Below are 72089 nucleotides of genomic sequence, written 5' to 3' on the forward strand. Positions count from 1 at the left end.
CTACTGTACATACTCACTGAGGGTATAACACTCTGTAGTGAGCTTGTCTTTAGTTATCAGCTGACTGAAGTTGTACAGTGATGAATACTTCACTTAAGATGATCCTGTGTTTGCAAACTATGAAAAGATGATCTATCCTTTAAATCATCACAGCAACCTCTCTCTAACTCCTGTTACAAAGGAATCACCTAAAAACTCTGTTAGAAACTGCTGCCTTCAGTCTGTTAACCAGGAGGAAGAGTAACAGAGAGGAGAGAAGATACAGATCTAAGAGGAGACGGAGAGATTCAGGGAGGAGCTGAGCTGTTACTGAACTATAGAAGAGAGAGGAACTTCCATATTCAGCAGAGTTCAATACACAAACCAGAAACATTGCCTTTATTCAACATGCTGTCACTGGACTATTATGGGCTGTCTCTGATGTTTCTCACTGTTATAACAGGTATGTTACATTATGCAGCATGAAAGAGTTTCATTCCACTGTTTGAAAAATTCTTGAGAGTTTTGTTTCATAGTATAAAACAGATTTCTCTTCCTTTAGGTGTCAGCTGTGAAGAACTCAGTCCAACCAAGAATGAAGAGTCCAGTTTAGAAGACAGCACTGTTACTCTGTCCTACACATACTCCAAACAAGCAACTGGTACTGATTATTTCTTCTGGTATCGACAATATCCAGGAAAACCACCAGAGTTCCTTATTTCTCACTCTGGAATAGGAACACCAATATCTGATCCAGTCTCTAGACTGTCTTTCAAAGTGAGTGAAGATAAAACCAGAATGCATCTGCAGATCTCCTCTGCTGCAGTGACAGACTCTGCTGTGTACTACTGTGCTCTGCAGCCCACAGTGACAGGAAACACCAAAACTCTGTACAAAAACCTTTGGAGCAAAGACAACACAATACTCCACAACATCCACTAGAGGGAGTCACACACTGTTGAACTTCAGCAGGATGTGATGATACAGTCTGGAGTGTTTTCACGATGAGACACAGTTGTGATGAAGAGCTTCAGAAATGAAGATAGTTTGACATGTGAGTCTCCTCCTACTGACTGCAGAGGAGCTTCATGACAGAGAACTGTTTGATTCCAGCTGTGAACATCAGACCAAACACAACTCACTAAACTTATTCACACTGAACATTCAATTACAGCATTTCACCTCTGTCAACATGGAAAAACTCACTGCAGTCTTAATCTTTTCAACTCTCGTAGGTACGGATGATTTTCTCAATGTGTGATTCAAGTGATGGATTTCTGATTTGAACTGAACTCTAAATATAACATGTTGTTTCCCTCACTAGGTAACACCTTGGAAGATGATATTACTGCCAGCAGAGCTGAAGTGTTTTCATCAGAGGGCCGTAGTGTTACTCTGTCCTGTAACTATTCAGTTAAAGCTCAGAATCTCCAGTGGTATCGACAGGATCCTGGCTCAGCTCTTCAGTTCCTTCTCCTGATCACTGATACAAAAGAGCCTTCAGTGGTGAGAGCAACACCTCCACACCCTCAACTGACTGCTGAACTGAACCAGGAGAGAAATCAAGTCCATCTGCAGATCTCCTCTGCTGAAGCGACAGACTCTGCTGTGTACTACTGTGCTCTGAGGCCCACAGTGACAGGAAACACCAAAACTCTGTACAAAAACCTTTGGAGCAAAGACAACACAATACTCCACAACATCCACTAGAGGGAGTCACACACCATGAACCCATTACAGTCTGAGCCAGTGTCATTGGACTGATGACAAACACAACAAAACATGAACCAATAAAGATTGGACACAGAGCTACTGTGACAACAGACAAAAATGGATTGGTTGAGTTGAAGTGAAAAAATAATGTGAAGAGCTGATTGGCCCCGCCCATTTAGCCTCAACTCAACCAATGACATGATTTCTTCCTCATTGTGCTGCAGTGGAAGAACACTGCTCATCTGCTGTCTGTCTGGCTTTAATAAATCCAAAGACATGTTGCTTTACTTCTTTTTACTTTTCTGTCACTTTACAGGTGAGTTTTGGACACAACAGGAATTTAAGTTGTGTTGAACCTGCTGCATTAACCACATATACACAACCTGGATTTCATCACTTTCTCATTTCTTTGCTCTGACAGAGTCAATGCTCCTCATGTTTTCATCAGATTGACAAAATGGATGTTTATTGAATGATATTGTTTGTATTTGACTGTGAAGGAGCACAGAGTAACACTGTACACTTGATATTTTCCACTGTCTTCTCCTCTCAGCCTCATCAACAATGTTAGTCTGATGGCTTCATTTTCTACACTTTTTCCAGGACTAATAGCTGGAGACAACATCTCTCCTGAAAAAGATGAAGTCAGTGGAAGAGAAGGACAATCTGTCACACTCACATGTCAATATCAGACAAGTTACTCTGGTGTTGACCTTTACTGGTACAGACATCGTTCTGACCTTCAGGCTCCTCAGTTTATACTCTGGAAAGGAGCAAAGGGAAACACAGGTGAATATATCCCTAACAAGCGATATCAGTCTGAAACAACACCAACATCAACTGAGCTGACCATCAGAGAGCTAACCCTGGCAGACACAGCTCTCTACTACTGTGCTCTAGAAACACAGTGATACAAAGTGTAGAAGAGGCTGTACAAAAACCTGAACACAGATATCTGACTACTCTTCAAAGAGGAGGGAAGTGGTATTCAAACCACAGCTTCATATCAGATGGATTCTGCTAATTCCTGTGTTATCACAGTCACTGTGGTTACAGCTGCTAATGAAACACTGTGGGAGGATTCCAGTGTTTCACCTAAATACATCGAGCAGCCACGACCGCTTTTTTTTAATGAAAGATGAGAAGGAGGACAGGTGAAGACAGAAGAGGAGGAGTGGAGAGGGCTGTGTTTTATCTCTAACAGTATGCCTGCATGATTTAAAGGTCCCATATTATACTGTTTTTCATCAATTTCACACAGCTGTCAGAGGTCCAACAACACTGTATTGCACCATTCAATCTATGTGTTTGTTCACTGTTTTGGTGTTATTGTGATCTCAGATCAGGTTATTGGTAGTTTGCTTTGCTACATGGTTAATTTGACGTTAGTTGAATTATGCTTCATACAGACACAGGATCTTTGCATGCAACTAAACATTTTCTATAACCTGGCATCACGTCACACACACACACACACACACACACACACACACACACACACACACACACACACACACACACACACCTGTTTATAGTACATGTTAGTTAGTGTGTTTTCATCTTTGTGTTAAATAAAAGACTTTTGAACCTTCATGCTGTCTATTTAATATTGTACAAGAGTGAATGTTGCCGACCTCTATTCTGTCAAGAACTCCAAAATTCTTCAACCATTACTAGCTGGTATGGTAGTTATTAAGTTAATTATTAATCAGAGTTACAAACAGTCTAGTAACTTTTCTGAGACTGATTTGGTGAATTGTCTATCTTTTCCCTTCTTCAAGGGTGGTGACCCAAGGTGATCTAATGTGAATTGGATCTTATTATTAATCATAATTAATAATTATCCCTGATAATCATTAATTATTATTGATAGCCAAATTTAACCCAAAATTCCCTGTTACTGTTGCATGAAGCACTACATAATGGTGCCCCGTGTGAGGCGTGTCAATGTCTGTCCAACATCCAACCTCAAACTAACTTCACCGTGGTTGAAATACAGAAGATCCAGTCTATAAATTAAACTGTTTGTAACACAGACATGGCACATGAAATAATTGACCAATAAAATCTGATTGATTGATGAACAAATAATGATCAACTATGAGACTTTAGAAGGAACAATTTGACAGATGGAAACAATCTTTCTGGTTGGAGCTGAAAATCAACTTTGTAGGTGATTTATGTTTGTACAGGACTCTCATGATTTGACATGTCCTCACATGGGACACAATAATGTGAATAGTGTTGTTTGAGTCAAGTTTCCAATCAGTCATTAATATGGTTGTCATGTGGAAGTGAAGGGGAGCACAGTGTCAGATTAAAGATTGAGCCGAGTCAGGACCTTCACATGTGCTGTCAGGTGTAAATCAGTGTTACCTCATCAGCTGCTTCTTACCAGATGGAAATGATGGAAGTTAGTGAATAACAGCAGCACAGCAGTGACAAACACACTATCTGTCAGAGTTGTGAGAGGAAGGAGGGAGGGATTAAGGGAGGAGAGAAACTGTGACTCAAGTTCAGAAAACACAAACTTTCACAGTGGTGCTTCATACAAAAACAGATTCTCTTGGTCTTTAAGATGCTGTCAGTGAACTTCAGTCTGTCTGTCTCTTTGTTTCTGCTCACAATAACAGGTAGGTGACATCATTCACTTTACAAGAGCTTCAGAGATTAAATATTTACATCAGGAAGTTACAGAGTTATTTCTTCCTTTAGGTGTCAGCTGTGAAGAACTCAGTCCAGCCAAGAATGAAGAGTCCAGTTGGTGACTGCAGCATCAGCGTCATTTCAGAGTTGAAGGTAGAGGAAGAGTAACAGAGAGGAGAGAAGATACAGATCTAAGAGGAGACGGAGAGATTCAGGGAGGAGCTGAGCTGTTACTGAACTATAGAAGAGAGAGGAACTTCCATATTCAGCAGAGTTCAATACACAAACCAGAAACATTACCTTTATTCAACATGCTGTCACTGGACTATTATGGGCTGTCTCTGATGTTTCTCACTATTATAACAGGTATGTGACATTATGCTTTCATTCTGTCAAGTTCAATTCTCATCTTTTCTGAAGGCAGTTCATGTCTATTGAGGTTTTTTTTTCAAAATGTAAAACAGATTTCTCTTCCTTTAGGTGTCAGCTGTGAAGAACTCAGTCCAGCCAAGAATGAAGAGTCCAGTTTAGAAGACAGCACTGTTACTCTGTCCTACACATACTCCAAACAAGGTGGTGCTGATTATGTCTTCTGGTATCGACAATATCCAGGAAAACCACCAGAGTTCCTTATTTCTCACTTGGGAACAGGAGCAATAATGAATAAACTAAACTCCAGACTGTCTGTTAATGTGACTGAGGATAACACCAATATGCATCTGCAGATCTCCTCTGCTGCAGTGACAGACTCTGCTGTGTACTACTGTGCTGTGAAGCCCACAGTGACAGGAAACACCAAAACTCTGTACAAAAACCTTTGGAGCAAAGACAACACAATACTCCACAACATCCACTAGAGGGAGTCACACACCATGAACCCATTACAGTCTGAGCCAGTGTCACTGGACTGATGACAAACACAACACAACATGAACCAATAAAGATTGGACACAGAGCCACTGTGACAACAGACAAAAATGGATTGGTTGAGTTGAAGTGAAAAAATAATGTGAAGAGCTGATTGGCCCCGCCAACCAATGACATGATTTCTTCCTCATTGTGCTGCAGTGGAAGAACACTGCTCATCTGCTGTCTGTCTGGCTTTAATAAATCCAAAGACATGTTGCTTTACTTCTTTTTACTTTTCTGTCACTTTACAGGTGAGTTTTGGACACAACAGGAATTTAAGTTGTGTTGAACCTGCTGCATTAACCACATGTACACAACCTGGATTTCATCACTTTCTCATTTCTTTGCTCTGACAGAGTCAATGCTCCTCATGTTTTCATCAGATTGACAAAATGGATGTTCATTGAATGATATTGTTTGTATTTGACTGTGAAGGAGCACAGAGTAACACTGTACACTTGATATTTTCCACTGTCTTCTCCTCTCAGCCTCATCAACAATGTTAGTCTAATGGCTTCATTTTCTACACTTTTTCCAGGACTAATAGCTGGAGACAGCATCTCTCCTGAAGAAGATGAAGTCAGTGGAAGAGAAGGACAATCTGTCACACTCACATGTCAATATCAGACAAGTTCACCGGGTCCTGCACTTTACTGGTACAGACATCATTCTGACCTTCAGGCTCCTCAGTTTATACTCAGGAAAGGAGCAAAGAGAAACACAGCTGAATATATTCCTAACAATCGATATCAGTCTGAAACAACACCAACATCAACTGAGTTGACCATCAGAGAGCTAACCCTGGCAGACACAGCTCTCTACTACTGTGCTCTAGAAACACAGTGATACAAAGTGTAGAAGAGGCTGTACAAAAACCTGAACACAGATATCTGACTACTCTTCAAAGAGGAGGGAAGTGGTATTCAAACCACAGCTTCATATCAGATGGATTCTGCTAATTCCTGTTTTATCACAGTCACTGTGGTTACAGCTGCTAATGAAACACTGTGGGAGGATTCACATGAGCAGCAAATCCACATCAATGACAAACCAACTGGATGAAGCTTCAAACACAATAACATTTGAAAACTAAAAGACTTAGATACAGCCTTCATCATGACTTCTGTGTTTTGGTCTGGACCCAGATGTTCTCCAGTTAATGCTAGAAGCTAATGATTTGATGGTCTCCAAGAATTTCTTTGGATTTTTGAGGTTTTCTGTGGTCGTTGACAAATAAAACTCTGCTTTTGCTTTTCAGAGTATCAGAGTACATTTATTTCTTAAAGCTGGAAGACGAGGCAGTCAGCCTCTGTTCCTGACTGACGTGCCCTGGTCCACACAGAATAACGTTCATGAAGCGGTTCAGATGGCTCAGTTGTAAACATGATTATCACGTCCCTAAAGACTTTTGTTTACAATATCATGAAGGTTGTATGAAAGTAATTCCAGGTGAGCTCAACATCATCAGAACAGACTGATCCCTCCCTATTAAAATGATACACATCATGTAAAAAAGCCTGCTCAACAAACATCTTCATAACACGTTTTAACAACACTAGACTTACTTTTATGGGTTCTTGTATCTGGCACAACTGTTATCACACAATGATCACTCACATCATTTGGAAAAATATCTGATGCAACATATTTAAAAGGCATATTTGTCAAAGCTAAGATGAGAGTTGACTTTTGTAAACATTTAGGATCTAATCAATCATGTGAGATTAAGATAATCACATTTTACCTTCAATGCATCAGACGCAGACATTAGCCAGTCCCAGTTCAAGTCACCAAACAACAATATGTCATTGTAGTTTAGTTGAGACAGAAGCTTAATGAGAGTAGTCAGTGAGTGATGAGGGGCAGATGGGGGCCTATAACATCCCACCAGCAGAATATGGTGATTTTCAGATAATTCAGCATCAAGAGATAATAACGTTCTGAATTAAGTTCTGTACTTAGTGACTCAGAAAGCACTAATTCAACACTAACATTTCATTTGATAGAGAAAGCCACTCCACTGTCTTCTATTTGACGTCTGTCTGATAAACATTGTAGCCATTAATGCAATTATCACAATCCTGTACACATTCTGTAAGCTCCGTTTCAGATAACACAATATCAGCCTGAGTTAAATTTATCCAGATCTTAAACATGTCCATTTGAGAGAATAAACTTCTGACACCGATATGAATAATCCCAAAACCAGATGTAGATTAAACAGATTAAGCATTGTGTAGGAGTGACAGGGCCTGGATTTGTCTCAACATGTCCTGAGAGCAAAAGCAATAATAAAACAACAACTTTGTGCTTGGTGTTACAGCCTTTTACGCCAGTTAACAGACTGCTGGAGAATACATTTCCAGTAAATGATGTTGTAGGAATAGTAAAATGTTCCCTCAGCACAAGGAGACAATAGCAGTGAAGAGACTCCTCAGTTATAAGCAGCCATTTTGACACGTCCACAGACATCACAACCCTCAGCTCAGATAAGAGTGCTGAAGTATTTTTGCAGCAGTCACTGTGAGGAAAGTTAGATTGACATGGTTAGCTGTTCACTCTCTGCAGTACTGTTGGTCCTGTGGGAGCATCACAGGAGGAGAAAGTCTGCCAGACCCACGGGGGGTCCCAGGAAAACCACATAGTGATATAAAACACCGAACAATGATTAGCCTCACAGTAAAAGAGGGGATCTCTGTAATTCTGCTCAGGAGGGGAGGGTAAGCAGGCGTAAAGCAAGATCACACAAAGAAAGAGATCCACAGTTTATCCACTCTGGGAAAAAGGCCCAGCGGACTCAAAGTAAGCTGACAGAAATCCACCAACGTCCAGCAGCACAGGAGATCCAACAGACCAGTTCATCAGCTAGAAACAGGCCCAATAAAACCAGACAATACAACATTCAGTTCAGTGCTTCACATGCTTCACATGGCTGGTGACTCTCCACAAGTCAACCCAGAAAACTTCAGTGAGTTAAAATCCACACAGAAAATCCAAATTCAACTTAAAACATATGAAGACATCTTGGACACCAGTGGGCCTGCTAGGCTACAAGGCCATAAAACACAAAATCCAATAGCAGTGGTGAGTATGTGGTTACAGATCAACACAGAAATAGCAGAATAGTTTCAGTTCTGGCAGTGTCCCACCTAGAACATCTGCAGAGTGATGCTCTGTTTCCCTTAGGTGCTGTAATCCAGCAGGTGGAGTTCAGGTAGGTGTAGTTCTCACACAGTCCAGATTTAGAGTTCAGTGGTAATCCAGTAACATCCACAGAAAAACGTTTCATCCAGTGATCCCACACTGAAGAGATGTTGTTCATGAAAAGTACCATTCATGTGGATCAAACTGTCATAAACACATTAAACATAAGAACTCAGACATCAGACACTGGCACACAAACAATGGACTGACCTGGCTGCCATCTTGGATTGGATTGATTGACAGCAGCAGCAACAGAAAACAAAGGGCTTCACCTCAGTTTACATCAGACATGTTGTCAGGAAGAGTCGTGCATCATGTGCAGGTGTGTAGACCGCTGAATAATTTTCCTCTTACGATGTGTTAATCTGTGCACAGTTTATCAATCACAGGGGTTTCATATCAATATATTCTTTTCAACCACATGACCCATAAGGGTGAGGAGGCTCTTTGAATTTAGGAATATTTCACAAACAGTTAGACTTTGTGTTCAGTGTGCAGTTGTTAATGGTCAGACAGTTGTTTCCCTCCAGATTGACTTCAGTGAATTGTCTGCAGATTCCTCCTTCAGTGTGACCTTCTTGGATGATGATGACTGCAGCATCTCTGTCATTTACTGCAGCATCACTGTCATTTACTGCAGCATCACTGTCATTTACTGCAGCATCACTGTCATTTACTGCAGCATCTCTGTCATTTACTGCAGCATCACTGTCATTTACTGCAGCATCTCTGTCATTTACTGCAGCATCACTGTCATTTACTGCAGCATCTCTGTCATTTACTGCAGCATCACTGTCATTTACTGCAGCATCACTGTCATTTACTGCAGCATCTCTGTCATTTACTGCAGCATCACTGTCATTTACTGCAGCATCACTGTCATTTCTGAAGCTTCCATCAGCCTGAATGTAAACAGACCACAGCAAGAGGAGGAGCTACACAACTGAATATGAAAGGCTTCATTTGAGAAGTGAAGACCTGCTGTGTTCTCTCTGTTCTTCATTCACTACAACTGAAAATAATGCAGCTCTTTTTAATCTGGATGATGATCTTCATGTTTCATGCTGGTAAGTCAACTTAAACAAGAGATGTGAGACAGGATTCACAACTATGTCAGATTTAAAAAACAATGTGTTTCTTTGACTAAACTCACTGTAAAGAAATACAAATGTCACAGTGAAATATATGTTTGTTCTTTCAGGATCCTCTGAGGATTTAGTGAAACCATTTAAAGATGTGATGCTGGCTGTGGAAGGAGACACTGTGACTCTCTCCTGCAACTATTCAGGCTCTGTTAACAGCCTCTACTGGTATCAACAGAAGTCCAGTTCATCTCCACAGTTTCTCATGACAGAATATTCAGAGAAAACAGAGCAGTTGTCTTTTACACATGACAGGAACACAAAGGAGTTTCATCTGCAGATCTCCTCTGCTGCAGTGACAGACTCTGCTGTGTACTACTGTGCTCTGCAGCCCACAGTGACAGGAAACACCAAAACTCTGTACAAAAACCTTTGGAGCAAAGACAACACAATACTCCACAACATCCACTAGAGGGAGTCACACTGTGAGGGTGCCTACTGGCACATGTTCAGAGATGCTGCCACCCAGGAGAACCACATCAGTCTTCAGGAATATACATCATCAATAACATAATACATCATTAGATGTGATGATGCTGTGATAATCAAAGACAATAAATCAATATACCACCAGAAGGCCTGGATGAGTGGAGAGGTGAGTTAGTACAAATGAAATGCACGTTTCCCTCATGCTTATGGTGATAACTGAAGGCAGACATTTACATTTACATTACATTTAGGGCATTTAGCAGACGCTTCTGTCCAAAGCGACTTACAATAAGTACATTTGTCACAAGAAAGAGACCACAACATATCACCGTCGATAAAGTAGAAAAGAAAAAATAGAAACAGTTTTCAAGCCCTCATCTGAGCAAAGTAGCTGCTATTTATCAAGGATACCTTAAGTACATAAGTGCTAAGGGTCAGAACATACAAGTGCATTTATTTATTCATTTTTTGGGGGGGTGGGGAGGGAGTCATGCTATGCGGGGTCAAGGTGAAGTCTGAACAAGTGAGTCTTGAGTCTCCTGCTGAAGATGGCGAATGACTCTGCTGTCCTGACATTGGTCGGAAGTTCGTTCCACCACTGGGACGCCAGAACAGAGAAGAGCCGTGACTTCGCTGAGCGGCCTTTGTCTCTCAGCGATGGTGGTACCAGCCGGCCAACTGATGTAGTAGAGCGAAGTGCTCGCGCTGGGCCGTGTGGTCTGACCAGTGTTTGGTGGTAGATGGGTGCAGTTACGTTGACGGCCTTGAAGGCCAGCACCATCGTCTTGAATCGGATGCAACTGCAACAGGAAGCCAGTGGAGGTCACGGAGGACGGGGGTCACATGGGACAATTTGGGTAGATTGAAAACGTTGCAACGGTTTAGTCGCGGAGGCTGGGAGTCCAGCCAAGAGCGAGTTGCAGTAGTTCAGGCGGGAGATGACCAGACAACAACTTCCAATGACTTCCAGGTCAATGCCCAGCACTGTGGTGCTTGTGCAGAACGCCATGGCCAGTTCAGGTTCGACTAAGGCGTATACATGAAAGACTAAATCAACTTCAAACTTCGTTACCTGGGTGTGTTAGTCCGACTTTGAGAAATTCATTTTAGTACGATTTCAGTCAGACTAACAAGTTAACATGGACTTTAAAAGTCCAGTTTAAGTCGGACTAACACAATAGTCCAACTTTTTCTAACATCATGTAAACCTGCTGACTGTTACACTTCAGCCGGATGCTGTAATCAAATCTACAATCTCCGTACTTACAACCAAATTAATTAAGATGCCAGAGTGAATGTGCTGTATCATACATGTCTCTATCTCTGATAATGAAGTATTATTTCAGTGAATGAGATCATCCACCAGAGGAGTCCTTTCTCTATGTTGCTGCTTGATCCTTGAAGCTGAAACTGTTTCCCACAACCTGAGTTTGGGCCAGAAGACAAATAAGATATAAAACTAGAAAATGTCTCAAGAAATGTTGTGATGCTTAGTAAGTCAGTAACTACCAATAGAGATAGCTGTGTGTGTCAGAGTGAGAGAGAGAGGGGGATAAAATGGCCGACAAAAAGATCGGCCAATGATCTGACAGGCTTGGATATTAGACTGACACTAAGTAGTACCTGTAGTAGGATCAGTTAAAGGTCCCATATTATGAAAAACACGTTTTCTCTGGTCTCTACATGTATAAACTGGTCCTCCCTGAGCCTACCAACTCCCAATATGAAGAAAGCAAACGGGTGCTGCTGGTCTCTGCAGCCCCCCGCTGGTACAACGGGCTCCTACAGGCTGTTCAGATTCAGCTCCTGTCCTCACGTAACGACAGGAGGGATCTTTATAGGCCGAAAACACGCCCCCTCTCCCCGGAGACATCCGAGAGGGGGGCGTTCATCCCCGAGGTGAAGGTCGGTGTGTCCAGCGGTGAGACAGCAGTGTTAGCAGTGAGGTACACACGCAAATTGCTCTGTTGTTGGGTGTAATAATCAACATAAGTGCTGATATTCTGTCCCAGCTACAGAGGAACAGAAGAGACAGTGGTTGTGTTTCATTTTAACGACAACGTGCCGGCTGCGGTTCCTGTGAGTGTGTTTGTGTGCTAACCACTTCACATGGGACTGGTCAGTACCGAGGGTCAGTACAAAGCTGCCTCGACACCGACCCTCGTAAAAGGATCAGTCCAAACCACACGGGACCCAGCAACTGCACCGAGCCACAGGTAAGTGTCGCCACGTTTTGACAGTATTTACAGTTGCCTACGAGTACGGTGAAGTCAGAACTGTGAGTTACCTTTACCGTTAGCATTAGCTTAGCATTAGCTACATGGCAGTAACTGTAACAACACATCCAACAAGCGAAGTAACACACTCAGACACACTAACCGCTCTGACACGTCCTGCTGCAGCCGCAGAGTCTGTTTCTTCAGGAGCCTCCTTCTGGGTCCGACTCTGGGTCAAACTGGTGCGGTTGAACGGCAGCGTCTCGGCGAGTCACAGCGGTACATCCACCGTAAACATTAGCGCATGCTAGCGCTAGCATAGGGCCACGCCCTCTCCCTGAGAGGGGCGTGGTGCAGCACGGAGCTCATTAGCATTAAAGGTGCAGGCACAGAAACAGCTGTTCTCAGCAGAGCCACTTTCAGACAGCTGAAGTTCAGGACCAGGATGGGCTTGGGGCAATACACTTCCAATACAGTGTTGTTGGACCTCTGACAGCTGTGTGAAATTGATGAAAAACAGTATAATATGGGACCTTTAAGGGCTCGAGATTGTTGTGTCACTGAGAAATGGGCTGAGGGCTCAAAAAGTCCACTTAAAGAAAAACTGCTGCTTTTACTGCTGCTGTTGGTTGTACTTTACATCATGAGTGAGAGGGGAAGTAGCTCAACACATTCATGTATATTTTATGTTTGTAGTCAGAAATGAGGATCACTGTGTTAAAAGTTATTACCAAAACTCATCAGACAGCAGAGTGGAATCCTGTAAATTAACACAACACAGGCACAAAGAGCCTTTTGATTAAAGCATCAAAATGTTGATGAAAGAATTGAGTTTCTTGGTATATTCCTGTGTTCGGTCCGCTACAATCATCATGAAGAACATTTCAGCTGAACAGATGAAATGTAAATGAGATGTAAACGTAGAGAGCTCCTCAACAGATGATAAAGACGAAGGACCAATGATGTGAAGGCCCAGATCCATCAGAGTATCAATGTTCTTCCTCTCTCTCCTCCCCTCTCACTGCAGACATGAAACACTGGCTGAGAAACATCCTGATTCTGACTCTCTGGCTAGGTAACTCTTTAAACCTACTGATTGTTCTCCTTTAATCAATCATCTTTATTGATTCATCTCTTCCTCTGCATGTTCTCTTCTTCCTCAGAGTGTAAAGGAGCAGACAGAGTGATCCAGCCAACAGGAGATGTCATTGCTGCTGAAGGAGACACAGTTACACTTGACTGCACATTTGAGACCAGTGCAGGAAATCCATATCTCTTCTGGTACAAACAGGATGGAGACAACAGCCCTAAATTCATACTGAGCAGCTTCACCACAGAGGATCAGTTTAAGGAAAGATTTTCATCCACACTGAATTCCACCTCAAACTCAGTTCCTCTGAAGATCCAGAAGCTTCAGCTGTCTGACTCTGCCGTGTACTACTGTGCTCTGCAGCCCACAGTGACAGGAAACACCAAAACTCTGTACAAAAACCTTTGGAGCAAAGACAACACAATACTCCACAACATCCACTAGAGGGAGTCACACACTGTTGAACTTCAGCAGGATGTTACTATGACGTCTACCATCTTTGGACTCACAAACTCACAAACACAAAAGAGTGGAGCTGATGAGTCATATCTGTGAGATCATTGAACTACCTGACAGTTTGGTCCAGAAGACAAATAGGGAGATATAATGATCACTGATTACTTTAACTGACACATGATGTGTTTCTCTGTATGTTGACTGTGTTCATCAGTAACACATCATTGTTGATCTAATATTCAATAACTTTATTTCCCACAGGATTAAAGACATTCGTCAGTGGACAGAAGAACTTCTGTTAAACTAAGAGACATGGTGTGTTATTGGAGTATGAGCAGAAACTAGAGCTGACGTAAAGTCAGTATTCAGAGACTCAGTCTGTTTAAACTGAAGAAGAGCTGCTTGATATTCAGCTCTCCCTGCTGACACTCAAAGAAATCATGTTTGTAGAGACTGAACAGAAATCATGTTTGTAGAGACTGAACAGAAAAGAGTCTGGAGAGAGAAATTCATGTTTCACAGCTTGGATTTTTCATAAAGAAGCCTCCATTTTCAAAAGAAGTGGGGTTAATTAATTCCAGCATGTTTCACATGTTTGACTGAACAACAACACAAAAACGCTGGTTTGTATCCAACATGAGAGAAACATGATTTATATGATGGTGACTGCAGCATCAGCATCATTTCAGAGTTGAAGGTAGAGGAAGAGTAACAGAGAGGAGAGAAGATACAGATCTAAGAGGAGACGGAGAGATTCAGGGAGGAGCTGAGCTGTTACTGAACTATAGAAGAGAGAGAACTTCCATATTCAGCAGAGTTCAATACACAAACCAGAAACATTACCTTTATTCAACATGCTGTCACTGGACTATTATGGGCTGTCTCTGATGTTTCTCACTGTTATAACAGGTATGTTACATTATGCAACATGAAAAAGTTTCATTCCACTGTTTGAAAAATACTTGAGAGTTTTGTTTCATAATATAAAACAGATTTCTCTTCCTTTAGGTGTCAGCTGTGAAGAACTCAGTCCAGCCAAGAATGAAGAGTCCAGTGTAGAAGACAGCACTGTTACTCTGTCCTACACATACTCCAGAAAAGCAACTGGTACTGATTATTTCTTCTGGTATCGACAATATCCAGGAAAACCACCAGAGTTCCTTATTTCTCACTTTGGAACAGGAACACCAATATCTGATCCAGTCTCTAGACTGTCTTTCAATGTGAGTGATGGTGAAACCAGAATGCATCTGCAGATCTCCTCTGCTGCAGTTACAGACTCTGCTGTGTACTACTGCGCTGTGAAGCCCACAGTGACAGGAAACACCAAAACTCTGTACAAAAACCTTTGGAGCAAAGACAACACAATACTCCACAACATCCACTCCACAACCTCCACTAGAGGGAGTCACACACTGCGAGTGTGCCTACTGGCACATGTTCGGAGATGCTGCCACCCAGGAGAACCACGTCAGTCTTCAGGAATATACATCATCAATAACATAATACATCATTAGATGTGATGACACTGTGATGATCAAAGACAATAAATCAATATACCACCAGAAGGCCTGGATGAGTGGAGAGGTGAGGGCTCTATCCAGAGCCTATAAAGCTGCCTTTCAGTCAGGTGACAAGGAAGCATACAGGCTGCACAGCGGACGGTGGAAACACAGATGACTTTTCGGCGCTGTACATTTCGTACATACTCTACGCTTTACTGTTAGTACAAATGAAATGCACACTTTCCCTCATGCTTATGGTGATAACTGAAGGCAGACATTTACATTAACATTACATTTAGGGCATTTAGCAGACGCTTCTGTCCAAAGCGACTTACAATAAGTACATTTGTCACAAGAAGAAACCAAAACAGATCACCGTCGATAAAGTAGAAAATAAAAAATAAAAACAGTTTTCAAGCTCTCATCTGAGCAAAGTAGCTGCTATTTATCAAGGATACCTTAAGTAAATAAGTGTTAAGGGTCAGAACATACAAGTGCATTTTTAAAAAAAACATTTTTGGGGTGGGGAGGGAGTCATGCTATGCGGGGTCGAGGTGAAGTCTGAACAAGTGAGTCTTGAGTCTCCTGCAGAAGATGGCGAGTGACTCTGCTGTCCTGACATTAGTTGGGAGTTCGTTCCACCACTGGGACGCCAGAACAGAGAAGAGTCGCGACTTTGCTGAGCGGCCTTTGTCTCTCAGCGAAGGCGGTACCAGCCGGCCAGCTGATGTAGTAGAGCGAAGTGCTCGCACTGGGGCGTGTGGTCTGACCAGTGTTTGGAGGTAGATGGGTCCAGTTCCGTTGACGACCTTGAAGGCCAGCACCATCGTCTTGAATCTGATGTAACTGCAACAGGAAGCCAGTGGAGGTCATGGAGGAGGGGGTCACATGGGAAAATTTATGTAGATTGAAAACGAGTTTATTTTATTGACCAATACCCAGTTTGTAGCTTTGATTGTTTAAATCTGTGAGTCAGGATTGGTCTTGTAGCAGCAGAAAGTATCACGATGGTTGAGATTTTCACAGTGTGAAGATGGTCAGAAACTTGACCAGCAGATTTTTTTCCTGTCGTGATATCGAGTTTCCTTTTATAGTTATTTCAATACAGATTTGTTATTCACAGTGAAGATTATCTGGGACAAAACATGATGCGTACCTGGACACGTGCCAATATGAAGGGCCTTTGGAGGGCCCTTGTCCTACATTCCTTGGGGGTGGCCCAAATGTTCGCCTGGTTGGCCCGTCCTGACGGTGCGCCCCTGATCTCTGTCATTTACTGCAGCATCTCTGTCATTTACTGCAGCATCTCTGTCATTTACTGCAGCATCTCTGTCATTTACTGCAGCATCTCTGTCATTTACTGCAGCATCTCTGTCATTTACTGCAGCATCACTGTCATTTACTGCAGCATCACTATCATTTACTGCAGCATCTCTGTCATTTACTGCAGCATCTCTGTCATTTACTGCAGCATCTCTGCCATTTACTGCAGCATCACTGTCATTTACTGCAGCATCTCTGTCATTTACTGCAGCATCTCTGCCATTTACTGCAGCATCACTGTCATTTCTAAAGCTTCCATCAGCCTGAATGTAAACAGACCACAGCAAGAGGAGGAGCTACACAACTGAATATGAAAGGCTTCATTTGACAAGTGAAGACCTGCTGTGTTCTCTCTGTTCTTCATTCACTACAACTGAAAATAATGCAGCTCTTTTTAATCTGGATGATGATCTTCATGTTTCATGCTGGTAAGTCAACTTTAACAAGAGATGTGAGACAGGATTCACAACTATGTCAGATTTAAAAAACAATGTGTTTCTTTGACTAAACTCACTGTAAAGAAATACAAATGTCACAGTGAAATATATGTTTGTTCTTTCAGGATCCTCTGAGGATTTAGTGAAACCATTTAAAGATGTGATGCTGGCTGTGGAAGGAGACACTGTGACTCTCTCCTGCAACTATTCAGGCTCTGTTAACTACCTCTACTGGTATCAACAGAAGTCCAGTTCATCTCCACAGTTTCTCATGACAGAATATTCAGAGAAAACAGAGCAGTTGTCTTTTACACATGACAGGAACACAAAGGAGTTTCATCTGCAGATCTCCTCTGCTGCAGTGACAGACTCTGCTGTGTACTACTGTGCTGTGAAGCCCACAGTGACAGGAAACACCAAAACTCTGTACAAAAACCTTTGGAGCAAAGACAACACAATACTCCACAACATCCACTAGAGGGAGTCACACACCATGAACCCATTACAGTCTGAGCCAGTGTCACTGGACTGATGACAAACACAACAAAACATGAACCAATAAAGATTGGACACAGAGCTACTATGACAACAGACAAAAATGGATTGGTTGAGTTGAAGTGAAAAAATAATGTGAAGAGCTGATTGGCCCGCCCATTTAGCCTCAACTCAACCAATGACATGATTTCTTCCTCATTGTGCTGCAGTGGAAGAACACTGCTCATCTGCTGTCTGTCTGGCTTTAATAAATCCAAAGACATGTTGCTTTACTTCTTTTTACTTTTCTGTCACTTTACAGGTGAGTTTTGGACACAACAGGAATTTAAGTTGTGTTGAACCTGCTGCATTAACCACATATACACAACCTGGATTTCATCACTTTCTCATTTCTTTGCTCTGACAGAGTCAATGCTCCTCATGTTTTCATCAGATTGACAAAATGGATGTTCATTGAATGATATTGTTTGTATTTGACTGTGAAGGAGCACAGAGTAACACTGTACACTTGATATTTTCCACTGTCTTCTCCTCTCAGCCTCATCAACAATGTTAGTCTAATGGCTTCATTTTCTACACTTTTTCCAGGACTAATAGCTGGAGACACCATCTCTCCTGAAGAAGATGAAGTCAGTGGAAGAGAAGGACAATCTGTCACACTCGCATGTCGATATCAGACAAGTTACTCTGGTGTTAGACTTTACTGGTACAGACATCATTCTGACATTCAGGCTCCTCAGTTTATACTCTGGAAAGGAGCAAGATCACAGAGTCGTCTCGAGTATATTCCTAACAAGCGATATCAGTCTGAAACAACATACACATCAACTAAGCTGACCATCAGAGAGCTAACCCTGGCAGACACAGCTCTCTACTACTGTGCTCTAGAAACACAGTGATACAAAGTGTAGAAGAGGCTGTACAAAAACCTGAACACAGATATCTGACTACTCTTCAAAGAGGAGGGAAGTGGTATTCAAACCACAGCTTCATATCAGATGGATTCTGCTAATTCCTGTGTTATCACAGTCACTGTGGTTACAGCTGCTAATGAAACACTGTGGGAGGATTCACATGAGCAGCAAATCCACATCAATGACAAACCAACTGGATGAAGCTTCAAACACAAGAACATTTGAAAACTAAAAGACTTAGTTACAGCCTTCATCATGACTTCTGTGTTTTGGTCTGGACCCAGATGTTCTCCAGTTAATGCTGGAAGCTAATGATTTGATGGTCTCCAAGAATTTCTTTGGATTTTTGAGGTTTTCTGTGGTCGTTGACAAATAAAACTCTGCTTTTGCTTTTCAGAGTAGAAGAGTACATTTATTTCTTAAAGCTGGAAAAGGAGGCAGTCAGCCTCTGTTCCTGACTGACGTGCCCTGGTCCGCACAGAGTAACGTTCATGAAGCGGTTCAGATGGCTCAGTTGTAAACATGATTATCACGTCCCTAAAGACTTTTGTTTACAATATCATGAAGGTTGTATGAAAGTAATTCCAGGTGAGCTCAACATCATCAGAACAGGCTGATCCCTCCCTATTAAAATGATACACATCATGTAAAAAAGCCTGCTCAACAAACATCTTCATAACACGTTTTAACAACACTAGACTTACTTTTATGGGTTCTTGTATCTGGCACAACTGTTATCACACAATGATCACTCACATCATTTGGAAAAATATCTGATGCAACATATTTAAAAGGCATATTTGTCAAAGCTAAGATGAGATTTGACTTTTGTAAACATTTATGATCTAATCAATTAATCATGTGAGATTTAGATAATCACATTTTACCTTCAATGCATCAGACGCAGACATTAGCCAGTCCCAGTTCAAGTCACCAAACAACAATATGTCATTGTAGTTTAGTTGAGACAGAAGCTTAATGAGAGTAGTCAGTGAGTGATGAGGGGCAGATGGGGGCCTATAACATCCCACCAGCAGAATATGGTGATTTTCAGATAATTCAGCATCAAGAGATAATAACATTCTGAATTAAGTTCTGTACTTAGTGACTCAGAAAGCACTAATTCAACACTAACATTTCATTTGATAGAGAAAACCACTCCACTGTCTTCTCTTTGACGTCTGTACGATAAACATTGTAGCCATTAATGCAAATATCACAATCCTGTACACATTCTGTAAGCTCTGTTTCAGATAACACAATATCAGCCTGAGTTGAATTTATCCAGATCTTAAACATGTCCATTTGAGAGAATAAACTTCTGACACTGATATGAATAATCCCAAGACCAGATGTAGATTAAACAGATTAAGCATTGTGCAGGAGTGACAGGGCCTGGATTTGTCTCAACATGTCCTGAGAGCAAAAGCAATAATAAAACAACAAGTTTGTGCTTGGTGTTACAGCCTTTTACGCCAGTTAACAGACTGCTGGAGAATACATTTCCAGTAAATGATGTTGTAGGAATAGTAAAATGTTCCCTCAGCACAAGGAGACAATAGCAGTGAAGAGACTCCTCAGTTACAAGCAGCCATTTTGACACGTCCACAGACATCACAACCCTCAGCTCAGATAAGAGTGCTGAAGTATTTTTGCAGCAGTCACTGTGAGGAAAGTTAGATTGACATGGTTAGCTGTTCACTCTCTGCAGTACTGTTGGTCCTGTGGGAGCATCACAGGAGGAGAAGGTCTGCCAGACCCACGGGGGGTCCCAGGAAAACCACATAGTGATATAAAACACCGAACAATGATTAGCCTCACAGTAAAAGAGGGGATCTCTATAATTCTGCTCAGGAGGGGAGGGTAAGCAGGCGTAAAGCAATATCACACAAAGAAAGAGATCCACAGTTTATCCATTCTGGAAAAAAGGCCCAGTGGACTCAAAGCAAGCTGACAGAAATCCACCAACGTCCAGCAGCCCAGGAGATCCAACAGACCAGTTCATCAGCTAGAAACAGGCCCAATAAAACCAGACAATACAACATTCAGTTCAGTGCTTCACATGCTTCACATGGCTGGTGACTCTCCACAAGTCCACCCAGAAAACTTCAGTGAGTTAAAATCCACATGGAAAATCCAAATTCCACTTAAAACATATGAAGACATCTTGGACACCAGTGGGCCTGCTAGGCTACAAGGCCATAAAACACAAAATCCAATAGCAGTGGTGAGTTTGTGGTTACAGATCAACTCAGAAATAGCAGAATAGTTTCAGTTCTGGCAGTGTCCCACCTAGAACATCTGCAGAGTGATGCTCTGTCTCCCTTAGGTGCTGTAATCCAGCAGGTGGACTTCAGGTAGGTGTAGTTCTCACACAGTCCAGATTTAGAGTTCAGTGGTAATCCAGTAACATCCACAGAAAAACGTTTCATCCAGTGATCCCACACTGAAGAGATGTTGTTCATGAAAAGTACCATTCATGTGGATCAAACTGTCATAAAAACATAAAACATAAGAACTCAGACATCAGACACTGACACACAAACAATGGACTGACCTGGCTGCCATCTTGGATTGGATTGATTGACAGCAGCAGCAACAGAAAACAAAGGGCTTCACCTCAGTTTACATCAGACATGTTGTCAGGAAGAGTCGTGCATCATGTGCAGGTGTGTAGACTGCTGAATAATTTTCCTCTTACGATGTGTTTATCTGTGCACAGTTTATCAATCACAGGGGTTTCATATCAATATATTCTTTTCAACCACATGACCCATAAGGCTGGGGAGGCTCTTTGAATTTAGGAATATTTCACAAACAGTTAGACTTTGTGTTCAGTGTGCAGTTGTTAATGGTCAGACAGTTGTTTCCCTCCAGATTGACTTCAGTGAATTGTCTGCAGATTCCTCCTTCAGTGTGACCTTCTTGGATGATGATGACTGCAGCATTTCTGTCATTTACTGCAGCATCACTATCATTTACTGCAGCATCACTGTCATTTACTGCAGCATCACTGTCATTTACTGCAGCATCTCTGTCATTTACTGCAGCATCACTGTCATTTGCTGCAGCATCTCTGTCATTTACTGCAGCATCACTGTCATTTACTGCAGCATCACTGTCATTTACTGCAGCATCACTGTCATTTACTGCAGCATCACTGTCATTTCTGTAGCTTCCATCAGCCTGAATGTAAACAGACCACAGCAAGAGGAGGAGCCACGCAACTGAATATGAAAGGCTTCATTTTAGAAGTGAAGAGCTGCTGTGTTCTCTCTGTTCTTCATTCACTACAACTGAAAATAATGCAGCCCTTTTTAATCTGGATGATGATCTTCATGTTTCATGCTGGTAAGTCAACTTTAACAAGAGATGTGAGACAGGATTCACAACTATGTCAGATTTAAAAAACAATGTGTTTCTTTGACTAAACTCACTGTAAAGAAATACAAATGTCATAGTGAAATATATGTTTGTTCTTTCAGGATCCTCTGAGGATTTAGTGAAACCATTTAAAGATGTGATGCTGGCTGTGGAAGGAGACACTGTGACTCTCTCCTGCAACTATTCAGGCTCTGTTGACAACCTCTACTGGTATCAACAGAAGTCCAGTTCATCTCCACAGCTTCTCATGGCAGAATATTCAGAGAAAACAGAGCAGTTGTCTTTTACACATGACAGGAACACAAAGGAGTTTCATCTGCAGATCTCTGCTGCAGTGACAGACTCTGCTGTGTACTACTGTGCTGTGAGGCCCACGGTGACAGGAAACACCAAAACTCTGTACAAAAACCTTTGGAGCAAAGACAACACAATACTCCACAACATCCACTAGAGGGAGTCACACACCATGAACCCATTACAGTCTGAGCCTGTGTCACTGGACTGATGACAAACACAACAAAACATGAACCAATAAAGATTGGACACAGAGCTACTGTGACAACAGACAAAAATGGATTGGTTGAGTTGAAGTGAAAAAATAATGTGAAGAGCTGATTGGCCCCGCCCATTTAGCCTCAACTCAACCAATGACATGATTTCTTCCTCATTATGCTGCAGTGGAAGAACACTGCTCATCTGCTGTCTGTCTGGCTTTAATAAATCCAAAGACATGTTGCTTTACTTCTTTTTACTTTTCTGTCACTTTACAGGTGAGTTTTGGACACAACAGGAATTTAAGTTGTGTTGAACCTGCTGCATTAACCACATATACACAACCTGGATTTCATCACTTTCTCATTTCTTTGCTCTGACAGAGTCAATGCTCCTCATGTTTTCATCAGATTGACAAAATGGATGTTCATTGAATGATATTGTTTGTATTTGACTGTGAAGGAGCACAGAGTAACACTGTACACTTGATATTTTCCACTGTCTTCTCCTCTCAGCCTCATCAACAATGTTAGTCTGATGGCTTCATTTTCTACACTTTTTCCAGGACTAATAGCTGGAGACAACATCTCTCCTGAAAAAGATGAAGTCAGTGGAAGAGAAGGACAATCTGTCACACTCGCATATCAATATCAGACAAGTTACTCTGGTAGTGTTGACCTTTACTGGTACAGACATCATTCTGACCTTCAGGCTCCTCAGTTTATACTCTGGAAAGGAGAGGGATCATCAAGTGGTGAGGAGTATATTCCTAACAAGCGATATGAGTCTAAAACAACACCAACATCAACTGAGCTGACCATCAGAGCGCTAACCCTGGCAGACACAGCTCTCTACTACTGTGCTCTAGAAACACAGTGATACAAAGTGTAGAAGAGGCTGTACAAAAACCTGAACACAGATATCTGACTACTCTTCAAAGAGGAGGGAAGTGGTATTCAAACCACAGCTTCATATCAGATGGATTCTGCTAATTCCTGTTTTATCACAGTCACTGTGGTTACAGCTGCTAATGAAACACTGTGGGAGGATTCCAGTGTTTCACCTAAATACATCGAGCAGCCACGACCGCTTTTTTTTAATGAAAGATGAGGAGGAGGACAGGTGAAGACAGGAGAGGAGGAGTGGAGAGGGCTGTGTTTCATCTCTAACAGTAGACCTGTATGATTTAATGCTGTACATGCTTCATATGAAGGTCAGCGAACACACCTGTGATTAGAGCATATGAACAGAGAGGAGGAACATCTTCTGATAACTTGAGAAACTAACATTATATTATTGTGTGCTGTCACACACTTGTCAGTAAAGCTTAGAAACTGAGAGGACTCTTTTAACTTTAAAGTCTAAAGTTGTATTTTTTCTCACTACTGACGCTTCATATCCAGACCTTTCACACACACGCGTAAAGCTTTCAGCATATAAACGAGGAACTTTAAACGTAACTGAATATGTCAGCTCAACCATTAAAACAACGAGCATCAGGTAGATGTTAACACTGAAGTAAGCACTGCTGAGCACGGAGTTGTGATTTTCATTCTCACAGAAGGAAGAAAAAACTGACCTGCAACTTCACGTGAGTCTCAACCAGTGATGTTACAGCAAACACAGTCAAATGACAGAAATACACAGGAAACAGATGTGTGAAATAAACAACATGTAGAAGATCCATGTTGATATAAAGATAGTTAATGTTCCACATGATGCGACTGTTACTGAGCATGAGGGGCACCGTGACACGACAGCTTTTAATCAACGACAATCGCCAGACTCCCTCAGAAATACAGCTCTGGAAACAATTAAGAGACCACTGCAAATTTTTCTGAGACCAGCATCTCTACATGTATGACAGCCAGTGGCGGCTGGCCAATAGGGGGAGCTACAGCGCCGCCCTCCCTGATGGAAAGTGATTTTTATTTTATTTTTATCCATCCATCCATCCATCCATTTTCTTCCGCTTATCCGGGGCCGGGTTGCGGGGGCAGCTGCCTGAGCAGGGACACCCAGACTTCCCTCTCCCCGGACACTTCCTCCAGCTCCTCCAGGAGGATCCCAAGGTGTTCCTAGGCCAGCCGGGTGACATAGTCACTCCAGCGTGTCCTGGGTCTTCCTTCCCGAGGGAGGCGTCCAGGGGGCATCCGATACAGATGCCCGAGCCACCTCAGCTGGCTCCTCTTGATGTGGAGGAGCAGCGGTTCTACTCCGAGCTCCTCCCGTGTGACAGAGCTCCTCACCCTATCTCTAAGGGAGCGCCCCGCCACCCCGCGAAGGAAACTCGTTTCGGCCGCTTGTATCCAGGATCTTATTCTTTCGGTCACAACCTCAAGTTCATGACCATAGGTGAGGGTAGGAACGTAGATTGACTGGTAAATCGAGAGCTTCACCTTTCGGCTCAGCTCTCTCTTCACCATGACAGACCAAAACAACGACCGCATTACTGCGGCCGCCACACCGATCCGCCTGTCAATCTTGCGCGCCATCCTTCCCTAACTCGTGAGCAAGACCCCAAGATATTTGAACTCCTCCACTTGAGGCAGGAACTCTCCCCCAACCCGGAGGGAGCAAGCCACCTTTCTCTGGTCGAGAACCATGGCCTCAGACTTGGAGGTGCTGATTCTCATCCCAGCTGCTTCACACTCGGCTGCAAACCGCCCCAGGACATGCTGGAGGTCCTGGCTCGAAGGAGCCAACAAGACAACATCATCTGCGAAAAGCAGGGATGAAATCCAGTGGCTCCCGAACCAGATCCCCTCCGGCCCATGACTGCGCCTAGAAATTCTGTCCATAAAAATAATGAACAGAACCGGTGACAAAGGGCAGCCCTGCCGGAGTCCAACATGCACCGGGAACAGGTCTGACTTACTGCCGGCAATGCGAACCAGGCCCCTGCTCCGGTCATACAGGGACCGTACAGCCCTTAGCAGAGGGCCCCTGACCCTGTACTCCCGAAGCACCTCCCACAGAATGCCACGAGGGACACGGTCGAATGCCTTCTCCAAGTGCACAAAACACATGTGGACTGGTTGGGCAAACTCCCATGAACCCTCAAGCACCCTGTGGAGGGTATAGAGCTGGTCCAGTGTTCCACGGCCAGGACGAAAACCGCATTGTTCCTCCTGAATCCGAGGTTTGACTATCGGCCGAATTCTCCTCTCCAGTACCCTGGAATAGACTTTACCAGGGAGGCTGAGGAGTGTGATCCCCCGATAGTTGGAACACACCCTCCGGTCCCCTTTTTTGAATAGAGGGACCACCATCCCGGTCTGCCAGTCCAGAGGCACTGTCCCCAACTGCCACGCGATGTTGCAGAGACGAGTCAGCCAAGACAGCCCCACAACATCCAGAGACTTGAGGTACTCAGGGCAGATCTCATCCACCCCCGGTGCTTTGCCACCGGGCAGCTTCCGAACTACCTCAGTGACTTCGGCTTGGGTGATGAATGGATCAACCTCTGAGTCCCCAGCCTCTGCTTCCTCTATGGAAGGCGTGTCAGTGGGATTGAGGAGATCCTCGAAGTATTCCTTCCACCGCCCGACGATATCCCCAGTCGAGGTCAACAGCTCCCCACCTCCACTGTAAACAGTATTGGTGGAGGGTTGCTTCCCCTTCCTGAGGCGCCGGATGGTTTGCCAGAATTTCCTCGAGGCCGACCAGTAGTCCTCCTCCATGGCCTCCCCGAACTTTTCCCAGACCCGAGCCTTTGCTTCCGCGACCGCCCGCACTGCAGCATGCTTGGCCTGCCGGTACCCGTCGGCTGCCTCAGGAGTCCCCCGAACCAACCAGGCTCAATAGGACTCCTTCTTCAGCTTGACAGCATCCCTTACTTTCGGTGTCCACCACCGGGTTCGGGGATTGCCGCCACGACAGGCACCTGAGACCGTATGGCCACAGCTTCGAACAGCCGCGTCAACAATGGAAGCGGAGAACAAGGTCCATTTGGACTCAATGTCCCCAGCCTCCCTCGGGATCTGGTCAAAGCTCTCCCGGAGGTGGGAGTTGAAGACCTCCCCGACAGAGGGTTCCACCAGACGTTCCCAGCAGACCCTCACAATACGTTTGGGTCTGCCAAGTCTGTCCAGCTTCCTCCCCTGCCAGCGGATCCAACTCACCACCAGGTGGTGATCAGTTGACAGCTCAGCCGCTCTCTTCACCCGAGTGTCCAAGACATACGGCCGGAGGTCAGATGACACGACCACAAAGTCGATCATTGACCTCCGGCCTAGGGTGTCCTGCTGCCACTGTAGTGGGAGACTACTTTTCTTATCTTTCCAATTAATGCACTATCTGACTCTGAAAATCCGCTCAAGGTTGAAGTCCAAAAAATCAAAGGCAAAGCAGCAGGTCCTCAGTCCAAAAGGTGTTTATTCCCAAAAACAGAAAATATACATCTGTGAGCTACCCCGGGGCAACTGAGATCTCTCGCCGATTCTCCCCATTTTATACCCGTGGTCCAGGGTCCCCACGCCCCTATGGATCATCCTTTTACCTTTATGATCATCCTGGGTTTGTCACTTATTATTCGCATTCTTGGATGTGCTCTTAAGAACCTACAAATGTCTTACTCAGGCCCCTTCTGTGGCCTTGGGTGAACTGCGCCAGCACCTGTTGCTCATTTAAAATGGTGCATCAAACATTGGTCTTTTATCAGCCTCAAGCTCAATTAGAGCACAGTTGGGACTGCAAGGGATATTCCAAAATCTAATCACATGCATGATCATGACCCAGTTTCTCATCTGCCACTACACCACGTGCACTGATGGACACCCTTATGCTTGAACATGGTGTTCGTTATGGACAAACTGTGACTAGCACAGAAGTCCAACAACAGAACACCACTCGGGTTCAGATCGGGGAGGCCGTTCCTCCCAATCACAACCCTCCAGGTAACACTGTCGCTGCCCACGTGAGCGTTGAAGTCCCCCAGTAGAACGATGGAGTCCCCAGTTGGAGCACTCTCCAGTACCCCTCCCAGGGACTCCAAGAAGGCCGGGGACTCTGCACTGCCGTTTGGCCCGTAGGCCGAAACAACAGTGAGAGACCTATCCCCGACGCGAAGGCGCAGGGAGACGACCCTCTCGTTCACCGGGGAAAACTCCAACACATGGCGGCTGAGCTGGGGAGCTATGAGCAAGCCCACACCAGCTCGCTGCCTCTCACCGCGGGCAACTCCAGAGTAGAAGAGAGTCCAGCCTCTCTCAAGGAGTTGGGTTCCAGAGCCCAGACTGTGCGTGGAGGCGAGCCCGACTATCTCTAGCCGGTAGCGCTCAACCTCCTGCACTAGTTCAGGCTCTTTCCCCCCCAGCGAGGTGACATTCCATGTCCCCATGGCTAGAGTCACCATCCGGGGATTGGGTCGCCGTGGCACCAGGATAATATTTTAATTTTGTATTAAGAGTATTCACTAATATACATCTCATATTATTGTCATTATCTGTCAAACTGTTGGTTTCTAAGGGGCAATTAAATAATTATTGTTTATCCCTAAAACAATGGTATCTTGTGGTTTGGGTTCTTTTATTGGGATAGTTACCGAAAGCTTCTGGCACATACAGCCCCACCTAGAATATTTTTCAACAGCTGCCACTGATGACAGCCTCTCCATTCCAGTGTCTGTTGAATTCCAACACAAGAACACCTCATCCTACTTAATGAGGTACTGATTAGGTGATCACCTGTACCCAAATCTTATTTAACGAGGAAAAGTGTAAAAACCACTGCTGTGATCATCACTATCCTCTTGCAATAGCACCAACTGGATGGCAAAAACAGTGCTAGTAACTCAAAAGTAATTGGAATCAAAAATAACTATTGACCATGCCAAAAGAGTTGAAAAGAAAAGTTTTGAATGAGGAAAAGAAGGGTTCAATTCTGGCTTGACTGGCAGAGGGATACAGTGAGCGTCAGGTTGCTTCCATCCTTAAAATTTCTAAGACAGCGGTTCATAAGAACAAGGTCAAGCAGCAGACATTGGGGACAACAAAGCTACAGACCAGCAGAGGGCGAAAACGACTCTCCACTGACCGGGATGACCGTCAACTCATTCGAATGTCACTCAGCAACCGTAGGATGACATCAAGTGACCTACAAAAAGGATGGCAAATGGCAGCTGGGGTGAAGTGCATGGCGAGAACAGTTGGAAACAGGCTCCTAAAGGCCTAAGTCATGTAAAGCTAGAAAAAAGCCCTTCATCAATGAGAAGCAAAGGAGAGCCAGACTGAGGTTTGCAGAAGACCTTAAGGATCGGTGATGATCTGGGGTGCTTTAGCTTCAGCAAGGCTGGAATCAGGCAGATTCGTGTTTGCGAAGGATGCATGAATCAAGCCACGTACAAGGTTATCCTGGAAGAAAACTTGCTTCCTTCTACTCTGACCTTGTTCCTCAACTCTGATGATTGTTTTTTCCAGCAGGACAATGCTCCATGCCACACAGCTAAGTCAATCAAGGTGTGGATGAAGGACCACCAGATCATGACCCTGTCATGGCCAGCCCAATCTCCAGACCTGAACCCCATTGAAAACCTCTGGAATGGGATCAAGAGGAAGATGTATGGTCACAAGCCATCAAACAAAGCTGAGCTGCTTGAATTTTTGTGCCAGGAGTGGCTTAAAGTCACCCAACAGTGATGTGAAGGACTGGTGGAGAGCATGCCAAGACGCATGAAAGCTGTGATTGACAATCAGGGTTATTCCACCAAATATTGATTTCTGAACTCTTCCCAAGTTAGTATTACATTAGTATTGTGTTGTTTATAAGTGAACATGAACTTGTTTTCTTTGTTTCATTTGAGGTCTGAAAACACTGCATCCTTTTTTTATTTTGACCATTTGTCATTTTCTGCAAATAAATGCTCTAAATATTTTTATTTGGAATTTGGGAGAAATGTTGTCAGTAGTTGATAGAATAAAACAAAACTGTTCATTTTACTCAAACACATACCTATAAATAGTAACATCAGAGAAACTGATCATTTTGCAGTGGTCTGTTAATTTTTCCAGAGCTGTATATTTATATTGTTATTATTATTATTATTATTATTATTATTATTATTATAAGCCATTATTCATAAAAGACTGTCAGAAAGTTATTCTATCATTGAAAATGTTGTTAAAGTCAAGTAAATTAACACTGTTTGATAATGGAGGGGACATGGAGGACCAGACCACTCATCCTGGAAAACATGACCCCCCTCAGTATATCACTGTTAACACAACTAGCAGTGTTGTCAGGAGCAGTGTAGTGTTCCTTAGCGGACAGGGTGACAGTGTTCGTTAGAAGAGTTACTGCACTACTGTTGGTGTCCAACTCAGGAATTCATGTAGTTGAGCCTCAAAAGTTGATGTTAGATTTTCACCCCCGCAGGTTTGAATTTTAAGATAAGTTACAAAGACTGGTTCATCACACATGGATGTACTTTACAGCCAACAATATGTTTTCATGTGCAGGACACCTCCACTGCTACAACTCCATCATAGGGGACACACGAAAGAAAAAGACAAGAACAAGACAGAATCTTTCCACCTCCAGCTGTTAGAAACTGCTGCCTTCAGTCTGTTAACCAGGAGGAAGAGTAACAGAGAGGAGAGAAGATACAGATCTAAGAGGAGACGGAGAGATTCAGGGAGGAGCTGAGCTGTTACTGAACTATAGAAGAGAGAGGAACTTCCATATTCAGCAGAGTTCAATACACAAACCAGAAACATTACCTTTATTCAACATGCTGTCACTGGACTATTATGGGCTGTCTCTGATGTTTCTCACTGTTATAACAGGTATGTTACATTATGCTTTCATTCTGTCAAGTTACATTCTGATCTTTTCTGAAGGCAGTTCATGTCTATTGAGGTTTTTTTCTCCAAAATATAAAACAGATTTCTCTTCCTTTAGGTGTCAGCTGTGAAGAACTCAGTCCAGACAAGAATGAAGAGTCCAGTTTAGAAGACAGCACTGTTACTCTGTCCTACACATACTCCAGAAAAGCAACTGGTACTGATAATTTCTTCTGGTATCGACAATATCCAGGAAAACCACCAGAGTTCCTTATTTCTCACTCTGGAACAGGAACATCAATATCTGATCCAGTCTCTAGACTGTCTTTCAATGTGACTGAGGATAAAACCAGAATGGATCTGCAGATCTCCTCTGCTGCAGTGAGAGACTCTGCTGTGTACTACTGTGCTGTGAGGCCCACAGTGACAGGAAACACCAAAACTCTGTACAAAAACCTTTGGAGCAAAGACAACACAATACTCCACAACATCCACTAGAGGGAGTCACACACCATGAACCCATTACAGTCTGAGCCTTCAGAGCTTCAGAAATGAAGATAGCTCCTCCTACTGACTGCAGAGGAGCTTCATGACAGAGAACTGTTTGATTCCAGCTGGTTTATTATATGCAAGGTTCTACTATTTCAGACCTTCATGCAATCAGCTGAATCAAGAACTGAGAAACGTTGAGGTGCTCCTTGAATTCTGTCAACCAGCTGAAATGAAATCTTTATCAGCTGATTGTTGATGTTCAGCATGCAGCTCATCATCTGGGTACAAAATCTGACAATGAGCTGTATTTTCATAATCAGCTGACTGAAGTTGTACAGTCATTGAATAATGCACGCTGGTATCACACCAGGCCGTCTAACAAACACGCCGGTCCACCGTGTCGCTCTCATGTTGGGCCTCACCTACCAGTGAAAACAACACTGTCTCATTCCCTGTTCAAGTTACCACTGACAAACATGTCAGGTCCATTAAAATAAAGCCACAAAAAGACTTGCTTAGACTGAGGAGAGAAACCTGGTTTCACTTCTTTCATGAATCAGTAACCAGACTACTGGCTTCAAACAGGACTGGAACCCTGGTCCCAAGTCCTCTGAATGAACCACCCAACCAACCCTGACCTTCTCCTTGTGTGGACGTTCTGGTTCTTTCTTGGTCGCTCGTCCTCCTAATAATAACACCATTATTGGACCCGCTGGTCCTGATGCACGTCTACTTTTTGCACCAGGCGAGACAAACTGTCACACTCACACTGTCCTGTAGAAGATCTGTAGCTCTGTCACATGTGTTGCTGTGAAACTGGGCTGAATAATGTTGTCTCTACTTCAGGATGATACAATCAGTCCATTGTTTTTGTTTACAGACCTTGAAAAGGTGATCCACCCTTAAAATCCTCGCAGCTACAGGTCTGTAACTGCCATTAGAAAGAAATCACCAACATATAAAACAACCATCAACTAAAAGCTGTTAGAAACTGCTGCCTTCAGTCTGTTAACCAGGAGGAAGAGTAACAGAGAGGAGAGAAGATACAGATCTAAGAGGAGACGGAGAGATTCAGGGAGGAGCTGAGCTGTTACTGAACTATAGAAGAGAGAGGAACTTCCATATTCAGCAGAGTTCAATACACAAACCAGAAACATTACCTTCATTCAACATGCTGTCACTGGACTATTATGGGCTGTCTCTGATGTTTCTCACTGTTATAACAGGTATGTTACATTATGCTTTCATTCTGTCAAGTTAAATTCTCATCTTTTCTGAAGGCAGTTCATGTCTCCAAAATATAAAACAGATTTCTCTTCCTTTAGGTGTCAGCTGTGAAGAACTCAGTCCAGCCAAGAATGAAGAGTCCAGTGTAGAAGACAGCACTGTTACTCTGTCCTACACATACTCCAAACAAGGTGGTGCTGATTATGTCTTCTGGTATCGACAATATCCAGGAAAACCACCAGAGTTCCTTATTTCTCACTCTGGAACAGGAACACCAATATCTGATCCAGTCTCTAGACTGTCTTTCAATGTGAGTGATGTTAACACCAGAATGCATCTGCAGATCTCCTCTGCTGCAGTGACAGACTCTGCTGTGTACTACTGTGCTGTGAAGCCCACAGTGACAGGAAACAGCAAAACTCTGTACAAAAACCTTTGGAGCAAAGACAACACAATACTCCACAACATCCACTAGAGGGAGTCACACACTGTTGAACTTCAGCAGGATGGGATGATACAGTCTGGGATCACTTTACTCTCAGACAGGATGGAGATGTAAAGCTTTAGATTTTAAACCACTGACAACTGATTCACTCTGAACATCAAATCACATTTCATCAGGGTTACCATGGCAGCACTTGAAGATATTGATGATGTTGAAATCAGATCTCAAAGACTTTAACAATAATCATCTATAAGAGATAATAGCATAATCAATTTTGCTGTTTGTCCAGATGTAAATATTTTGTCAACACATCGTGGTTTCATGTTTGTTAAACAACATCAGAATGAATAAATCAAGGACATCAAACATGATTCAAAAATGCAAAAAGGTCAATACTTCACTCAGATCAATAAAAAATATGTTTTTTAGCTCTGCATCAACTCTCAGACGGACTAAATGAAGATGATTTTTCCTGCTTTTCTGTGGTGATGGATGGGCTGATGGTAAGGCAAACTTCCTGGAAAGTGTCAAACATGGCAAGCAGACTCGGTGGACCTCAGTCGTCAGGACACAGCCAGATGATGAGCGCTGTACAGTCGGTTCTGTGAAGCAGCTGGTCTCACTTCTTCAGGATGATGAGTCCAGGCTCAGACAAGGTCTATCTGAGTCCACAGAGGAGACACACAGCATGTGTTCTCTGGTCTTGTTGCGTTCAGTGACAGGCTGCAGAGTTGAGATGCATGGAGCCAAAAAGTCTTTAAAATTCAAAGTTAACAACATAAAAAAAGGAGGATTACAAAATTAATGATTATTCATGAGGCAAACGGTGGCCTTTGCTTCTGGCTTTCAGGAATCTGCAGTCTTTCTCCTCAGTTCAGAGTTCATTCTGGAGCTTTGTTCAGCTCTCAACATACGTGTCTGTTGGCCACTTGGCCAAGCAGGAGGGCTTCACCACAGAGAGCCCAAGAAGGGTGATGAGCAAAAGCCAAGAGTCAGGACAAGAGGATGAGCCGACAAGAGACAAGAGACAAGAGACAAGAGACTGTGCGACGGCATGGGTTGTAAAGTTTCATAGTCTGGGGGCGTATTTTGAAAGAAAGAGGATCCTTGGTGGTCTTTTAATTTTTACAAATGAAATCATTTGTGTGGAAAGAGAACTGGTCTCTACTTAAAGGGGAGTAATTTGATTGATTTGACTAATATTTGAATTATACATGCTGGCAAATTGGAAACTCACTCGTTCTGTCGTCAATATATGCAACATATCATAAGAACCAATGGCAGCACTCAGAGCTTGTAAGATGAATTCATCCAATAACACAGAGTAACAAGTAACATAACAAATAAACATGTTCTTATCTGTAGTTTAGGATTATATAACAGTGAAACACATCTAGAATAATAAATGATAATAGAAGTCAAATCACAAGTAAATCACACTGGTTAACATCAAATCCTCTCATGTGGTGCTGACATTTCCTTATATCACTGTGTTAAAAGTTATTACCAAAACTTATCAGACAGCAGAGTGGAATCCTGTAAATTAACACAACACAGGCACAAAGAGCCTTTTGATTAAAGCATCAAAATGTTGATGAAAGAATTGAGTTTCTTGGTATATTCCTGTGTTCGGTCCGCTACAATCATCATGAAGAACATTTCAGCTGAACAGATGAAATGTAAATGAGATGTAAATGTAGAGAGTTCCTCAACAGATGATGAAGATGAAGGACCAATGATGTGAAGGCCCAGATCCATCAGAGTATCAATGTTCTTCCTCTCTCTCCTCCCCTCTCACTGCAGACATGAAACACTGGCTGAGAAACATCCTGATTCGGCTGAGAAACATCCTGATTCTGACGCTCTGGCTAGGTAACTCTTTAAACCTACTGATTGTTCTCCTTTAATCAATCATCTTTATTGATTCATCTCTTCCTCTGCATGTTCTCTTCTTCCTCAGAGTGTAAAGGAGAAGACAAAGTGATCCAGCCAACAGGAGATGTCATTGCTGCTGAAGGAGACACAGTTACACTTGACTGCACATTTGAGACCAGTGGAACAAATCAATATCTCTTCTGGTACAAACAGGATGGAGACAACAGCCCTAAATTCATACTGAGCCGCTTTAGCTTTGGTTCAGGGAAAACAGAGGATGAATATAAGCAGAGATTTTCATCCAAACTGAATTCTACCTCAAACTCAGTTCCTCTGAAGATCCAGGAGCTTCAGCTGTCTGACTCTGCTGTGTACTACTGTGCTCTGCAGCCCACAGTGACAGGAAACACCAAAACTCTGTACAAAAACCTTTGGAGCAAAGACAACACAATACTGCACAACATCCACTAGAGGGAGTCACACACCATGAACCCATTACAGTCTGAGCCAGTGTCACTGGACTGATGACAAACACAACAAAACATGAACCAATAAAGATTGGACACAGAGCTACTGTGACAACAGACAAAAATGGATTGGTTGAGTTGAAGTGAAAACATAATGTGAAGAGCTGATTGGCCCCGCCCATTTAGCCTCAACTCAACCAATGACATGATTTCTTCCTCATTGTGCTGCAGTGGAAGAACACTGCTCATCTGCTGTCTGTCTGGCTTTAATAAATCCAAAGACATGTTGCTTTACTTCTTTTTACTTTTCTGTCACTTTACAGGTGAGTTTTGGACACAACAGGAATTTAAGTTGTGTTGAACCTGCTGCATTAACCACATATACACAACCTGGATTTCATCACTTTCTCATTTCTTTGCTCTGACAGAGTCAATGCTCCTCATGTTTTCATCAGCGTGACAAAATGGATGTTCATTGAATGATATTGTTTGTATTTGACTGTGAAGGAGCACAGAGTAACACTGTACACTTGATATTTTCCACTGTCTTCTCCTCTCAGCCTCATCAACAATGTTAGTCTAATGGCTTCATTTTCTACACTTTTTCCAGGACTAATAGCTGGAGACAACATCTCTCCTGAAAAAGATGAAGTCAGTGGAAGAGAAGGACAATCTGTCACACTCACATGTCAATATCAGACATCTGACGACAGAGTTTATCTTAACTGGTACAGACATCATTCTGACCTTCAGGCTCCTCAGTTTATACTCTGGAAAGGAGCAGGATCACTGAGTCATCTTGAGTATATTCCTAACAAGCGATATGAATCTCGAACAACAGATACATCAACTAAGCTGACCATCAGAGAGCTAACCCTGGCAGACACAGCTCTCTACTACTGTGCTCTAGAAACACAGTGATACAAAGTGTAGAAGAGGCTGTACAAAAACCTGAACACAGATATCTGACTACTCTTCAAAGAGGAGGGAAGTGGTATTCAAACCACAGCTTCATATCAGATGGATTCTGCTAATTCCTGTTTTATCACAGTCACTGTGGTTACAGCTGCTAATGAAACACTGTGGGAGGATTCACATGAGCAGCAAATCCACATCAATGACAAACCAACTGAAAAGAACATAAAAAGTCACATGTTGTTCAAATATTCATCCTCAGTCTACTTGTAATCTGTCTGATGATAAATATTAAAGGGGCCGAGCAGTTTATAACAATTAGCAGCTTTTATTTGTCAGGGAACAAAGTGAATCTGCAGTCTCCAGTTGTTGAACAGAACATATGTCCTCTGATGAGGACACAGAAGACAAGTTGTACTCTGACAGCAGAGTGTCAGTAACATGTGTTGAGTGTAAAGTTGTCAGTAGGGGGAGTAACACAGGGCTGTGAATGAGCCCTGTCACTGTGATCAGGCTCCTCCTTCTAATCCACCAACTGAGTGTTGATGAAGACTGAGCACAGAGATCACGGCCTTCTTTACACTTGCTGTAGCTCACACTTACTCAACACTGCACATATGATGCAGCCTCTGTTCATCTCAGTGCTGCTGGCTGTTATGTGTCTCGGTATGAACACAACTCTGTTTCTGTGATATCGATCCAACACTGACATGTTTCTTTAACAGCACACTGATACTGTTTGTTGCTGTTTTACAGAATGCAGAGCACAAAAAGACAACGTGCTGCAGCCAGAAGGAGATGTGACTGCTGCTAAAGGAGAGACAGCAACACTCGACTGTCAATATAACAGCAGTTCAACAAGTCCATATCTCTTCTGGTACAAACAGGACGGAGACAACAGCCCCAAATTCATACTGAGCCGCTTTCAGCAGGATGAAGGGAACACACCAGACGAGTTTATGGAGAGATTTTCATCCACACTGAATCCCACCTTAAGATCAGTTCCTCTGAAGATCCAGGAGCTTCAGCTGTCTGACTCTGCTGTGTACTACTGTGCTCTGCAGCCCACAGTGACAGGAAACACCAAAACTCTGTACAAAAACCTTTGGAGCAAAGACAACACAATACTCCACAACATCCACTAGAGGGAGTCACACACTGTTGAACTTCAGCTGGATGTTACTATGACGTCTACCATCTTTGGACTCACAATCTCACAAACACAAAAGAGTGGAGCTGATGAGTCATATCTGTGAGATCATTGCACTACCTGACAGTTTGGTCCAGAAGACAAATAGGGAGATATAATGATCACCGATTACTTTAACTGACACATGATGTGTTTCTCTGTATGTTGACTGTGTTCATCAGTAACACATCATTGTTGATCTAATATTTAATAACTTTATGTCCCACAGGATTAAAGACATTCGCCAGTGGACAGAAGAACTTCTGTTAAACTAAGAGACATTGTGTGTTGTTGGAGTATGAGCAGAAACTAGAGCTGACGTAAAGTCAGTATTCAGAGACTCAGTCTGTTTAAACTGAAAAAGAGCTGCTTGATATTCAGCTCTCCCTGCTGACACTCAAAGAAATCCTGTTTGTAGAGACTGAACAGAAAAGAGTCTGGAGAGAGAAATTCATGTTTCACAGCTTGGATTTTTCATAAAGAAGCCTCCATTTTCAAAATAAGTGGGATCAATTAATTCCAGCATGTTTCACATGTTTGACTGAACAACAACACAAAAACACTGGTTTGTATCCAACATGAGAGAAACATGATTTATATGATGGTGACTGCAGCATCAGCGTCATTTCAGAGTTGAAGGTAGAGGAAGAGTAACAGAGAGGAGAGAAGATACAGATCTAAGAGGAGACGGAGAGATTCAGGGAGGAGCTGAGCTGTTACTGAACTATAGAAGAGAGAGGAACTTCCATATTCAGCAGAGTTCAATACACAAACCAGAAACATTACCTTTATTCAACATGCTGTCACTGGACTATTATGGGCTGTCTCTGATGTTTCTCACTATTATAACAGGTATGTTACATTATGCTTTCATTCTGTCAAGTTACATTATCATCTTTTCTGAAGGCAGTTCATGTCTATTGAGGTTTTTTTTTTTCAAAAATATAAAACAGATTTCTCTTCCTTTAGGTGTCAGCTGTGAAGAACTCAGTCCAGCCAAGAATGAAGAGTCCAGTTTAGAAGACAGCACTGTTACTCTGTCCTACACATACTCCAAACCAGCAACTGCTAGTGATCGTTTCTTCTGGTATCGACAATTTCCAGGAAAACCACCAGAGTTCCTTATTTCTCACTTGGGAACAGGAACACCAATATCTGATCCAGTCTCTAGACTGTCTTTCAATGTGACTGAGGATAAAACCAGAATGCATCTGCAGATCTCCTCTGCTGCAGTGACAGACTCTGCTGTGTACTACTGTGCTCTGCAGCCCACAGTGACAGGAAACACCAAAACTCTGTACAAAAACCTTTGGAGCAAAGACAACACAATACTCCACAACATCCACTAGAGGGAGTCACACACTGTTGAACTTCAGCAGGATGTGATGATACAATCTGGGATCACTTTACTCTCAGACAGGATGGAGATGTAAAGCTTTAGAATTTAAACCACTGACAACTGATTCACTCTGAACATCAAATCACATTTCACCAGGGTTACCATGGCAGCACTGAAGATATTGATGATGTTGAAATCAGATCCCAAAGATGTTAACAATAATCATCTATAAAGTATAATAGATTGTTTGTGTTTTGTTGCTGTTCATCCAGATTTCTCTGAATTTTTATTGTGTCAACAAATCCTGTTTGTTTTTTGTTAAACAACATCAGAATGAATCAAACAATGAATGAATGATATCACAATCGATTCAAAAACGCAAAAAGGGGAATACTTCACTGAGATCAATGGAAGCAAAATCATTTAAGAATGAGCATTTTAAATGTCAATATTATATCACCAAATCCTGGTTGGATGTTTGTTAAACAACATTTGTTTTCACAGAAAATCTTAAATTTGATGTTTTACCAAAGTTTAGGAGGAAAACTAAAATATTCTTCTTTGTAACATTCTCACCACATAGGAGACGTTATTAAGCAGTTGTTAGAAGGGGCACCACCTCCATTGATATAGTAATGCAGTGATGGATGGGCTGATGATGAGGTGAACAGCCAGACAGTTCAGTGAAGCAGCTGGTCTCACTTCTTCAGGATGATGAGTCCAGGATGAGTCCACAGAGGAGACACACAGCATGTGCTCTCTGGTCTTGTTGAGTTCAGTGACAGGCTGCAGAGTTGAGATGCATGGAGCCAAAAAGTCATTAAGTTAACTGCATACAAAAGGAGGAACACAAAATTAATGATTATTCGTAAAGCAAACGGCCGGCTTTGCTTGTGGCTTTTAGGAATCTTTGCAGTCTTTCTTCTCAGTTCAGAGTTCATTCTGGAGCTTTGCTCTCAGTAAAAAGAGAGAAAACAGAAGCCCACACTCCTAAATGCTTGTTAGCAGCGTGTCCAAGAAGGAGGGCTTCACCACGGAGAGCCCAAAAAATGTGATGAGCAAAAACCAAGAGTCAGGACAAGAGGATGAGCCGACAAGAGACAAGAGACTGTACGACGCATGTGTTGTAAAGTTTTGTAGTGTAGTGTTGTGCTCACCTCACACGGGGCACCATTATGTAGTGCTTCATGCAACAGTAACAGCGAGTTTGGGGTTAAATTTGGCTTTCAATAACAATTAATGATTATCAGGGATAATTATTAATTATTCTTAATAATAAGATCTAATTTACATTAGATCACCTCGGGGCACCACCCTTGAAGAAGGGAAAAGATAGCCAATTCACCAAATCAGTCTCAGAAAAGTTACTAAACTGTTTGTAACTCTGATTAATAATTAACTTCATAACTACCATACCATCTAGTAATGGTTGAAGGATTTTGGAGTTCTTGACAGAGTAGAGGTTGGCAACATTCACTCTTGTACAATATTAAATAGACAGCATGAAGGTTCAAAAGTCTTTTATTTACACAAAGATGAAAACACACTAACTAACATGTACTATAAACAGGTGTGTGTGTGTGTGTGTGTGTGTGTGTGTGTGTGTCTGGCAGAACAAAGAAACAATGGTGGTTCTCGCATCATGTGCTCACTGATATCACATGTGGGTGTGATATGCTCCAGGCTGAAGGAATGTGTGTGTGTGTGTGTGTGTGTGTGTGTGTGTGTGTGTGTGACGTGATGCCAGATTATAGAAGATGGTTAGTTGCATGCAAAGACTTTGAGTCTGTGTGAAGCATCATTCGACTAACATTGAATTAGCCATCTAGGAAAGCAAACTACCAATAACCTGACCTGAGATCACAATAACACACAAACAGTGGACACACATACATTGAACACATGTGCATTACATCAACCAGAGTTTAAAGTCCCATGCTTAGCCATGCTATGCTATGCTGTCTAAGCCCAGTTCAACGTTACCAGTCTTTGAAGAAAAGGTGCTGGTGGTGCAGGAGAACGTTGGGATTCCCATGTTGAATGCTGTTCTTGCTGTGCAACGACTGATGAAAGTCGGCAGAGGAGGAAACAGTTCGCTCCTTTGAAGTCCTCTGAATGAACCACCCAACCAACCCTGACCTTCTCCTTGTGTGGACGTTCTGGTTCTTTCTTGGTTGCTCGTCCTCCTCATGATAACACCATTATTGGACCCGCTGGTCCTGATGCACGTCTACTTTTTGCACCAGGCGAGACAAACTGTCACACTCACACTGTCCTGTAGAAGATCTGTAGCTCTGTCACATGTGTTGCTGTGAAACTGGGCTGAATAATGTTGTCTCTACTTCAGGATGATACAATCAGTCCATTGTTTTTGTTTACAGGCCTTGAAAAGGTGATCCACCCTTAAAATCCTCGCAGCTACAGGTCTGTAACTGCCATTAGAAAGAAATCACCAACATATAAAACAACCATCAACTAAAAGCTGTTAGAAACTGCTGCCTTCAGTCTGTTAACCAGGAGGAAGAGTAACAGAGAGGAGAGAAGATACAGATCTAAGAGGAGACGGAGAGATTCAGGGAGGAGCTGAGCTGTTACTGAACTATAGAAGAGAGAGGAACTTCCATATTCAGCAGAGTTCAATACACAAACCAGAAACATTACCTTTATTCAACATGCTGTCACTGGACTATTATGGGCTGTCTCTGATGTTTCTCACTGTTATAACAGGTATGTTACATTATGCAGCATGAAAAAGTTTCATTCCAATGTTTGAAAAATTCTTGAGAGTTTTGTTTCATAATATAAAACAAATTTCTCTTCCTTTAGGTGTCAGCTGTGAAGAACTCAGTCCAGCCAAGAATGAAGAGTCCAGTGTAGAAGACAGCACTGTTACTCTGTCCTACACATACTCCAAACAAGCTGATGTCAGTGATGATTTCTTCTGGTATCGACAATATCCAGGAAAACCACCAGAGTTTCTGCTCTACATCTCAGGGCTGAATGTTACAAGACCTGCAGAGTCTCTAAAATCAGACACAAAGTTGTCGACTAAACTGTCTGAAGACAAACGTGGTGTGTATCTGCAGATCTCCTCTGCTGCAGTGACAGACTCTGCTGTGTACTACTGTGCTGTGAGGCCCACAGTGACAGCAAACCCACAGTCTCTGTACAAAAACACAAGCTGACACACTGACAAGCTGCTGGAAGCCTTTTTTCCACACTGTTGTACTGAACTTTTTACCTCCACCAGAGGGCGACATTATCAAGTAGGCGGTGCACTACTTCTGCACTGTGTTCAACCATTGTGTCAATAATAACTGCTGCTGTGAAGAGAACAACTCTCACACTGAATGTTGAACATCAGCTAGTTCCTCCTGCTCATTTAAACCTTGTTGTAGAGATGGAACATTGGCTGTGGATTATTCTTGCTGCTCTGTTCGTTGGTGAGACACAAAACACAACAAGTTGACTTTTAAAACTGTTTATAACACTTAACTGAGCTGTGAGTGATTTTCATTGTTATGATACAGAAAACCAGATCAGATCATTTTTGTTTGCATCTCGACATAACTCATATATTTTAATGTGACATCAGACAGCAGTCAGTAAAAATCACAGCTATTCTACATGTCTGTGTGTCTGACTCTCTGGCTAGGTAACTCTTTAAACCTACTGATTGCTCTCCTTTAATCAATCATCTTTATTGATTCATCTCTTCCTCTGCATGTTCTCTTCTTCCTCAGAGTGTAAAGGAGCAGACAGAGTGATCCAGCCAACAGGAGATGTCATTGCTGCTGAAGGAGACAAAGTTACACTTGGCTGCACATTTGAGACCAGTGCAGGAAATCCCACTTTGTTCTGGTACAAACAGGATGGAGACAACAGCCCTAAATTCATACTGAGCTGCTCTAAGTTTGGTTCAGGGAACACAGAGAAGGAATATGAGGAGAGATTTACATCCAAACTGAATTCTACCTCAAACTCAGTTCCTCTGAAGATCCAGAAGCTTCAGCTGTCTGACTCTGCTGTGTACTACTGTGCTCTGCAGCCCACAGTGACAGGAAACACCAAAACTCTGTACAAAAACCTTTGGAGCAAAGACAACACAATACTCCACAACATCCACTAGAGGGAGTCACACACCATGAACCCATTACAGTCTGAGCCAGTATCACTGGACTGATGACAAATACAACAAAACATTAACCAATAAAGATTGGACACAGAGCTACTGTGACAACAGACAAAAATGGATTGGTTGAGTTGAAGTGAAAAAATAATGTGATGAGCTGATTGGCCCCGCCCATTTAGCCTCAACTCAACCAATGACATGATTTCTTCCTCATTGTGCTGCAGTGGAAGAACACTGCTCATCTGCTGTCTGTCTGGCTTTAATAAATCCAAAGACATGTTGCTTTACTTCTTTTTACTTTTCTGTCACTTTACAGGTGAGTTTTGGACACAACAGGAATTTAAGTTGTGTTGAACCTGCTGCATTAACCACATATACTCAACCTGGATTTCATCACTTTTCTCATTTCTTTGCTCTGACAGAGTCAGTGCTCCTCATGTTTTCATCAGATTGACAAAATGGATGTTCATTGAATGATATTGTTTGTATTTGACTGTGAAGGAGCACAGAGTAACACTGTACACTTGATATTTTCCACTGTCTTCTCCTCTCAGCCTCATCAACAATGTTAGTCTGATGGCTTCATTTTCTACACTTTTTCCAGGACTAATAGCTGGAGACAACATCTCTCCTGAAGAAGATGAAGTCAGTGGAAGAGAAGGACAATCTGTCACACTCACATGTCAATATCAGACAACTGAAGACAAAGTACTCCTTCACTGGTACAGACATCATTCTGACCTTCAGGCTCCTCAGTTTATACTCTGGAAAGGAGCAAGATCATGGAGTGAGCACGAGTATATTCCTAACAAGCGATATGAATCTCAAACAACAGATACATTAACTAAGCTGACCATCAGAGAGCTAACCCTGGCAGACACAGCTCTCTACTACTGTGCTCTTGAAACACAGTGATACAAAGTGTAGAAGAGGCTGTACAAAAACCTGAACACAGATACTACTACTCTTCAAAGAGGAGGGAAGTGGTATTCAAACCACAGCTTCATATCAGATGGATTCTGCTAATTCCTGTTTTATCACAGTCACTGTGGTTACAGCTGCTAATGAAACACTGTGGGAGGATTCCAGTGTTTCACCTAAATACATCGAGCAGCCACGACCGCTTTTTTTTAATGAAAGATGAGGAGGAGGACAGGTGAAGACAGGAGAGGAGGAGTGGAGAGGGCTGTGTCTTATCTCTAACAGTAGACCTGTATGATTTAATGCTGTAGATGCTTCATATGAAGGTTAATGAACACACCTGTGATTAGAGCATATGAACAGAGAGGAGGAACATCTTCTGATGACTTCAGAAACTAACATTATATTATTGTGTACTGTCACACACTTGTCAGTAAAGCTTAGAAACTGAGAGGACTCTTTTAACTTTAAAAACTAAAGTTGTATTTTTTCTCACTACTGACGCTTCATATCCAGACCTTTCACACACACGCGTAAAGCTTTCAGCATATAAACGAGGAACTTTAAACGTACCTGAATATGTCAGCTCAACCATTAAAACAACGAGCATCAGGTAGATGTTAACACTGAAGTAAGCACTGCTGAGCACGGAGTCATGATTTTCATTCTCACAGAAGGAAGAAAAAACTGACCTGCAACTTCTTCCCATGTGGAAGACCTGAAAATAAGGCATTGCAGTAATCCAGCCTAGACGAAACAAAGGCATGAATCAGGATCTCTGCGGCAGCCGTGAGGAAGGACCTAATTTTGGCTATGAAGCAGGTGGTAAAAAGCGATCTTGGTAATTTCTTTGATGTGCTGATCGAAAGAGAGGCTAGAGTCAAAAGTAACACCTAAATTCTTGACAGTTGAACTTTGGGAAATAACACAATTGTTGAGAGCTACGGTCACCTGATGAAAGTGGTGTCTCTGTCGAGCTAGGGCAATGACCAGCATCTCAGTTTTATCTGAATTTAGGAGCAGGAAGTTTTCTGACATCAAGTTCTTCACTGCACACAGGCAGGTCTCCAATTTCGTGATTTGAGATTTATGATCAGCTTTAATGGGCACATACGGCTGAGTGTCGTCCGCATAGCAGTGGAAATGTTTTCCACAACTCCCTAATAATTTGGCTGAGAGGTGAAATATATAAAGAGAAGAGCAAAGGGCCCAGAACAGAGCCCTGGGGAACTCCATACTTCACATCAGTAGATATTGATGTAGTACTATTGTAAGAAACACATTGTGTTCTTTCGGACAGGAAAGATTTTAGCCAAGCTAGAGCCAGGCCAGAGATGCCAAATTGACTTTCAAGTCGGTCTAACAATATGCCATGATCTATGGTATCAAATGCAGCGCTGAGATCCAGTAACAGAAGCACTGAGGTCGAGTTTGAGTCTAAATTAAGTAGGATGTGATTTACCACTTTAGTAAGGGCAGTTTCGGTGGAGTGACAGGCTCTGAAAGCTGATTGAAAAGGTTCCAGGAGATTGTTATTAGTTAGGTAGCCTGAAAGTTGCTGGGACACAACTCTTTCCAAGACTTTAGAAAAACAAACCCTTATTGCAGATGGATAGACTTAAGTTTAAAAGTGCAGTATGGAAGTATTACACTCAACCAGCACCAGGGAAGGCAGTCTGTAATACACACAATGAAGATGTCAGCATGGGAGCAACAACAGGGAAAAACAAAAATACTTCAAACCTGTGGTCCCATCTTAGGATTCATCACCCTGAGTTGTATGAAAAAGCACAGAAGAAACGGCAATCTGAATCTCATTAGGATGAGGCAACGTCATCTCAGCCAACAATAGAGGACATGTTTCAGAAACAAAGAAAGTGGACAAACTCAGATGACAGGTCGAAACTAATGGACAAACTAGTCCTAGAGATGATAGTCACTGACAACCAACCGTTCACGGTGGTGTCTGATGTTGGCTTTAAGCGCCTCATGGCTGCAGCAGAGCCATGATATGCACTGAAAGGTGACAAGTATTACCGAACTGAGAAGCTGCAAGAAGTTCACCACAAGATTGTGGACAAGATCAAAGCCCTGATTCAACCAGAGAATGCTGGCTACTCTCTCTCCTTCACCACAGACTGCTGGTCTGGTGTGACAGAGTCTCTCATGAGCCTAACATGCCATTTCATCGACGCTGAATAGACAAGAAAGCAGGTCATCTTAAATACAAGGGCGATGCATGGGTCCCACACTTGGGAATACTTGAAAGAGACATTCCTCAATATGCTTGAGGACTGGAAGATAAGCAAAGACCGTGTAGCACTAGTGCTTCGAGACAGCGGAGCAAATATTGTGAAGGGAATGAGGCTCGCTGAACTCCCAGACCTCAGCTGCACGGCGCACACCTTGCAACTTGTGGTGAATGACGGTCTGGCAAGTCAAAGAGCCGTCACAGTTGTCATTGCAATACTTAAGAAGTGTGCAACACATTTCCACCACTCCATTCTGGCCAAACAGCGTTTGCGAGACAGTCAGAGGGAACTTGGCCTGCCAGAGCACGATATAATCCAGGCTGTTCCAACGAGGTGGAACTCAACGCTCCACATACTGCAAAGAATGCTGGAGCAAAAGCGTGCGCTTACCATCTACTGTGGTGAACATGGAGGATTTGCAGGTCCCACTGGTGGTCCCACTGGTGAGTGTCCAATTTAATTGAAACTCTTCTCCCAATAGAGGAAGTGACATTTCAGGTGAGCCACAGCAACTCATCAGCATCCTGCATCATTCCATGCCTGACTGTGCTGAAGATGCTTCTTCAAGATGATGAGGGGCCCTCCACAAAAGGCAAAAGAACGCTCAGTGATCGACAGGCGTAAAGGGGACCCACTGCAGTGGTGGAGACAGAATGAAGGGCGCTTCAAGCTACTTGCGAAAAAGGCAAGAAAGTGTCTTTGTGCACCACCCTCATCAGTCCCAAGTTAGCGCGTCTTCAGTGAAGTCTCTGCAATTTATGAGAGCAAGAGAAGCCGTCTCACTGGAGAGAACGCTGGACAACTGCTTTTTGCACCACAATCTGGTGCTGCTCAATTGGGACTACTAATTGATTTTAGACTCACATTTCTGTGCAAATGTTATTTAACTCTGTTTTATTTACTTTATAAAACTTCAGGGAACTATTTATTTAAATCTTCAGTTAACTTTATAAGAGATGCTGCTGACCCTGGGAACACCCTGCACTTTTTGTTTTTGTTTGAACTTAAAACAAAGATAAGTGAAAGATTAACATTTCAGTTATATTGAAATTTTGGAAAACTTTATTTACTGTAGAAAACTTTAGGGAGCTATTTAGTTGTTCAAGTTTCCATTTAACTTTATAAGACATGCTGCTGAGCCTGGGAGCTCCCTGCACTTTTTGTTAGAATTTTAAAACAAAGATGTCTATTGTCTAAGATAAAAAAAAACCTTTAACATGTTGCAAATCTGATAAGCTGTTTAATAAACATATGCTTAAAGGCATGTAAACGAAGTTAAGTGTTGGAGTTTGTATTATTCAAAATTTTGACGCCAATATTTTCCCTTTTACTGCAAATGAATATCGGCTCCAAATATCGGTTATCAGCCTCCTTGACTACTAATAATCGGTATCGGTATCAGCCCTGAAAAAAAACATATTGGTCTATCTCTATTAGAGATCCTGGGTCGAGGTGTGGTTTCTTAAGTAGAGGCTTAACCAAAGCAGATTAAAACTAGCAGGGACAACACCGGTCATGAGCGATAAGTTAACAATATTTAACATTGTAGGTCCCAGTGCTGGCCTTAGATCCTTAAACAGTTTTACTGGAAGGGGGTCCAGGACGCAGGTAGTTGGTTTTGAGGATGAAACAATTTTAGACAATATCTCAAGGGAGATATTTTCAAAAGTGTTAAGAGCTGAGGCTAACTGAGAATCAGCAGAAGGCTGTTTTATAATTTACTTTGACGAGGAAGCCAGAGATGATGAATTAATTTTGGCTCTAATCTCATCAATTTTATTGCAAAAGAAATCTAAGAAATCATTTGCATTAAAGGATGTACAGCTCACAGACTGTGATTTCTGAGTAAGTTTAGCCACAGTGTGGAAGAGAAATATAGGGTTGTGTTTATCATTGTTTATTAGGCCGGAGAAATATGCTGTTCAAGTAGCATTAAGAGCACGCTTGTAATTAAGTACACTATCGCGCCATGCAAGGTAAAAAAACATCTAATTTAGATTTTCGCCACGCACGTTCCATTTTCCTGCAGGCCTGCTTGAGATCTCGGGTTTCATCAGTAAACCAGGGAGTAGATTTCTTTGGTCGTCTTGTCTTGGTAGAGACCGGTGCCACAGAATCGAGGAGAGAAACGATTACCGAATCTTTCCACCTCCAGCTGTTAGAAACTGCTGCCTTCAGTCTGTTAACCAGGAGGAAGAGTAACAGAGAGGAGAGAAGATACAGATCTAAGAGGAGACGGAGAGATTCAGGGAGGAGCTGAGCTGTTACTGAACTATAGAAGAGAGAGGAACTTCCATATTCAGCAGAGTTCAATACACAAACCAGAAACATTACCTTTATTCAACATGCTGTCACTGGACTATTATGGGCTGTCTCTGATGTTTCTCACTGTTATAACAGGTATGTTACATTATGCTTTCATTCTGTCAAGTTCAATTCTCATCTTTTCTGAAGGCAGTTCATGTCTATTGAGGTTTTTTTTTCCAAAATATAAAACAGATTTCTCTTCCTTTAGGTGTCAGCTGTGAAGAACTCAGTCCGGCCAAGAATGAAGAGTCCAGTGTAGAAGACAGCCCTGTTACTCTGTCCTACACATACTCCAGAAAAGCAACTATTAGTGATTATTTCTTCTGGTATCGACAATATCCAGGAAAACCACCAGAGTTCCTTATTTCTCACTCTGGAACAGGAACACCAATATCTGATCCAGTCTCTAGACTGTCTTTCAAAGTGAGTGAAGATAAAACCAGAATGGATCTGCAGATCTCCTCTGCTGTAGTGACAGACTCTGCTGTGTACTACTGTGCTGTGAGGCCCACAGTGACAGGAAACACCAAAACTCTGTACAAAAACCTTTGGAGCAAAGACAACACAATACTCACACACCATGAACCCATTACAGTCTGAGCCTTCAGAGCTTCAGAAATGAAGATAGCTCCTCCTACTGACTGCAGAGGAGCTTCATGACAGAGAACTGTTTGATTCCAGCTGGTTTATTATATGCAAGGTTCTACTATTTCAGACCTTCATGCAATCGGCTGAATCAAGAACTGAGAAACGTTGAGGTGCTCCTTGAATTCTGTCAACCAGCTGAAATGAAATCTTTATCAGCTGATTGTTGATGTTCAGCATACAGCTCATCGTCTGGGTACAAAATCTGACAATGAGCTGTATTTTCATAATCAGCTTACTGAAGTTGTACAGTCATTGAATAATGCACGCTGGTGTCACACCAGGCCGTCTAACAAACACGCCGGTCCACCGTGTCGCTCTCATGTTGGGCCTCACCTACCAGTGAAAACAACACTGTCTCATTCCCTGTTCAAGTTACCACTGACAAACATGTCAGGTCCATTAAAATAAAGCCACAAAAAGACTTGCTTAGACTGAGGAGAGAAACCTGGTTTCACTTCTTTGATGAATCAGTAACCAGACTACTGCCTTCAAACAGGACTGGAACCCTGGTCCCAAGTCCTCTGAATGAACCACCCAACCAACCCTGACCTTCTCTTTGTGTGGACGTTCTGGTTCTTTCTTGGTCGCTCGTCCTCCTAATGATAACACCATTATTGGACCCGCTGGTCCTGATGCACGTCTAATTTTTGCACCAGGCGAGACAAACTGTCACACTCACACTGTCCTGTAGAAGATCTGTAGCTCTGTCACATGTGTTGCTGTGAAACTGGGCTGAATAATGTTGTCTCTACTTCAGGATGATACAATCAGTCCATTGTTTTTTGTTTACAGACCTTGAAAAGGTGATTCACCCTTAAAATCCTCGCAGCTACAGGTCTGTAACTGCCATTAGAAAGAAATCACCAACATATAAAACAACCATCAACTAAAAGCTGTTAGAAACTGCTGCCTTCAGTCTGTTAACCAGGAGGAAGAGTAACAGAGAGGAGAGAAGATACAGATCTAAGAGGAGACGGAGAGATTCAGGGAGGAGCTGAGCTGTTACTGAACTATAGAAGAGAGAGGAACTTCCATATTCAGCAGAGTTCAATACACAAACCAGAAACATTACCTTTATTCAACATGCTGTCACTGGACTATTATGGGCTGTCTCTGATGTTTCTCACTGTTATAACAGGTATGTTACATTATGCTTTCATTCTGTCAAGTTCACTTCTCATCTTTTCTGAAGGCAGTTCATGTCTTTTGAGGTTTTTGTTTCCAAAATATAAAACAGATTTCTCTTCTTTTAGGTGTCAGCTGTGAAGAACTCAGTCCAGCCAACAATGAAGAGTCCAGTTTAGAAGACAGCACTGTTACTCTGTCCTACACGTACTCCAAACAAGCAACTGCTAGTGATCGTTTCTTCTGGTATCGACAATATCCAGGAAAACCACCAGAGTTCCTTATTTCTCACTATGGAACAGGAACACCAATATCTGATCCAGTCTCTAGACTGTCTTTCAATGTGACTGAGGATAAAACCAGAATGCATCTGCAGATCTCCTCTGCTGCAGTGACAGACTCTGCTGTGTACTACTGTGCTGTGAGGCCCACAGTGACAGGAAACACCAAAACTCTGTACAAAAACCTTTGGAGCAAAGACAACACAATACTCCACAACATCCACTAGAGGGAGTCACACACCATGAACCCATTACAGTCGGAACCATCAGAGCTTCAGAAATGAAGATAGTTTGACATGTGAGTCTCCACCTACTGACTGCAGAGGAGCTTCATGACAGAGAACTGTTTGATTCCAGCTGTGAACATTAGACCAAACACAACTCACTAAACTTATTCACACTGAACATTCAATTACAGCATTTCACCTCTGTCAACATGGAAAAACTCACTGCAGTTTTAATCTTTTCAACTCTCGTAGGTACGGATGATTTTCTCAATGTGTGATTCAAGTGATGGATTTCTGATTTGAACTGAACTCTAAATATAACATGTTGTTTCCCTCACTAGGTAACACCTTGGAAGATGATATTACTGCCAGCAGAGCTGAAGTGTTTTCATCAGAGGGCCATAGTGTTACTCTGTCCTGTAACTATTCAGTTAAAGCTCAGAATCTCCAGTGGTATCGACAGGATCCTGGCTCAGCTCCTCAGTTCCTTCTCCTGATCACTGATACAAAAGAGCCTTCAGTGGTGAGAGCAACACCTCCACACCCTCGACTGACTGCTGAACTGAACCAGGAGAGAAATCGAGTCCATCTGCAGATCTCCTCTGCTGCAGTGACAGACTCTGCTGTGTACTACTGTGCTCTGCAGCCCACAGTGACAGGAAACACCAAAACTCTGTACAAAAACCTTTGGAGCAAAGACAACACAATACTCCACAACATCCACTAGAGGGAGTCACACACTGTGAGTGTGCCTACTGGCACATGGTCGGAGATGCTGCCACCCAGGAGAACCACGTCAGTCTTCAGGAACATACATCATCAATAACATAATACATCATTAGATGTGATGACGCTGTGATGATCAAAGACAATAAATGAATATACCACCAGAAGGCCTGGATGAGTGGAGAGGTGAGGGCTCTATCCAGAGCCTATAAAGCTGCCTTTCAGTCAGGTGACAAAGAAGCATACAACCCCACCAGAGCGAGACTGAAAGCTGCTATCAAGGAGGCAAAGAGGACATCAGCACCAACAGCACTAAAGATATGTAGCAGGAGATCCAGAGCTTCACAGGCTACAAAAGCAGGAGTACTGGAGTCACCTGTAAAGTGTATTCCACCTCCAGAGGACCAGTTACTGTCAGTATCCACAGCAGATGTGAGAAAAATCCTGCTGAGAGTTGAAGTGAGTAAAGCTGGACCCACATCAGTTTACAGTCAGCACCAACAGATCCACAGAGGGAGTCACACACTCAGTACGTTTTGATGCACACTTCAGTCGAGCTACGGTCAGAGCTCGATCAGGCCATTTCATTGGACTGCCGTCATTGTCCCAGTATACAGGCACCAGGGGAGAATCCATTTATTGACTGAAGTGTGTCCGACTCCACCACGGCATGTGGTGATATGCATCATTTCAGCTAGTTGCTACTGGACCTTCATCCGGTTGACCTATTACGTCACATACAGAACAAGTTAAGAAGCAGCAAACAGGCTGCACAGCGGACGGTGGAAACACAGATGACTTTTTGGCGCTGTACATTTCGTACATACTCTACGCTTTACTGTTCGTACAAATGAAATGCACACTTTCCCTCATGCTTATGGTGATAACTGAAGGCAGACATTCACATTAACATTACATTTAGGGCATTTAGCAGATGCTTTTGTCCAAAGCGACTTACAATAAGTACATTTGTCACAAGAAAGAAACCCCAACATATCACCATCGAAGTAGAAAAGAAAAAATAGAAACAGTTTTCAAGCCCTCATCTGAGCAAAGTAGCTGCTATTTATCAAGGATACCTTAAGTACATAAGTGCTAAGGGTCAGAACATACAAGTGCATTTTTAAAAAAAACATTTTTGGGGTGGGGAGGGAGTCGAGGTCGAGGTGAAGTCTGAACAAGTGAGTCTTGAGTCTCCTGCAAAAGGCGAGTGACTCTGCTGTCCTGACATTAGTTGGGAGTTCGTTCCACCACTGGGATGCCAGAACAGAGAAGAGTCGCGACTTCACTGAGCGGCCTTTGTCTCTCAGCGATGGCGGTACCAGCCGGCCAGCTGATGTAGTAGAGCGAAATGCTCGCACTGGGGCGTGTGATCTGACCAGTGTTTGGAGGTAGATGGGTCCAGTTCCGTTGACGACCTTGAAGGCCGGCACCATCGTCTGGAATCGGATGCAACTGCAACAGGAAGCCAGTGGAGGTCATGGAGGAGGCGGGTCACATGGGAAGATTTGGGTCAATTGAAAACAAGTTTATTTTATTGACCAATACCCAGTTTGTAGCTGTGATTGTTGAAATCTGTGAGTCAGGATTGGTCTTGTAGCAGCAGAAAGTATCACGATGATTGAGATTTTCACAGTGTGAAGATGGTCAGAAACGTTGACCAGCAGATTTTTTTTCTGTCTTGATATCGAGTTTCCTTTTATAGTTATTTCAACACAGATTTGTTGTTCACAGTGAAGATTATCTGTGACAAAACATGATGCATACCTAGACACGTGCCAATATGAAGGGACTTTGGGGGGCCTTTGTCCTACATTCCTTGGAGGTGGCCCAAATGTTTGCCTGGTTGGCCCGTCCTGACAGTGCACCCCTGATCACTGTCATTTACTGCAGCATCACTGTCATTTACTGCAGCATCTCTGTCATTTCTATAGCTTTCATCAGCCTGAATGTAAACAGACCACAGCAAGAGGAGGAGCTACACAACTGAATATGAAAGGCTTCATTTGAGAAGTGAAGAGCTGCTGTGTTTTCTCTGTTCTTCATTCACTACAACTGAAAATAATGCAGCCCTTTTTAATCTGGATGATGATCTTCATGTTTCATGCTGGTAAGTCAACTTTAACAAGAGATGTGAGACAGGATTCACAACTATGTCAGATTTAAAAAACAATGTGTTTCTTTGACTAAACTCACTGTAAAGAAATACAAATGTCACAGTGAAATATGTGTTTGTTCTTTCAGGATCCTCTGAGGATTTAGTGAAACCATTTAAAGATGTGATGCTGGCTGTGGAAGGAGACACTGTGACTCTCTCCTGCAACTATTCAGGCTCTGTTGACAACCTCTACTGGTATCAACAGAAGTCCAGTTCATCTCCACAGTTTCTCATGACAGAATATTCAGAGAAAACAGAGCAGTTGTCTTTTACACATGACAGGAACACAAAGGAGTTTCATCTGCAGATCTCCTCTGCTGCAGTGACAGACTCTGCTGTGTACTACTGTGCTCTGCAGCCCACAGTGACAGGAAACACCAAAACTCTGTACAAAAACCTTTGGAGCAAAGACAACACAATACTCCACAACATCCACTAGAGGGAGTCACACACCATGAACCCATTACAGTCTGAGCCAGTGTCACTGGACTGATGACAAATACAACAAAACATGAACCAATAAAGATTGGACACAGAGCTACTGTGACAACAGACAAAAATGGATTGGTTGAGTTGAAGTGGAAAAATAATGTGAAGAGCTGATTGGCCCCGCCCATTTAGCCTCAACTCAACCAATGACATGATTTCTTCCTCATTGTGCTGCAGTGGAAGAACACTGCTCATCTGCTGTCTGTCTGGCTTTAATTAATCCAAAGACATGTTGCTTTACTTCTTTTTACTTTTCTGTCACTTTACAGGTGAGTTTTGGACACAACAGGAATTTAAGTTGTGTTGAACCTGCTGCATTAACCACATATACACAACCTGGATTTCATCACTTTCTCATTTCTTTGCTCTGACAGAGTCAATGCTCCTCATGTTTTCATCAGTGACAAAATGGATGTTCATTGAATGATATTGCTTGTATTTGACTGTGAAGGAGCACAGAGTAACACTGTACACTTGATATTTTCCACTGTCTTCTCCTCTCAGCCTCATCAACAATGTTAGTCTGATGGCTTCATTTTCTACACTTTTTCCAGGACTAATAGCTGGAGACAACATCTCTCCTGAAAAAGATGAAGTCAGTGGAAGAGAAGGACAATCTGTCACACTCACATGTCAATATCAGACAACTTCATCGCGTCCTGCCCTTTACTGGTACAGACATCATTCTGACCTTCAGGCTCCTCAGTTTATACTCTGGAAAGAAGCAAAGGGGTACACAGATGAATATATTCCTAACAAGCGATATCAGTCTGAAACAACACCAACATCAACTAAGCTGACCATCAGAGAGCTAACCCTGGCAGACACAGCTCTCTACTACTGTGCTCTAGAAACACAGTGATACAAAGTGTAGAAGAGGCTGTACAAAAACCTGAACACAGATATCTGACTACTCTTCAAAGAGGAGGGAAGTGGTATTCAAACCACAGCTTCATATCAGATGGATTCTGCTAATTCCTGTTTCATCACAGTCACTGTGGTTACAGCTGCTAATGAAACACTGTGGGAGGATTCACATGAGCAGCAAATCCACATCAATGACAAACCAACTGAAAAGAAAAGAAAAAGTCACATGTTGTTCAAATATTCATCCTCAGTCTACTTGTAATCTGTCTGATGATAAATATTAAAGGGGCCGAGCAGCTTCACAACAATTAGCACCTTTTATTTGTCAGGGAACAAAGTGAATCTGCAGTCTCCAGTTGTTGAACATAACATATGTCCTCTGATGAGGAGACAGAAGACAAGTTGTACTCTTAGACTTAGACAGATTTTATTGTCATTCTGTAGCAACAAATGAACACAAAACGAAATTTTGTTTCAGAGGCTCAGCATACAATTAAAATTAAAGTATATCAAAAAATACCACAATAAGAAAATAAATATCAAAAACAGAAACATACTAAAAAGTGCAAATTATTGAAACTGACATAGTTGAGTTAAGAATAAATGACAATTGTTGTTTAGATTGTCACTTAGAGTTCAGCAGTCTGATGACATGGGGGAAGAAGCTGCTACAGAGCCTTGTGGTTCTGCACTGAATGCTGCAGAACCTCTTTCCAGAGGCCAGCACGGAAAACAGTCCATGGTGAGGGTGGGAGGAGTCTCTGATAATATTCCCAGCTCGGGACATGCAGCACCTGGGAGCAATGTCCTGAATGGAGGGGAGAGAAGTCCCAATGATCTTCTCCGCTGTCCTCACCACTCTCCTCACATTCCTCCAGTCAGAGGCTTTGCAGCTCTACACCACATGGAGATGCAGCTGGTCAGGATGCTCTCTATGGTGCTCCTGTAGAAGGTAGTGAGGATGGGCGGGGGCAGGAGGGCTCTCCTCATCCTTCGCAGGAAGTGCAGACGCTGCTGTGCCTTCTTGACCAGTGCCGCAGTGTTGACAGACCAGGTGAGGTTGTCTGTGATGTGCACCCCCAGGAACTTGGTGCTGCTGACCACCTCCACAGCCGTGTTGTTGATGAGAAGTGGAGCGTGGCTGGGCTGCTTCTTCCTGAAGTCGACAATGATCTCTTTGGTTTTGTCCACGTTCAGGACCAAGTTGTTTTTGCTACACCAGCCCACCAGCTGCTCCACCTCCTCCCTGTAAGCCAGGTCGTTGTCTTCCCTGATGAGGCCCACCACTATTGTGTCGTCCACAAACTTCATAATGTGGTTGGTGGTAGCCCTTGGGACGCAGTCGTGAGTCATCAGAGTGAACAGCAGGGGGCTCAGGACACAGCCGTGAGGGGAGCCTGTGTTGAGGGTGATGACACTGGAGGTATTCTCACCGATCCGCACTGACTGTGGTCTCTCAGTGAGAAGTCCAGCAGCCAGTTGCACAGGGGGTGCTGAAGCCCAGGGGTCCCAGTTTGTCAATCAGATGCTGTGGAATGATGGTATTAGACGCTGAACTGAAGTCCAGGAACAGCATCCGAACATGAGTGTTTTTCTCCTCTAGGTGTGCAAGGCTCAAGAGAAGAGCGGTGGAGATGGCATCCTCAGTGGAGCGGTTTGGCCGGTAGGCAAACTGGAAGGGGTCAAATGTGGCAGGGAGTCTGGAGGTGATGTGCTCCTTTACTAGTCTTTCAAAGCACTTCATCATAATAGCAGTGAGTGCGATGGGCCGGTAGTCATTAAGTGATGTGATTTGAGGTTTCTTTGGCACTGGGATGATGGAGGCAGTTTTGAAACATAATGGGACTTTGGCTTGATCCAGTGAGCTGTTAGAAATGTCTGTTAGGACACAAGCCAGCTGATCTGCACATTCCCTTCGCACCCGGCCAGGTATGTTGTCAGGGCCCGGAGCCTTCCGTGAGTTGACACTCCGCAGAGACCTTCGCATCTCAGCTATGTCAAGGCAGAGTGCCTTTTCATCCTGGTGGGGAACAGTTTTCACAGCAGGAGTGTTGTTCAGTGCCTCAAACCTCCCAAAGAAGTTGTTTAGTTCATTTAGGAAGACCACATCATCATCACACGCAGGATGGGCAATCCTGTAGTTGGTGATAGTCCGTATGCCTTGCCACATATCCCTGGTGTTAGCGGGATCATGGAAAAAGTCTTGGATTTTTCGACTGTGAGCACGCTTTGCTAGTGTGATGGCACGGTTCAAGTTGGCTCTTGCTGTTCTCAGTGCCATCTCGTCGCCAGACTTGAAGGCTGAGTCCCGTGCCTTAAGCATTTTGCGTACTTCATCAGTCATCCAGGGTTTTTGGTTGATGGATATGGATTTGCTAGCGCTGACATCCTCAGTGCAGTTGTTGATGTAGGCTGACACAGACATGGCATACTCATCTATGTTGATGTGATCATTGTAAGTGGCAGCTGCTTTGAACATATCCAGTCAGTGCACTCAAAACAGTCCTGTAGTGCCTCCATAGCCCCCTCAGACCACACCCTCACCTGCCTCACTGTAGATTTTCCTCTGACCAGCAGGGGTTTATATGCTGGAATTAGCATAACAGATAGATGATCTGAAGAGCCAAGATGGGGGCAGGGGGATGCTCTGAATGCATCTTTCATGGTGGTGTAAGCCATGTCTAATGTATTTACTCCCCTAGTTGCACAATCCATATGCTGGTGGATATGTGGGAGAACTGACTTCATGTTGGCCTGGTTGAAATCCCCAGCGACAATGAAAAAGCCCTCAGTGTGAGTAGACTGCAACTCACTGACAGTCCGGTAGAGAACTTTCATGGCCTGTTTAGTGTCAGCGCTGAGGGGCACGTACACAGCAGTGATGGAAACTAAGGAAAACTCCCTGGGCAAATACAATGGTGCAGTTTACATTCAGAAGCTCAATGTCCGGGGAGCAATGGCCTGAGACAAACTAAGCATTTATACACCAGTTGTTGTTGATGTAAATACTCTAATACTCTGACAGCAGAGTGGCAGTAACATGTGTTGAGTGTAAAGTTGTCAGTAGGGGGAGTAACACAGGCTGTGAATGAGCCCTGTCACTGTGATCAGGCTCCTCCTTCTAATCCACCAACTGAGTGTTGATGAAGACTGAACACAGAGATCACGGCCTTCTTTACACTTGCTGTAGCTCACACTTACTCAACACTGCACATATGATGCAGCCTCTGTTCATCTCAGTGCTGCTGGCTGTTATGTGTCTCGGTATGAACACAACTCTGTTTCTGTGATATCGATCCAACACTGACATGATTCTTTAACAGCACACTGATACTGTTTGTTGCTGTTTTACAGAATGCAGAGCACAAAAAGACAACGTGCTGCAGCCAGAAGGAGATGTGACTGCTGCTGAAGGAGAGGCAGCAACACTCGACTGTCAATATAACAGCAGTTCAACAACTTATTATCTCTTCTGGTACAAACAGGACGGAGACAACAGCCCCAAATTCATTCTGAGTCTCTCTAAGTATGGTACGGGGAACACAGAGGACGGATATAAGGAGAGATTTTCATCCACACTGAATCCCACCTTAAGATCAGTTCCTCTGAAGATTCAGAAGCTTCAGCTGTCTGACTCTGCTGTGTACTACTGTGCTCTGCAGCCCACAGTGACAGGAAACACCAAAACTCTGTACAAAAACCTTTGGAGCAAAGACAACACAATACTCCACAACATCCACTAGAGGGAGTCACACACTGTTGAACTTCAGCTGGATGTTACTATGACATCTACCATCTTTGGACTCACAAACTCACAAACACAAAAGAGTGGAGCTGATGAGTCATGTCTGTGAGATCATTGAACTACCTGACAGTTTGGTCCAGAAGACAAATAGGGAGATATAATGATCACTGATTACTTTAACTGACACATGATGTGTTTCTCTGTATGTTGACTGTGTTCATCAGTAACACATCATTGTTGATCTAATATTTAATAACTTTATTTCCCACAGGATTAAAGACATTCCCCAGTGGACAGAAGAACTTCTGTTAAACTAAGAGACATTGTGTGTTATTGGAGTATGAGCAGAAACTAGAGCTGACGTAAAGTCAGTATTCAGAGACTCAGTCTGTTTAAACTGAAGAAGAGCTGCTTGATATTCAGCTCTCCCTGCTGACACTCAAAGAAATCATGTTTGTAGAGACTGAACAGAAATCATGTTTGTAGAGACTGAACAGAAAACAGTCTGGAGAGAGAAATTCATGTTTCACAGCTTGGATCTTTTCATAAAGAAGCCTCCATTTTCAAAAGAAGTGGGATTAATTGATTCCAGCATGTTTCACATGTTTGACTGAACAACAACACAAAAACACTGGTTTGTATCTAACATGAGAGAAACATGATTTATATGATGGTGACTGCAGCATCAGCGTCATTTCAGAGTTGAAGGTAGAGGAAGAGTAACAGAGAGGAGAGAAGATACAGATCTAAGAGGAGACGGAGAGATTCAGGGAGGAGCTGAGCTGTTACTGAACTATAGAAGAGAGAGGAACTTCCATATTCAGCAGAGTAAATACACAAACCAGAAACATTACCTTTATTCAACATGCTGTCACTGGACTATTATAGGCTGTGTCTGATGTTTCTCACTGTTATAACAGGTATGTTACATTATGCTTTCATTCTGTCAAATTACATTCTCATCTTTTCTGAAGGCAGTTCATGTCTATTGAGGTTTTTTTTCCAAAATATAAAACAGATTTCTCTTCCTTTAGGTGTCAGCTGTGAAGAACTCAGTCCAGCCAAGAATGAAGAGTCCAGTGTAGAAGACAGCACTGTTACTCTGTCCTACACATACTCCAGAAAAGCAACTGGTGGAGATAATTTCTTCTGGTATCGACAATATCCAGGAAAACCACCAGAGTTCCTTATTTCTCACTTGGGAACAGGAGGAATAATGAATAAACTAAACTCCAGACTGTCTGTTAATGTGACTGAGGATAACACCAATATGCATCTGCAGATCTCCTCTGCTGCAGTGACAGACTCTGCTGTGTACTACTGTGCTGTGAGGCCCACAGTGACAGGAAACACCAAAACTCTGTACAAAAACCTTTGGAGCAAAGACAACACAATACTCCACAACATCCACTAGAGGGAGTCACACACCATGAACCCATTACAGTCTGAGCCTTCAGAGCTTCAGAAATGAATGTAATAAATGTGAGTTTTGTCCTTTAGCAGGAAAATACAGCCAGTGTCAGAGCCTTTAAATAATCACACAAAAGTATAGTATAACAAGGTAATCTTTATTAAATTATCAAAAATAAATATAAAAGCTAAGAGGTGAGGAGGACTACAGCCAACTAGAGGAACTAGTCATAACAGGACAGCCAATACACGCTTCATTCAAGTGACAAACCACTACACACAGGGCTAGACTCTAGCTTAAGACACACCAGTTCAAACTACAGCACGCTAGCACCCTCAACGCAGGAGACACTGCAACTTATCAACCACAGCAACCTGAAAAATCACAGCAATCCACAACATCCCTTTAAAGTGAAGTCATGTGGATGTCCCGCTCAAGACTTAGTTACACCTCCCTCACCTGTAACCTACTCCTCCGCGCCCTATGCAAAGTATACAATAGGCCTATATACACAGAGAAAATACATATCACAGATAGAATACATATAACAACAATATTTAAACTATACTTAACTCGCCCACTCAGCGAGACCCTCGCCCGGGGTCTGAGCTTGTGGTGACCGTCCAACTCCCCGGGGAATGACTTCGCTGGACGATGACAGAGTTCGGCCGGTGCGTCAGTGTCACGCACAACCACAGGAAGGACATGCAAGGAGCAGTAGCGGCTACCGCACTCTTCTACAGTCCCGGCCCTGACTTTCTACAGGAGGCAGCAACCCTCCCCTCCTAACACAGGAACAACTAACCCCCTGCTCTACCTGTCTTCATCGCCGGCAGTCCTAAATGGCTGCGAACGACCCCCTCCCTCCCAAAGAGTGCCGAGCCGCAGCAGTAAGATGCTCTCTCAATGCCCCATCTGCTCCGTCTTTTGTCTCCTTCCAATCCCCCTCCCGCCGTCATCCCACAGCCCATTCACATCACATGAAGATAGTTTGACATGTGAGTCTCCTCCTACTGACTGCAGAGGAGATTCATGACCGAGAACTGTTTGATTCCAGCTGTGAACATCAGACCAAACACAACTCACTAAACTCATTCACACTGAACATTCAATTACAGCATTTCACCTCTGTCAACATGGAAAAACTCACTGCAGTTTTAATCTTTTCAACTCTCGTAGGTACGGATGATTTTCTCAATGTGTGATTCAAGTGATGGATTTCTGATTTGAACTGAACTCTAAATATAACATGTTGTGTCTCTCACTAGGTAACACCTTGGAAGATGATATTACTGCCAGCAGAGCTGAAGTGTTTTCATCAGAGGGCCGTAGTGTTACTCTGTCCTGTAACTATTCAGTTAAAGCTGATAATCTCCAGTGGTATCGACAGGATCCTGGATCAGCTCCTCAGTTCCTTCTCCTGATCACTGATACAAAAGAGCCTTCAGTGGTGAGAGCAACACCTCCACACCCTCGACTGACTGCTGAACTGAACCAGGAGAGAAATCGAGTCCATCTGCAGATCCCCTCTGCTGTAGTGACAGACTCTGCTGTGTACTACTGTGCTGTGAGGCCCACAGTGACAGGAAACACCAAAACTCTGTACAAAAACCTTTGGAGCAAAGACAACACAATACTCCACAACATCCACTAGAGGGAGTCACACACTGTTGAACTTCAGCAGGATGTGATGATACAGTCTGGGATCACTTTACTCTCAGACAGGATGGAGATGTAACGCTTTAGATTTTAAGCCACTGACAACTTATACAAGTATCATCTATAAAGCATCATAGATTGATCTATTTTGTTGCTGTCCAGATTTCACTTCATGTTAATATTTTGTCAAAGTCCTGGTTTCATGTTTGTTAAACAACATTAGTTTCCACAGAAAAAACATCTTTAATGTGATGTTTTACCAAAGATGTCTTTCAGGAAGAAAACTAAAATATATCTTCTGTGTTAAATTCTCACCACATAAGAGATATTATTAAGTAGTCGTTAGAAGGGGCACCACCTCCATTGATTAATTAATGCGGTGATGGATGGGCTGATGATGAGGCGGACTTCCTAGAAAGTGTCAAACATGGCAAGCAGACTCGGTGGATCTCAGTCGTCAGGACACAGCCAGATGATGAGCGCTGTACAGTCGGTTCAGTGAAGCAGCTGGTCTCACTTCTTCAGGATGATGAGTCCAGGCTCAGACAAGGTCTATCTGAGTCCACAGAGGAGACACACAGCATGTGTTCTCTGGTCTTGTTGCGTTCAGTGACAGGCTGCAGAGTTGAGATGCATGGAGCCAAAAAGTCTTCAAAAGTCAAAGTTAACAACATAAAAAAAAGTGCCTTTGCCTCTGGCTTTTATTTCAGTTCAGAGTTCATTCTGGAGCTTTGTTCAGCTCTCAGTAAGAAGTGAAAAAAAGAGAAGCCCACACCCGTACATGCCTGTTGGCCACTTGGCCAAGCAGGGTGGCTTCACCACAGAAAAGTCAAGAGTCAGGACAAGAGGACGACCCAAAAAGAGATAAGAGACCGTAACAAAGCATGTGTTATCCTTAGCACTCTTTTAAAGATGACTAATGAATTCCTTTGTGTGGAAAGAGAACTGGCCTCTACTTAAAGGGGAGTAATTTGATTGATTTGACTAATATTTGAATTATACATGCTGGCAAACTGGAAACTCACTCGTTCTGTCATCAATATATGCAACATATCATAAGAACCAATGGCAGCACTCAGAGCTTGTAAGATGAATTCATCAAATAACACAGAGTAACAAGTAACATAACAAATAAACATGTTCTTATCTGTAGTTTAGGATTATATAACAGTGAAACACATCTAGAATTATAAATGATAATAGAAGTCAAATCATAAGTAAATCACACTGGTTAACATCAAATACTCTCATGTGGTGCTGACATTTCCTTATATCACTGTGTTATAAGTTATTACCAAAAGGGTTACACTCATTTATTGGAGCATCAGTCATTTCTGAAGCTTCCATCAGCCTGAATGTAAACAGACCACAGCAAGAGGAGGAGCTACACAACTGAATATGAAAGGCTTCATTTGAGAAGTGAAGAGCTGCTGTGTTCTCTCTGTTCTTCATTCACTACAACTGAAAATAATGCAGGTCTTTTTAATCTGGATGATGATCTTCATGTTTCATGCTGGTAAGTCAACTTTAACAAGAGATGTGAGACAGGATTCACAACTATGTCAGATTTAAAAAACAATGTGTTTCTTTGACTAAACTCACTGTAAAGAAATACAAATGTCACAGTGAAATATATGTTTGTTCTTTCAGGATCCTCTGAGGATTTAGTGAAACCATTTAAAGATGTGATGCTGGCTGTGGAAGGAGACACTGTGACTCTCTCCTGCAACTATTCAGGCTCTGTTGACAACCTCTACTGGTATCAACAGAAGTCCAGTTCATCCCCACAGCTTCTCATGACAGACTATTCAGAGAAAACAGAGCAGTTGTCTTTTACACATGACAGGAACACAAAGGAGTTTCATCTGCAGATCTCCTCTGCTGCAGTGACAGACTCTGCTGTGTACTACTGTGCTGTGAGGCCCACAGTGACAGGAAACACCAAAACTCTGTACAAAAACCTTTGGAGCAAAGACAACACAATACTCCACAACATCCACTAGAGGGAGTCACACACCATGAACCCATTACAGTCTGAGCCTTCAGAGCTTCAGAAATGAAGATAGCTCCTCCTACTGACTGCAGAGGAGCTTCATGACAGAACTGTTTGATTCCAGCTGAGAAACGTTGAGGTGCTCCTTGAATTCTGTCAACCAGCTGAAATGAAATCTTTATCAGCTGATTGTTGATGTTCAGCATACAGCTCATCGTCTGGGTACAAAATCTGACAATGAGCTGTATTTTCATAATCAGCTGACTGAAGTTGTACAGTCATTGAATAATGCACGCTGGTATCACACCAGGCCGTCTAACAAACACGCCGGTCCACCGTGTCGCTCTCATGTTGGGCCTCACCTACCAGTGAAAACAACACTGTCTCATTCCCTGTTCAAGTTACCACTGACAAACATGTCAGGTCCATTAAAATAAAGCCACAAAAAGACTTGCTTAGACTGAGGAGAAAGACCTGGTTTCACTTCTTTCATGAATCAGTAACCAGACTACTGGCTTCAAACAGGACTGGAACCCTGGTCCCAAGTGCTCTGAATGAACCACCCAACCAACCCTGACCTTCTCCTTGTGTGGACGTTCTGGTTCTTTATTGGTCACTCGTCCTCCTAATGATAACACCATTATTGGACCCGCTGGTCCTGATGCACGTCTACTTTTTGCACCAGGCGAGACAAACTGTCACACTCACACTGTCCTGTAGAAGATCTGTAGCTCTGTCACATGTGTTGCTGTGAAACTGGGCTGAATAATGTTGTCTCTACTTCAGGATGATACAATCAGGCCATTGTTTTGTTTACAGACCTTGAAAAGGTGATCCACCCTAAAAATCCTCGCAGCTACAGGACTGTAACTGCCATTAGAAAGAAATCACCAACATATAAAACAACCATCAACTAAAGGCTGTTAGAAACTGCTGCCTTCAGTCTGTTAACCAGGAGGAAGAGTAACAGAGAGGAGAGAAGATACAGATCTAAGAGGAGACGGAGAGATTCAGGGAGGAGCTGAGCTGTTACTGAACTATAGAAGAGAGAGGAACTTCCATATTCAGCAGAGTTCAATACACAAACCAGAAACATTACCTTTATTCAACATGCTGTCACTGGACTATTATGGGCTGTCTCTGATGTTTCTCACTGTTATAACAGGTATGTTACATTATGCAGCATGAAAAAGTTTCATTCCACTGTTTGAAAAATACTTGAGAGTTTTGTTTCATAATATAAAACAGATTTCTCTTCCTTTAGGTGTCAGCTGTGAAGAACTCAGTCCAGCCAAGAATGAAGAGTCCAGTTTAGAAGACAGCACTGTTACTCTGTCCTACACATACTACAGAAAAGCAACTGGTAGTGATCGTTTCTTCTGGTATCGACAATTTCCAGGAAAACCACCAGAGTTCCTTATTTCTCACTCTGGAACAGGAACATCAATATCTGATCCAGTCTCTAGACTGTCTTTCAATGTGAGTGAAGATAAAACCAGAATGCATCTGCAGATCTCCTCTGCTGCAGTGACAGACTCTGCTGTGTACTACTGTGCTCTGCAGCCCACAGTGACAGGAAACACCAAAACTCTGTACAAAAACCTTTGGAGCAAAGACAACACAATACTCCACAACATCCACTAGAGGGAGTCACACACCATGAACCCATTACAGTCTGAGCCAGTGTCACTGGACTGATGACAAATACAACAAAACATGAACCAATAAAGATTGGACACAGAGCTACTGTGACAACAGACAAAAATGGATTGGTTGAGTTGAAGTGGAAAAATAATGTGAAGAGCTGATTGGCCCCGCCCATTTAGCCTCAACTCAACCAATGACATGATTTCTTCCTCATTGTGCTGCAGTGGAAGAACACTGCTCATCTGCTGTCTGTCTGGCTTTAATAAATCCAAAGACATGTTGCTTTACTTCTTTTTACTTTTCTGTCACTTTACAGGTGAGTTTTGGACACAACAGGAATTTAAGTTGTGTTGAACCTGCTGCATTAACCACATATACACAACCTGGATTTCATCACTTTCTCATTTCTTTGCTCTGACAGAGTCAATGCTCCTCATGTTTTCATCAGATTGACAAAATGGATGTTCATTGAATGATATTGTTTGTATTTGACTGTGAAGGAGCACAGAGTAACACTGTACACTTGATATTTTCCACTGTCTTCTCCTCTCAGCCTCATCAACAATGTTAGTCTGATGGCTTCATTTTCTACACTTTTTCCAGGACTAATAGCTGGAGACAACATCTATCCTGAAAAAGATGAAGTCAGTGGAAGAGAAGGACAATCTGTCACACTCACATGTCAATATCAGACAACTGATGACGGTGTTTACCTTTACTGGTACAGACATCATTCTGACCTTCAGGCTCCTCAGTTTATACTCTGGAAAGGAGCAAAGAGGGAGACTGCTGAGTATATTCCTACCAATCGATATCAGTCTGAAACAACACCAACATCAACTGAGCTGACCATCAGAGAGCTAACCCTGGCAGACACAGCTCTCTACTACTGTGCTCTAGAAACACAGTGATACAAAGTGTAGAAGAGGCTGTACAAAAACCTGAACACAGATATCTGACTACTCTTCAAAGAGGAGGGAAGTGGTATTCAAACCACAGCTTCATATCAGATGGATTCTGCTAATTCCTGTTTTATCACAGTCACTGTGGTTACAGCTGCTAATGAAACACTGTGGGAGGATTCACATGAGCAGCAAATCCACATCAATGACAAACCAACTGAAAAGAACATAAAAAGTCACATGTTGTTCAAATATTCATCCTCAGTCTACTTGTAATCTGTCTGATGATAAATATTAAAGGGGCCGAGCAGCTTCACAACAATTAGCACCTTTTATTTGTCAGGGAACAAAGTGAATCTGCAGTCTCCAGTTGTTAAACAGAACATATGTCCTCTGATGAGGACACAGAAGACAAGTTGTACTCTTAGACTTAGACAGATTTTATTGTCATTCTGTGAGCAACAAATGAACACAGAACGAAATTTCGTTTCAGAGGCTCAGCATAGAATTAAAATGAAAGTATATCAAAGAATACCACAATAAGAAAATAAATATCAAAAACAGAAACATACTAAAAAGTGCAAATTATTGAAAGTGACATAGTTGAGTTAAGAATAAATGACAATTGTTGTTTAGATTGTCACTTAGAGTTCAGCAGTCTGATGACATGGGGGAAGAAGCTGCTACAGAGCCTTGTGGTTCTGCACTGAATGCTGCAGAACCTCTTTCCAGAGGCCAGCACGGAAAACAGTCCATGGTGAGACTGGGAGGAGTCTCTGATAATATTCCCAGCTCGGGACATGCAGCACCTGGGAGCAATGTCCTGAATGGAGGGGAGAGAAGTCCCAATGATCTTCTCCGCTGTCCTCACCACTCTCCTCACATTCCTCCAGTCAGAGGCTTTGCAGCTTCCACACCACATGGAGATGCAGCTGGTCAGGATGCTCTCTATGGTGATCCTGTAGAAGGTAGTGAGGATGGGCGGGGGCAGGAGGGCTCTCCTCATCCTTCGCAGGAAGTGCAGACGTTGCTGTGCCTTCTTGACCAGTGCCGCAGTGTTCACAGACCAGGTGAGGTTGTCTGTGATGTGCACCCCCAGGAACTTGGTGCTGCTGACCACCTCCACAGCCGTGTTGTTGATGAGAAGTGGAGCGTGGCTGGGCTGCTTCTTCCTGAAGTCGACAATGATCTCTTTGGTTTTGTCCACGTTCAGGACCAAGTTGTTTTTGCTACACCAGCCCACCAGCTGCTCCACCTCCTCCCTGTAAGCCAGGTCGTGGTCATCCCTGATGAGGCCCACCACTATTGTGTCGTCCGCAAACTTCACAATGTGGTTGGTGGTAGCCCTTGGGACGCAGTCGTGAGTCATCAGAGTGAACAGCAGGGGGCTCAGGACACAGCCGTGAGGGGAGCCTGTGTTGAGGGTGATGACACTGGAGGTATTCTCACCGATCCGCACTGACTGTGGTCTCTCAGTGAGGAAGTCCAGCAGCCAGTTGCACAGGGGGTGCTGAAGCCCAGGGGTCCCAGTTTGTCTACCAGATGCTGTGGAATGATGGTATTAGACGCTGAACTGAAGTCCAGGAACAGCATCTGAACATGAGTGTTTTTCTCCTCCAGGTGTGCAAGGCTCAAGTGAAGAGCGGTGGAGATGGCATCCTCAGTGGAGCAGTTTGGCTGTTAGGCAAACTGGAAGGGGTCAAACGTGGCAGGGAGTCTGGAGGTGATGTGCTCCTTTACTAGTCTTTCAAAGCACTTCATCATAATAGGAGTGAGTGCGATGGGCCGGTAGTCATTGAGTGATGTGATTTGAGGTTTCTTTGGCACTGGGATGATGGAGGCAGTTTTGAAACATAATGGGACTTTGGCTTGATCCAGTGAGGTGTTAAAAATGTCTGTTAGGACAAAAGCCAGCTGATCTGCACATTCCCTTCGCACCTGGCCATGTATGTTGTCAGGGCCCGGAGCCTTCCATGAGTTGACACTCCTCAGAGACCTTCACACCTCAGCTATGTCAAGGCAGAGTGCCATTTCATCCTGGTGGGGAACAGTTTTCACAGCAGGAGTGTTGTTCAGTACCTCAAACCTCCCAAAGAAGTTGTTTAGTTCATTTAGGAAGACCACGTCATCATCACACACAGGAGGGGCAATCCTGTAGTTGGTGATAGTCCGTATGCCTTTCCACATATCCCTGGTGTTGGCGGGATCATTAGCATAACAGATAGATGATCTGAAGAGCCAAGATGGGGTTGGGGGGATGCTCTGAATGCATCTTTCATGGTGGTGTAAGCCATGTCTAATGTATTTACTCCCCTAGTTGCACAATCCATATGCTGGTGGAAATGTGGGAGAACTGACTTCATGTTGGCCTGGTTGAAATCCCCAGCAACAATGAAAAAGCCCTCAGTCTGAGTAGACTGCAACTCACTGACAGTCCAGTAGAGAACTTTCATGGCCTGTTTAGTGTCAGTGCTGGGGGGCACATACACAGCAGTGATGGAAACTAAGGAAAACTCCCTGGGCAAATACAATGGTCTGCAGTTTACATTCAGAAGCTCAATGTCCGGTGAGCAATGGCCTGAGACAAACTAAGCATTTATACACCAGTTGTTGTTGATGTAAATACTCTTATACTCTGACAGCAGAGTGGCAGTAACGTGTTGAGTGTAAAGTTGTCAGTAGGGGGAGTAACACAGGGCTGTGAATGAGCCCTGTCACTGTGATCAGGCTCCTCCTTCTAATCCACCAACTGAGTGTTGATGAAGACTGAACACAGAGATCACAGCCTTCTTTACACTTGCTGTTGCTCACACTTACTCAACACTGCACATATGATGCAGCCTCTGTTCATCTCAGTGCTGCTGGCTGTTATGTGTCTCGGTATGAACACAACTCTGTTTCTGTGATATCGATCCAACACTGACATGTTTCTTTAACAGCACACTGATACTGTTTGTTGCTGTTTTACAGAATGCAGAGCACAAAAAGACAACGTGCTGCAGCCAGAAGGAGATGTGACTGCTGCTGAAGGAGAGGCAGCAACACTTGACTGTCAATATAACAGCAGTACAACAAGTTATTATCTCTTCTGGTACAAACAGGATGGAGACAACAGCCCCAAATTCATACTGAGTCTCTCTAAGTATGGTACGGGGAACACAGAGGACGGATATAAGGAGAGATTTTCATCCACACTGAATCCCACGTTAAGATGTTCCTCTGAAGATCCAGAAGCTTCAGCTGTCTGACTCTGCTGTGTACTACTGTGCTCTGCAGCCCACAGTGACAGGAAACACCAAAACTCTGTACAAAAACCTTTGGAGCAAAGACAACACAATACTCCACAACATCCACTAGAGGGAGTCACACTGTGAGTGTGCCTACTGGCACATGTTCGGAGATGCTGCCACCCCGGAGAACCACATCAGTCTTCAGGAATATACATCATCAATAACATAATACATCATTAGATGTGATGACGCTGTGATGATCAAAGACAATAAATCAATATACCACCAGAAGGCCTGGATGAGTGGAGAGGTGAGGGCTCTATCCAGAGCCTATAAAGCTGCCTTTCAGTCAGGTGACAAGGAAGCATACAACCCCACCAGAGCGAGACTGAAAGCTGCTATCAAGGAGGCAAAGAGGACATCAGCACCAACAGCACTAAAGATGTGTAGCAGGAGATCCAGAACTTCACAGGCTACAAAAGCAGGAGTACTGGAGTCACTTGTAAAGTGTATTCCACCTCCAGAGGACCAGTTACTGTCAGTATCCACAGCAGATGTGAGAATAATCCTGCTGAGAGTTAAAGTGAGTAAAGCTGGACCCACTTCAGTTTACAGTCAGCACCAACAGATCCACAGAGGGAGTCACACACTCAGTACTTTTCGATACACACTTCAGTCGAGCTACGGTCAGAGCTCGATCAGGCCATTTCATTGGACTGCCGTCATTGTCCCAGTATACAGGCACCAGGGGAGAATCCATGTATTGACTGAAGTGTGTCCGACTCCACCACGGCAGGTGGTGATATGCATCATTTCAGCTAGTTGCTACTGGACCTTCATCCGGTTGACCTATTACGTCACATACAGAACAAGTTAAGAAGCAGCAAACAGGCTGCACAGCGGACGGTGGAAACAAAGATGACTTTTCGGCGCTTTATATTTCCTACATACTCGACGCTTTACTGTTCGTACAAATGAAATGCACCTTTCCCTCATGCTTATGGTGATAACTGAAGGCAGACATTTACATTTACATTACATTTAGGGCATTTAGCCCCAGCGCCCCAGCGCGAAGTGCTCGCACTGGGGCGTGTGGTCTGACCAGTGTTTGGGGGGCCCTTGTCCTACATTCCTTGGAGGTGGCCCAAATGTTTGCCTGGTTGGCCCGTCCTGACAGTGCGTCCCTGATCACTGTCATTTCTAAAGCTTTTGTCAGCCTGAATGTAAACAGACCACAGCAAGAGGAGGAGCTACACAACTGAATATGAAAGGCTTCATTTAAGAAGTGAAGAGCTGCTGTGTTTTCTCTGTTCTTCATTCACTACAACTGAACATAATGCAGCTCTTTTTAATCTGGACGATGATCTTCATGTTTCATGCTGGTAAGTCAACTTTAACAAGAGATGTGAGACAGGATTCACAACTATGTCAGATTTAAAAAACAATGTGTTTCTTTGACTAAACTCACTGTAAAGAAATACAAATGTCACAGTGAAATATATGTTTGTTCTTTCAGGATCCTCTGAGGATTTAGTGAAACCATTTAAAGATGTGATGCTGGCTGTGGAAGGAGACACTGTGACTCTCTCCTGCAACTATTCAGGCTCTGTTACCAACCTCTACTGGTATCAACAGAAGTCCAGTTCATCTCCACAGCTTCTCATGGCAGAATATTCAGAGAAAACAGAGCAGTTGTCTTTTAGACATGACAGGAACACAAAGGAGTTTCATCTGCAGATCTCCTCTGCTGCAGTGACAGACTCTGCTGTGTACTACTGTGCTGTGCAGCCCACAGTGACAGGAAACACCAAAACTCTGTACAAAAACCTTTGGAGCAAAGACAACACAAACTCCACAACATCCACTAGAGGGAGTCACGCACTGTTGAACTTCAGCAGGATGTGATGATACAGTCTGGACAGTGTTTTCACTGATGAGACACAGTTGTGATGAAGAGCTTCAGAAATGAATATAGTTTGACATGTGAGTCTCCTCCTACTGACTGCAGAGGGGCTTCATGACAGAGAACTGTTTGATTCCAGCTGTGAACATCAGACCAAACACAACTCACTAAACTTATTCACACTGAACATTCAATTACAGCATTTCACCTCTGTCAACATGGAAAAACTCACTGCAGTTTTAATCTTTTCAACTCTCGTAGGTACGGATGATTTTCTCAATGTGTGATTCAAGTGATGGATTTCTGATTTGAACTGAACTCTAAATATAACATGTTGTTTCCCTCACTAGGTAACACCTTGGAAGATGATATTACTGCCAGCAGAGCTGAAGTGTTTTCATCAGAGGGCCGTAGTGTTACTCTGTCCTGTAACTATTCAGTTAAAGCTAATAATCTCCAGTGGTATCGACAGGATCCTGGATCAGCTCCTCAGTTCCTTCTCCTGATCACTGATGCAAAAGAGCCTTCAGTGGTGAGAGCAACACCTCCACACCCTCGACTGACTGCTGAACTGAATGAGGAGAGAAATCAAGTCCATCTGCAGATCTCCTCTGCTGCAGTGACAGATTCTGCTGTGTACTACTGTGCTCTGCAGCCCACAGTGACAGGAAACACCAAAACTCTGTACAAAAACCTTTGGAGCAAAGACAACACAATACTCCACAACATCCACTAGAGGGAGTCACACACTGTTGAACTTCAGCTGGATGTGATGATACAGTCTGGGATCACTTTACTCTCAGACAGGATGGAGATGTAAAGCTTTAGAATTTAAACCACTGACAACTGATTCACTCTGACCATCAAATCACATTTCACCAGGGTTACCATGGCAGCACTGAAGATATTGATGATTGATAACCCTAACAAGTATCATCTATAAAGCATCATAGATTAATATAATATCTCAGAGCTGTGACTGGTTAATGATCAGTCAGAAATGACTAGCAGCAATTCTTCAGTTTTTTTTCTATCATCAAACAAGAGGCCTGAAGCAAAGCATGGGAGTTCATTCTCCACCTTCAGGAGCAGTATGTCCGGAGCTCTGACCAAATATCACGGCTCAGGGTCATCCAAAGTCTTTTAAAACATCACATTCAACTACTGTAGGAAACACTGTATCCTGAAACAACAAGAACTCTGGACCAGAGTCTGAATGAACAGCAGGAACAGACATCATCTGTCTGAGAACACCAGACTGAAATCTGTCACAGCGCTGACTGAAAGGACTCAAAGTCATCGACCACAAGTCATCCAACGCTTTAACAAACACAAGACATTAAGACGTGACGACTTCTGATCATTGTTAAAATAAAATATTAATATTAGTATTTCTCCACTG

At 43.1% G+C, this 72089-nt stretch overlaps 1 protein-coding gene across 1 annotated transcript; it reads left to right on the forward strand.

The window, feature by feature from the left end:
- The first annotated feature begins 1818 nt into the window (after window positions 1–1818).
- LOC141017091 (uncharacterized) lies at window positions 1819–36681 on the forward strand. Its single transcript, XM_073491708.1, has 3 exons — window positions 1819–2008; window positions 2296–2481; window positions 36293–36681. Exons 1-3 carry the CDS (start codon window positions 1891–1893, stop codon window positions 36679–36681), a joined length of 693 nt encoding a protein of 230 aa, XP_073347809.1. The 5' UTR covers window positions 1819–1890.
- The last annotated feature ends 35408 nt before the right edge of the window (window positions 36682–72089 follow it).

This window comes from Pagrus major, chromosome 21, assembly GCF_040436345.1.
Source record: "Pagrus major chromosome 21, Pma_NU_1.0".
Taxonomy (NCBI): domain Eukaryota; kingdom Metazoa; phylum Chordata; class Actinopteri; order Spariformes; family Sparidae; genus Pagrus; species Pagrus major.

Coding starts and splice junctions, on each gene's coding strand:
- LOC141017091 (XM_073491708.1), top strand. CDS start 1,891: ATGATTTCTTCCTCATTGTGCTGCAGTGGAAGAACACTGCTCATCTGC. Junction 2,009..2,295: donor ACTTTTCTGTCACTTTACAG/GTGAGTTTTGGA, acceptor CACTTTTTCCAG/GACTAATAGCTGGAGACAAC. Junction 2,482..36,292: donor AGGAGCAAAGGGAAACACAG/GTGAATATATCC, acceptor GCTGTTTTACAG/AATGCAGAGCACAAAAAGAC.